Source organism: Microtus pennsylvanicus, chromosome 5, assembly GCF_037038515.1.
Source record: "Microtus pennsylvanicus isolate mMicPen1 chromosome 5, mMicPen1.hap1, whole genome shotgun sequence".
NCBI lineage: Eukaryota > Metazoa > Chordata > Mammalia > Rodentia > Cricetidae > Microtus > Microtus pennsylvanicus.
In genome coordinates this window covers 51,903,192-51,974,538 of record NC_134583.1, presented here as the reverse complement: position 1 = coordinate 51,974,538, position 71,347 = coordinate 51,903,192, and the positions used below count along the sequence as shown (strand labels likewise).

At 42.9% G+C, this 71,347-nt stretch overlaps 2 protein-coding genes and 1 non-coding gene across 4 annotated transcripts in view; 2 read left to right on the top strand and 1 right to left on the bottom strand.

Moving 5' to 3' along the window:
• Eif4g2 (eukaryotic translation initiation factor 4 gamma 2) overlaps positions 1-5,008 on the top strand; it is an 11,054-nt gene extending 6,046 nt beyond the window's left edge. Inside the window, exons 13-22 of one of the 2 annotated variants that reach the window (XM_075971899.1) lie at positions 14-174; positions 496-609; positions 1,207-1,332; positions 1,467-1,571; positions 1,661-1,876; positions 1,958-2,216; positions 2,325-2,529; positions 2,629-2,840; positions 2,942-3,063; positions 4,191-5,008. In XM_075971899.1, the coding sequence (XP_075828014.1) occupies positions 14-174; positions 496-609; positions 1,207-1,332; positions 1,467-1,571; positions 1,661-1,876; positions 1,958-2,216; positions 2,325-2,529; positions 2,629-2,840; positions 2,942-3,063; positions 4,191-4,256 (1,586 nt within the window). In that variant the 3' untranslated portion in view covers positions 4,257-5,008. The remainder of the gene's footprint in view (positions 1-13; positions 175-495; positions 610-1,206; positions 1,333-1,466; positions 1,572-1,660; positions 1,877-1,957; positions 2,217-2,324; positions 2,530-2,628; positions 2,841-2,941; positions 3,064-4,190) is intronic. The other variant, XM_075971901.1, reaches the window with a different exon arrangement.
• On the top strand, positions 662-865 carry LOC142851477 (small nucleolar RNA SNORD97). Its single transcript, XR_012910795.1, has one exon. It is a non-coding gene; the product is annotated as a small nucleolar RNA SNORD97 (small nucleolar RNA).
• A 13,064-nt stretch (positions 5,009-18,072) lies between the features above and the next one.
• Ctr9 (CTR9 component of Paf1/RNA polymerase II complex) lies at positions 18,073-48,123 on the bottom strand. Its single transcript, XM_075971898.1, has 25 exons — positions 47,675-48,123; positions 46,565-46,663; positions 42,403-42,642; positions 41,872-41,989; positions 40,546-40,635; positions 37,275-37,423; positions 34,754-34,861; positions 32,532-32,639; positions 32,186-32,422; positions 31,976-32,065; positions 31,760-31,888; positions 31,475-31,658; positions 30,232-30,320; positions 29,227-29,412; positions 29,061-29,148; positions 28,794-28,942; positions 26,863-26,979; positions 26,605-26,750; positions 25,841-25,912; positions 25,238-25,373; positions 24,992-25,138; positions 21,525-21,682; positions 20,513-20,609; positions 20,176-20,288; positions 18,073-19,051 (listed from the first exon to the last, which is right to left on the bottom strand). The coding sequence occupies exons 1-25, from the start codon at positions 47,717-47,719 to the stop codon at positions 18,631-18,633; spliced, it is 3,516 nt and encodes a 1,171-aa protein (XP_075828013.1). The 5' UTR covers positions 47,720-48,123; the 3' UTR covers positions 18,073-18,630.
• Positions 48,124-71,347: the final 23,224 nt, after the last annotated feature.

Sequence of the window (71,347 nt, the reverse complement as noted above, 5' to 3'; positions counted from 1 at the left end):
TCTGTATTTTAAGGTAGTGGAATTGGTACTGGTCCAGGAGTTATCCAGGATAGATTTTCACCCACGATGGGACGACATCGTTCAAATCAGCTCTTCAATGGCCATGGGGGACACATCATGCCTCCCACGCAATCGCAGTTTGGAGAGATGGGGGGCAAATTTATGAAAAGCCAGGTAAGACATTGAGAGTGTTTATAGTGTTTAGGGCTAACCTTAGGTTCAATACATTATGTCGTTTATTGTTTGTTTTTTAATGATGCTGAGTTTTACCTTTAATGCTTTTTTTCTTATCCAAATTACCACCTGACAATTTCAAATTGAGTAAAATGTGTATCCTTAAAATTAGTAAAAATCACATCACTTTATTCAACAGATAGGTTAGATATTCTTCCTTGTTTCATCTTTTCTGGGCAAAGCAATGGCTTGGCTCATTCCCTTGGTACTCGATTACCATAATTTTTATCTAGACTTTCTTTCTCTCCCTTTCTGAAATAGGGGCTAAGCCAGCTCTACCATAACCAGAGTCAGGGACTCTTATCCCAGCTGCAAGGACAGTCGAAGGATATGCCACCTCGGTTTTCTAAGAAAGGACAGCTTAATGCAGATGAGGTACATTTGCCTACATTACTTCTATGCAGTAGATTGTCAGTGCAGGAATCTCTTGCCCGATGATTATAAAAAGACGCGAAAGAGGACTTGAAGCTGGATTCTTTTCCTTTTTCTCTCTTCTCTACTCTTTTCTCTATTTCCTTTTCTCTTTTCTCTACTTTTCTCTATTTCCCTCCCCTCCCACTTTCCTCTGCTTCTTTTTCTCTCTTTGGATGTCCAGCGTCCTATGAGCGAAGATTATGAGATATGAGGGCAAGTTTCTAAGTAATTTTTACTAGTTAGCATGAGAAATGGTTAAGATGTTGGTGGATTTCTCTGTAAGTAGAATAAAGAGTATCTATATTGCTGATATTGGGTGAATTATGTTACAAACTAAAGTTTGTAAACAATATCTTTCTCTTTTCCTCCAGTATCTTATTCATTAAATCAGATTACTTTTCCCAGAAGTTAAATTTATCACGTGATATGAAGTAACTTTTTGTTTTAGAGAATTATGTCTCTGCCATAATTATTAGGTTTGTCTAGGATTCTATACATTTGACATTTGTTTATTAGCTCTGTTAACTTGGTTATGTGTTGATTTGTTTTTGATTTTAGATTAGTTTGAGGCCTGCTCAGTCGTTCCTAATGAATAAAAATCAGGTGCCAAAGCTTCAGCCCCAGATAACTATGATTCCTCCCAGTGCACAGCCACCACGCACTCAAACACCACCTCTGGGACAGGTATGGGCCCCAAGTATCTGCCCTCTGAAGATGAGTGAGAATTCTGTTTTCTTCCCTCTGTTTCAGGTGGCACTGTTCTTATTGGTTTCTTACATTTATTTTGATTAAACGTGTGTTGTGCTGCTTGCCTTTAGACACCACAACTTGGTCTCAAAACTAATCCACCACTTATCCAGGAAAAGCCTGCCAAGACTAGCAAAAAGCCACCACCATCAAAGGAAGAACTACTTAAACAGACTGTAAGTTTCAGATAGCTCCCAAAGTCGTCTCTTGCTTAAACATTTGAGGATAGGGAACACTGGTGGTAATTGGATTGTGTTCTTCTCAGGAAGCCATTGTGACTGAATATCTGAATAGTGGAAATGCAAATGAGGCCGTCAATGGCATGAGAGAAATGAGAGCCCCGAAACACTTTCTTCCTGAGATGTTAAGCAAAGTGATCATCCTGTCACTAGATAGAAGTGATGAAGATAAAGAAAAAGCGAGCTCTTTGATCAGTTTACTCAAACAGGAAGGAATAGCCACAAGTGACAACTTCATGCAGGTAGAACATTGTACTGATTGTGTGATAGCTCTTTCCAGTTGTGGTTGGAAGCTAATAATTGTTTTGAATATTCTTCCCAAGGCTTTCCTGAATGTATTGGAGCAGTGCCCCAAACTGGAGGTTGACATCCCCTTGGTGAAATCTTATTTGGCACAGTTTGCAGCTCGTGCTATAATTTCAGAGTTGGTGAGCATTTCAGAACTAGCTCAACCACTGGAGAGTGGCACCCACTTCCCTCTCTTCTTACTTTGTCTTCAACAATTAGCTAAATTACAAGATCGAGAATGGCTAACTGAACTTTTTCAACAAAGCAAGGTCAATATGCAGAAAATGCTGCCAGGTAAGAGCTGACTGACTTAATTAACAATAAGTGATTTTGTGTACTAGGAAAGTGTTTGTAAAATGGTCTACATAGGTCACCCTGGTAAAATGAGAAATGTCTTTGCAGAAATTGATCAGAATAAAGATCGAATGTTGGAGATTCTGGAAGGAAAGGGATTGAGTTTCTTATTCCCGCTCCTTAAATTGGAGAAGGAACTATTGAAGCAAATTAAGCTGGATCCATCCCCTCAAACTATATATAAATGGATTAAAGATAACATCTCTCCCAAACTTCATGTAGATAAAGGATTTGTGAACATCTTAATGACCAGGTAAGATAAATGGTTTTCACTTGTTAGAAAGTCTACAGGGCAGAGCCCCAAAAGCTGGTGTTGAACTAGACAGTTTCTAACATGATCTCTGCTGTTCAGCTTCTTACAGTACATTTCTAGTGAAGTAAGCCCACCTAGTGATGAAACAGATTCTTCCTCTGCTCCTTCCAAAGAACAGTTAGAGCAGGAGAAACAACTGCTGCTCTCTTTCAAGCCAGTGATGCAGAAATTCCTTCATGATCATGTGGATCTACAGGTCAGTGCCCTGTATGCTCTGCAGGTGCACTGTTATAACAGCAGCTTCCCAAAAGGTGAGGTGACTGGTGTCCGTAGAGAATGAGGGGCAGTCTGAAATAATAGCACACTGGAATAATGGAATTAATTACATGCTTTTGGTTGGTTTTGTTTTAAGGCATGTTACTTCGATTTTTTGTTCATTTCTATGACATGGAAATTATTGAGGAGGAAGCTTTCTTGGCTTGGAAGGAAGACATAACTCAAGAGTTTCCAGGAAAAGGCAAGGCTTTGTTCCAGGTAAGCGCTTTGTTAAGTTTTAGGGTTTTTTTTGTTTTTTTGGTTTTTTTTGCTATTGACTTGGCTTGGTTGTTTTTGATAGTATTTTAAATGGACCTCTTCCTAACTTCAATGCATCAAAAAGTATGTTAGTCTGCAAGATGTGGTTAAATAGGCAGTTAGCAAATGAGATGAAGATACGGGATGAAATCATGCTTAAAACCATAGTGCTGTATAAAATTGGTTATAGATAGGTAATAATTTTGGTGGCAAAGCTGCTTACTCACATGGTTAACAGAATACAGACATTTGGGTTTAAAACTAAAAGTGAAAAAAAAAAGCATACTTTGTAGTTTGGTGTTGTTGTTCAGTAGAATAGAGCTCTGGAAATAGAACTTGACATGAAAGAACTCCATAGTGTGCATAAAATTAGCTTTTTGAAGAATTTAAAAGTAGGATCTCAGCCTAGTGCCAGCTAAAAAGGTCTTAACACAGTTCAGATAGTTCTACTAATAGTATAGTTCTAGCTAAGGCCTCAGCTTTGAGGAAGCCCTGGTTTACAGCTTCTAATCTAAGGTTTATAGACTACTTTGTAAGGAGTGTTTAAGACAAGCCTGGACACTCATTGTATGGGATCCTGTTCTCTGGTGGGCAACTAGAGAGATAGCTCAGCAACTTAGAATGCTCAAAACCGTTTATCTCCAGTTCCCAAAGGTTCAGTCCCCTTTTTGGCTGTTGGGCCCTGTGCATACATGGTACACAGTCATATATACCAGTCAGTCATCCATATATGCACAAATGTTTTAAAGGAAGGAAGGCTGGAAATGGCTCAATAGGTGAAGCTTGTGAAGACCAGACTCCACAATCAACTTACTCTCTGGGTGGACTTCTTGATTGTATATTCTGAACAAAACTTAATTTTTTTTAAAGATTTATTTTGTAGGTATGTCTATAAAGGTGTGAGAATCCCTGGAATTGGAGCTTTAGACAGTTCTGAGTTGCTATGTGGGTGCTGGCTATTAAACCCAGGTCCTCTCTGGAAGAGCAGTCAGTGCCTCTTTTAACCACTAGGGCATCTATCTTGCAGCACCCTAAACTTAATGTTTTATATAATATACTAAGTTTTTTATTATGAATTTAATTTACAGGTAAATCAGTGGCTAACCTGGCTAGAAACTGCTGAAGAAGAAGAATCAGAGGAAGAAGCTGACTAAAGAACCAGCCAAAGCCTTAAATTGTGCAAAGCATACTATGATGTAACTGCATTTGACCTAACCACTGCGAAAATTCATTCCGCTGTAACGTTTTTCACAATATTTAAAGCAGAAGCACGTCAGTAAGGTTTCCTTCTGCATAAGGTTTTTGTAGTGTGATGTCTTAATCATAGTCTACCATCAAATACTTTAGGAGTATCCTTAATGTTTAGATAGAATATTAGCAGCATGCAATAATTACATCCTAAGTTCTCAAGCAGAGGCAGTCTATTGCAAAGATCTTCTTTGCTGCCAGTTACCATAGGCTGTTTTTAAGTTAGAAAACTGAATAGCAACACTGAATACTGTAGAGATGCACTTTGCTCAGTAATACTTGAGTTGTTGCAATATTTGATTATCCATTTGGTTGTTACAGAAAAATTAACTGTAATTGATGGTTGTTGCCGTAATAGTATATTGCCTGTATTTCTACCTCTAGTAATGGGCTTTATGTGCTAGATTTTAATATCCTTGAGCCTGGGCAAGTGCACAAGTCTTTTTAAAAGAAACATGGTTTACTTGCACAAAACTGATCAGTTTTGAGAGATCTTTAATGCCCTTGAAGTGGTTTTTGTGGGTGTGAAACAAATGGTGAGAATTTGAATTGGTCCCTCTTATTATAGTATTGAAATTAAGTCTACTTAATTTATCAAGTCATGTTCATGCCCTGATTTTATATACTTGTATCTATCAATAAACATTGTGATACTTGATGTAGTTGTACATGACTTCAAATAGTACCTCCAAAGTTTGGAAAATTGTTCATTTTGTCTTGAGGTATGGACTTACCTCAGTTTAAGAACTTGGGAAATTTTTAACTTCATAGTCTTAACACCAGTGCTATTTAGTAGTGATTCATTCACCCTGTAAGCAGCATTAGTAAGTATCATACTTTAGAGTATTCAGTTTTTCACCCTGTTTCAGACTGACTGTTTCTGTCAGTCTTGTAATGCAAGCTGTCAACTTAATCTGGAGCTGCCTTTTCTGTTAAGAGACTTTGTCGACTCTGACTCTGCTTTCTAAGCACCTTAGGAATAAGCTTCCTCATCACACCATCCTCTTTGCTGAGGTACCTGCTTAGTCCTTAATCTCCATTTACTCTTCACAACAAAACAACCAGAGCAAGAAACTGAAAAACAAAACTGCCATGTGGTTTAGAACTCGGCAAATGCTAGGCTTTAAATTTATGATTTAAAATTTTAAATCATAAAATTGGCTCCTATTACTATCCATTTTGTCTAGCCCTTGCAATATGTAGTTCCTTTACCTGGAACAGTGCTTTCCTTACCTCTTAACCTTCAGGTATTGGCTTAAATTTCACTCAACTTGCCTTCTTCCTCTGCCAGGACAAGAGAAGAGTTTCTATAAGTCAAAGGTTTTTTTGTTTTGTTTTTTTTTTTGAGATGTCACTGAAAAGGTCCACGGGGAACCCAGAGAACAGTGGACCACAAAGTAGCTTGACTGGGTCAAGTCCCACTGTGTCCCCTGCATTCCCTGCCAATATCTTCTCAGGTGTCACCAGCTCCAAAAGCCTGCAGTGGAAATGAGTAGGGACAGATAGGCCCTTTGCTCCCTCCCAGAAGAACCCTGGTCTTGCTTTGGTGGGTTTGTCATCAACTCTCTCAGTGGAGTATAAGAAACTGGGAAAAGTTGAAGTCGGAGCCAAGGATAATTGTGGGATTGAGGTTCATCCCACAACTCAGCCTAGCCTGTAGTCTACTACTCATCTACCCCCTGGTGAAAGCTGAGCTCCAAGGGGACAGGACAGTGTAGGTCTCAACACTGCTGAGTGGGTTTTTTATGAGCTTCAATATTAGTAAATTTTGGGAATTAAGGATTTAAGGGAAATTCAAAATTAGGTTTAGGATCCAAAATGTCCTGGATAAAAGATTGTCTTTGAATCTGAAGATTGATTGCATGGTAACTGAGTTAGGGCTAACACACTAACTGAAATGATCTGTGTATTGCCCCACCCTCTAGAAAAACTAGTAATGAATAAATGTTTGGATAGTGACCTGGGTTTTTCTCATTTGTTATACCCCTTAATTCTAATGTTTCAGAGCTTGCAACTTAGTTGAATCCAGACTTCATGATGCAGTGGTTACTTCAATGTGTGTGTGAGACATTTTTTAAGGCCCACTCAAGAGGGAGTTCCTTGAAGAAAGCAGGCCCCTGGAATGGGAAGACAGTCCAAATCCTTGGGGTGGGTGCTGTGGACCAGCTACAGCTTTCAGGGTCGAGGTAGGGCAGGACAGATACACAGAGGTCACTGTCAGACAACCTGACAAGTCCTGGTCTAGGTAGACCAGAACTTAAGAGTCATGTGAAAGGGGCCATTCCACACTTCTCACATCACTTGGAACCTGAGTCTGGAAAAGAGGACTGAAAGCCATCAATCTACCCACTCACTAAGTGCTCTCAGAGCCCTCTGCTAGGCTCCAGGAGGGGACCTTGTGGACAGACACTCAAGTGTAAGACTCTTGGTCAAGTATGAATGACACAGGATGTGACTCAGGAGCAGGGCTGTTCAGGTCAGCTCAACACTCAGGCAGGAGAGAAACTACTGTTTAGGGGTGGTAAGTATCCAATGGGGGAAAGAATGTCAGTGCTACTTGAAATGGTGTTCAGAGAAAGCCACCTGTCGGAGATAATGGAAGTTAGGAGGGAATCAAGTCACTAGAGCAGGCAGAAGGAAGCAAATCCACAGGCCCTCAGATGGGGGTAGATGAACAGAGTAAGATGACCTGAGGCTGGATGGAGATTGATAGGGTGATTGGTAGAACAAATCTGACAAAATAAAGATACAATTCAAAGTAGAACAGGTAATTTTATCTGATACTTAAGATGATCCAATGTCTGCATTTGGCTGATTATTCTAGCCAACATTCACTGAGCATTTAGATTGGAGAAAACTGATTCATCCCATCTAATCTTTCTAGCACCCCCAGGTACTATAGTATCTCTAGTTTATTGATGCAGAAACAATTAGACGCCTTATCCAAGAGCTGTAAATAGTTCCAACCCCAGCCTTGTATTGTGGTCCAGTTACTGCTCACTTTATTCAGTCTGGGACCCCAGCTCAAGGGTGATGCCACCCACATTCAGATGACGTTTCTCCCTTCAGCTAAAACTTTCTTGGAACTAGAATAGCTAGAGAGATGGTTCAGTGGTCCTGAGTTCAGTTCCCAGCAAACCACAGTGGGATCTGATGCCCTCTTCTGGTGTGCAGGCAGCATTCGTACGTGTATGTATGTGTGTGTGTATATCTATATAAAACTGGAAATAGACACTCCCAGAGATTTACATACATGGTGATTATAAATTTAAGCAAGTTAACAAGGAAGGTTAACTATCACATCCAGAGAGAAGCTTCATGCCTGTGGGATGGGCCCTTTGTTCTTAAGATTGTTTGTGTGTATAGTGCCACAGCACTTACATGGGGACAGAGGACAACTTTTCAGAAGTCCATTTTTTCCCACAGCACAGCAATAAGTGAGTTTCTGTCCGATTCTATCTCCACTTTCTATCTCATTGTAGGAGTGCTACAATTACAGACATGAGCCACTTCAGCTGGCTTTTGGGATTCAGTTGAGGTCATGCATGTGTCTTGTGCAGCAAGTGCCATGTCACCAGCCCTGTTTCATTTCTTTTCCCTTTTTCTGCACTCCATCCGATAGCATGACTGACTTTCCGGGCTGGAAATGCTGTGGACAAATGTCTATTCACCCCAGATAGAGAGAGCATGGATAACGGACCGGGGAGCCAATGAATTTATTGGGATTTTTTTTCCAGAAGCATGGATGAAGAGGGTACCAGCACTCACCTTTCCTTCCTGATTGTGGGCACCATGTAACCAGTGACATCACACTACCACCATACCTTCCTGACCTTCATAGACTATATCCTCTTGAGCTGTATTCCAAAGCAAACCCCTCCCTCCATAAACTGCTATTTTGGTCTTATTAACAAGAAAAATTATTATTGGTGGTTTAAATGGGAAATGTCCCCTGTAGGCACATGTAACTAAATACTTTGTTTCCCAGCTGGTTGCACTCTTTGGGGAGGTTATGAAATCTTTAGGAAGCGGACGGAGCCTTGCTGGAGGCAGTTACTTCACTGGGGACAGGATTCTAAGGTTTATTCCCTCATCCCACTTCAGTTCTTGCTTTCTGTTTCAGTAAAAATGACAAAAGCCAGCAACCCTGCTCTGGCCACTTGCTGCCATGCCTTCTCACCATTATGGACTCCTGTGGAACATAAGCCAAAATAAACTCTTAGACATTGGTATGGTCATGGAGTTTTGTCGCAGCAACAGAAAAATAAGAAAGGCAGTAACTTAAGAACTATACTTGTGTGACCAAGCTGCAGTCAGAATAGGATTGGACGGACCATAAGACCTGAGTACACACAGCCTCCAAATGCCCCTGCAATGGGCTGGATTGTATCCCCCCAAGTCAAAAGGCCTGAACATGGCCTCACTTGGGAAAGATCTTTGCCAGTGGTACGATGGAAGTCCTGAGGATGGTCGCTAGTCTTGTATTATGATGTCTTCACAGAAAGAGAAGAAACAGATTTTGTCAGTTGATGACACAGACAGAGATAGGAGGGATGCCTCTAGACATGGAAGGATACTTCCTCTAGACATGGAAGGATACTTCTAGACATGGAGGGATGCCTCTAGACATGGAAGGATGCTCAAGATTGCAGGCAACACTAGAAGGCACTTTTTCTTCTCTAGGCTTTGCATTTAAGACACCCCATTCAGGGCTGGAGAGATGGCTCAGAGGTTAAGAGCACTGGCTGCTCTTCCAAAGGTCCTGAGTTCAATTTCCAGCAACCACATGATGGCTGACAACCATCTGTAATGAGATCTGGTGTCCTCTTCTGGCATGGAGGTGTATATGCAGGAGGCACATTGTATATGTAATAAATCTTTTTTTTTTTTTTTAAAAAAAAGACACCCCATTCCTTCAGGGACCAATGCCCCTGCTCTTCCCCAGGGCCATCCCCCTTCAAGGACTACCATGCCTTCCAGCTCACTCCTTTCCTCTCACCTCCCTGGAACTCCAAAGCTACTTCATCCAATGCTACAAACCTTTAATACAGTTCCTCAGGCTGTGGAGACCCCCAACTATAAAATTATTTTCATTGCTACTTCATAACTAATTTTGCTACTGTTAAGAATCATAATGTAAGCCAGGCAGTGGTGGTGCACACCTTTAATCCCAGCACTCAGGGGGCAGAGGCAGGTGGATCTCTGTGAGTTCAAGGCCAGCCTGGTCTACAAGAGCTAGTTCCAGGACTACTGGGAAACCCTGTCTCAAACCTCCCACACACACACACAAAAAAAAGAATCATAATGTAACAATTTTTGGAAATAGAGGTTTGCCACAGGGGATGCACCCACAGGTTGACAAACCAAGAGAGATGTCACGAGTGAAGGAATGAGGGCACTCTATTTGGTTCTCAGAAGAATTCTCTCAAAAAGCTTAGAGGAGACATTTTAGCAAAGAAAAATTAGAAAATAAATTAAAAAGTGAAAGAAGAAATGTAGTTATTCTAGTAATTTCTATAACTTGGTGGGGAATGACCTTTTGGGAAAGTTTCAGGTTTTTTTAAATTATTTATGTATGTATGTATGCCATGTTCTGCCTGCATGTGTGCCTGCAGGCCAGAAGAGGGCACCAGATCTCACTACAGATGGCTGTGAGTCACCATGTGGTTGCTGGGAATTGAACTCAGGCCCTCTGGAAGAGCAACCAGTGCTCTTAACCTCTGAGCCACCTCTCCAGCCCAAGTTTCAGATTTTTAAGGAGCTTAAAGTTTATATAATTTATAACATAAAATTATGGAGTCAGTACAGGGTCTTCAAGGATCCCTGAGTGAAAATCACTTTTGTGTGAAAATACTTAAAGCCTAAAGGCAAATGGCAGCATGGGGTGAGAGGGTGGATCAATATGTCTGATTCAAAACACATAGAAATTAATGGCACACTAAGAAAAAGATCTGTCATACACACCTCAGGAGTTGACCACATAAGCTCTTCAAATAGGCAGAAAAAAGAGCAACGAATGTCTCAAGCCCTAAGATGGAGACATTGTTTATTCCAATTCAGACAAGTAGGCAGGCACAATTGTTTAAAAGTCCTGTCTGTCAGGGGCCTGGGAACTCAGAGTTTGAATAACTCTAAATCTCATATTTTCTTTTCCTAATGCAGCAGTTAAAATTGGAGTTTATTTCCAAATACAGTGGGGGAAACTCCTGATAAAGCATCTATGGAAACCATTTTCTGGTATTTTGTTTGTTTTCAATATTGGAGATGAAATTCAAGGTCTCATATGTGCTAGGCAACAATTTTACCGCTAAGCTACAAACTTCCTCTCCAGATTTGCAAATTGTAATGTCCAAATTACTCTTCAGAAGAAAAAAAAAATCCAGCACTCATCATTTCTTCCCTCACAAGGCCTTTCAGTTACTTGTTCTGAACCCTGTTCTGTTTGGAATGACACACCCCTCTAAAACTGCTCCAACCACTGCTGGTTTGTGATGTCCAGGAAGGGCCTTGAAAGGTTGGCTTTTAAAGCATAGATAGATAGGTAGGTAGATGATTGATTGATAGATAGATAGATAGATAGTAGATAGATGATAGATAGGTAGGTAGATAGATAGATAGGTGATAGATAGAATAGATAGATACATACATATATGCATACATACATACATGCATACATACACACACATGCATAGATACACATAGATGTGTACCATTTACTTGCAGTACCTGTGGGGGCCAGAAGATGGCACCATCCTGGTGCTGGAGTTACAGGTGTTGTGAGCCAGGAATTGAATTCATGTCCTCTTTACCACTAAGCTATCTCTCCAGCCCAAGACACGTTTAAGATTTATTCTTTTTTTGTTGTTGTTTTGTTTGTTTGTTTTTCAATATAGGGTTTCTCTGTATCTTTGGGGCCTGTCCTGGAACTAGCTCTTATAGACCAGGTTGGTCTTGAACTCACAGAGATCTGCCTGCCTCTGCCTCCCAAGTGCTAGGATTAAAGGCATGCGCCACCACCACCCAGCTTTTTTTTTTTTTGACAGGGTTTCTCTGTGTACAGCTCTGGCTCTCCTGGAACTGGCTGGCCTCAAACCTGGAAATCTGCCTGCCTCTGCCTCCTGAGTGCTGGGATTAAAGGCATGCACCACCACTGCCCAGCTATTTTTATTACTTTTTTAAAAATGTTTATTTATTTATTATGTATACAATATTCTGTCTGTGTGTATGTCTGCAGGCCAGAAGAGGGCACCAGACCTCATTACAGATGGTTGTGAGCCACCATGTGGTTGCCGGGAATTGAACTCAGGAACTTTGGAAGAGCAGGCAATGATCTTAACCACTGAGCCATCTCTCCAGCCCCTATTTTTATTACTTTTAATTGTGTTTCTGAGAATATATCTGTGTGGGACTGTGTACATGGATGAAGGTGCCCATGGAAGCCAGCGGTATCAGATCTTCCACAAGTTGGAGTTACAGGAGATTGATTGTAAGCTACCCAGCATGGGTGCCGGGAACTGAACTTGGATCCTCTGGAAGAGCAAGCAGTGTGAGCTCTTACCCACCAAGCCATCTCTCTCCAGCTCTAAGTACATTGAATGAAGAGAGATCCCACCTACTGGGTAGAGGGAAGGTCAGCTGTCCTAATTGCTCATTCTACCGGAGCTCAGGATAACGTTCCTAGCTGAGCAGGGACACAGATTCCCACAGCCTGGGCTTACTTCAAGTAACACAATGGTGATATTCGCTCAAATACTACGGGGGGCAAGCCACTGGCCAGAGATCTTATGTAGAGTTTGAATGAAATTATTTTATGAAATGTGGGCAGAAGAAAACACTGGTTATTAACACACACTAATATGTACTTTTAATGTGCATTTTAATGTAACAATGAATGAAATATTAGTAGCTGAACTATTTCACATACCTCCCAAAGGCTTACAAATTTGAGTTAATAAATAATTTATGAAAAAGAAGAAAAAAAATAAAAAAAATAATTTATGCTAATTACATGCTTATTTTGTGTGCAGGTGTGTATGTACGTATGAGCACGTGCAAGCCTCGGTGTGCATGTGGAGACCAGAAGACAACTGGGGGGTTCCAGAGTAAAGCTTGTTGACAAGTACCTTTACCTGCTAAGCCATCTGTCTGGCCCACAGACCCCTTCCAAGCGGAGAGAGAATCTTCCTAGGGACACGTGGCTGCTGTCTCACAGCGCACATGCCAACATGACTCCAACCAGCTGAACTTGCGAGAACTCAGGACAGAAGAGAGAGGAGCCAGGCACTACAAAGAGCCAAAAGTCAATTACTGCCCAGAGCTTCCATCTTTAGATAAACGTGATTTTTGTTTTGTTTTGTTTGAGATGAAGTCTCACCACATAGTCCAGGCTGGCCTCAAGCTTTTGATCCTCCCTACCTTCTACTGATAAGTGATGGGATTAGCCACCACTCCTGTCAAGAAATGGCAAGAAACAGAAACTAAATGAACACTTCTCGCTCAGTCTTAATGACTGGGGACCTTCGGAAACAGATATGAAAGACATAAGGTCTGCTCTTTGTTGAGGCTGGGGACCAGACACCTGACTTGGAACAACAGTTGATGTAGAAAGATAGACACAGGTAACATAGATCTGGGATCCGGTGCCAGACGAAGAGGAACCAGCAACCAGCGCATGAAGGAGGACTAGAGCAAGCTCACCTCAGTAGGGCATCTCTGTGGGGGAGGGGGATTTCATCGGTTTGAACACAATGACAATAAACACAGAGTCACCAGTAATGCATTGATTGGTGTTGCACTAAGGTCAGAAACCAAAGCCCTTCTTTCCTTCTGGTGTTAACCAAGGGTGAACCCAGATTGGAATTCTCTGCTTTCTCCATGTCTGCCATCGTTTCTGCTTGTCTGTTGTATGAATCTGTATCTGTGCCTGCCTAACACTGTCTTTTGAATCTGTCTGTCCCAGTCTGTGTCTGTCCTTTGATCTCTTTCTTAATTGAACAGCATAGAAAGCATCAGATAGGAAAGGAATGAGGTACTTTACAGAAATCCTTAACCATTTTACAAGGGATTTAGTCATTGACTCTACTGACCCCCACTGACTCAGATAACAGACACTAGCAAACAATGCCCAAATGCTGCATTCAGCATTTATAGTAGATATTCATTTTATAAGACTGCTGTTAGCCTATTTTCAACAAATGGTTATCATAAACTGCAAACACACCCACACTTATTACTTTTGAGTCAGGGACATGGAAGTGCCTTTTTTTTTTTTTTTGGTTTTTTGAGACTGTTTTTGTTTTTCTGTAGCTTTGGAGCCTATCCTGGAAACCAGCTCTTGTAGACCAGGCTGGCCTCGAATTCACAGACTCACAGAGATCTGCATGCCTCTGCCTCCTGAGTGCTGGGATTAAAGGCACCACCCGGCAGAAGTTGTATATTTTAAGATTGCAGCTCAGCACTAGTTTCAATGTAAAAGCTGATTACAGGGGAAATCCAAGGCAAGTAAGGTCATTCCAGTGTTCTCTTGAAAGCAGGCTAAACAAGCTCGCTGAATACACAGTCAGATGGCGTTCTTATATGCCTTCAGGTGTATTAGTAACTTTGGCTGTGAGGTCCTCAAAAGTTTGTCTCTTAAAATGTAAGAGATATTTTCAGAATCATCCATTGCACGAGGTATGAGCGCACAGACATCCAGGATAAAGGGCTGCCCTGGGTACTTTTTGCACATACTGTCTTCACCTGCAGGTCATCCCTTGGTCAACACTTGGACCAGGAGAATGTCTTGGCATTCCCATGGCTCTGAGGCATTGTGCTCTTGACACGGCAGCTCATGAATGTTCATACACACAGGGGTACACTCACTCCCCACAGTTCTTGAATTCTCTGTCTGGTGGGGATTTTCCATAAAACCATTTCGATCAGCAGTGTGAGAATCTCTAGGGTCACACCAGAGAGCTCCACACACTACAGTTTCTTCAGCAGCACGTGACAATGACGAGTGTCCAAGTTATAACCCATGCTGGCCAAAGAGGGTCCGTTTAGGTTTCTATCCTGCACACAGAAGTCTGCTGGGGAGGTGCGTGAGATGCCCTAGCAGGTAAAGATGCTTGCCAATAAGATGACCTAAACCTCATCTCAGGGACTCAGGGAAGAAGGAGAGGACCAATTCCTGCAGGATGTCCTCTGACCTCTACACACATGCTGTGGCACCACACATACGTCCTCTATGTCAATTCTGTGAGAAATGAGAGCAGTGCATCTAAGAGATCATCTCTCTGTGTGTGCGCACGCGTGAGATAGTTGTTCAACAGGGAAAGATGCCTACTGTCAAGTCTGATGACAGAAATTCGATTCCCAGGCTCCATATGGTGGATGGAGAGAACCAACTCCCACAAGTTTTTCCCTGACTGGAGGAAGGTCATTGGCTAATAAAGGAACTGCCTTGGCCCATTTTATTGGTTAGAACATAGGTAGGTGGAGTAAACAGAACAGAACGCTGGGAGGAAGAGGAAGTGAGCTCAGACTCCATAGCTCTCCTCTCGGGAGCAGACGCCTCAGAGAGACGCCATGCTCCCAGCTCCCAGGCAGCCGCACACAATGAAGCTCCGACCCAAGATGGACTTAGGCTAGAATCTTCCCGGTAAGCGCACCTAGCTGTGCTACATAGAATATTAGAAATGGGCTAGTCCAGGTGCGAGAGTTAGCCTAGAAGAGGCTAGATAGAAATGGGCCAAGCAGTGATTAAAAGAATACAGCGTCCGTGTAATTATTTCGGGTGTTAAGCTAGCCAGGTGGCCGGGGTGCCAGGGACGCAGCCCCGCCGCTCCTATTACTACACCTGACCATGTAAAAAAATGTTTTAAGACATAGTTCAGTGGCTGGGCAGGGTGGCATACACCTTTAATCCCAGCACTCAGGAGGGAGAGGCAGGCGGATCTCTGTGAGTTGGAGGCCAGTCTGGTCCACAGAGGAGTACCAGCAGAGTTAGGGAGGTTACACAGAGAAACCCTGTCTCAAAAAACAAAACAAAAACAGGACATGGTTCAGTGATCAAGAACAATTGCTGCTTTCCCAGGGGACCTGAGCTTGGTTGCAGCACCCGCTGTGTTGGGTGCCTTGCGCCAGCCTGGAGCTCAGCTCCAGGGAAATAATGTCTCTGGCCTCTGCAGGCGCTTGCACTCATGTGCATCACAGCCCTCAGAGACCCAGACACACGATTAGAATCAAATGAGTCTGAAGAACAATGAGGATGCCTCTGGAGCAGGGCAGGGGCAGCTTTGCTGCGTGGCACCCATCTGACCTGGGATAGAAAGCATGAAGCTGAGTCTCATGACACTGGGTCTTCTTGCCTGAGGGGAGGTTGTTTTGTTTTATCTTTTCTTTTCTTTTCTTTTTTTTTTTTTTTTTTGAGTCAGGCCTCATTATGTGTCCCAGGCTCATCTGGACCTCACTATGTAGCCCAAGCTGGTATCAAACTGACAGAGATCCTTTCACCTCAGCCTCTGGAGCACTGGGGATATTGGCCTATGCCACAAAACCTGGCTACACTGAGCCTTGTGAGTCACACTTTCCTGTCACCAATCTCCCACAAGTGCAGCTCTGCTCCAGGTTCAATGGTCCAAGCTTATCCAAGCTCCTGCTAAACTAGTTTAAAGCAGAGTGTCTCTGATTGACACCGAGAGCTTTGGGAGTTGTCACAGGGCTATAGAGTACGGTGTTTTCAACAGGTCCGAAAACAGGGTTTCTCTGCATAGCCCTGGTTGTCCTAGAACTTACTCTGTAGACCAGAGGCCAGGCTGGGCTCAAATTTTGAGAGATCCACCTGCCTCTGACTCCTGAGTGCTGGGATTAAAGGCGTGTGTCACCACTGCTTGGCATAGTCTGTGGACTTTTTTTTTTTTTTGATTTTCGAGACAGGGTTTCTCTGTAGCTTTTGGTTCCTGTTCTGGAACTAGCTCTTGTAAACCAGGCTGGCCTCAAAATCACAGAAATCTGCCTGCCTCTGCCTCCCAAATGCTGGGATTAAAGGCGTGTGCCACCACCGCCCGGCTGTCTGTGGACTTCTTAAAGGAGACTTTATGTGTACTGGAAGACTCTTTGGCGTAAAGATCTATTTGAAAGACAAGGTGGATGAGAACATGAGCTCAAATCCAGCATTAAAACATCTGAAAATCTGGTCTCTGGAAGCCTCACACCTCTCAGTGTTCAGTCACTAGTTCATTGTAGCTTTCATGACCAAATACTGGTTAGACCCTGGTGAAATGACAGTGGCAAGGTTGGATCAGCTACACACGCACACAAAATAAATACGTAATTAATATACTTCTGATTAACTCAAAGTTAGAGTCTTTTCCAAGAATTAATATTTAAAAATGGAAAATATTACCAGAAACATTTCTTCTACAAAGCAAAGTGAGAAATTAGAGCCAAATACAGATTTATAGGCAAAACTATAGTTTATATCTATGAAATTTTAGGCCTGAATAGTAAATATAATTTTCAATTATTTAGAAACTCCTCAGGCAGTTAAACTGCATTAGATGAAAAATATTTTTCTGGCCAGGCAGTGGTGGGTGGCACATGCCTTTAATCCCAGCACTGGGGAGGCAGAGGCAGATGGATCTCAGTGAGTTCGAGGCCAGCCTGGTTTACAAAGGAGTTCCAGGATAGTCAGGACTGTTACACAGAGAAACCCTGTTACAAAAAAAACCTTTTTTTCCCCTCTCGAACACTGGTGTTTTGAGAATTTCTTCCCTGAAGAGTAGTCAACAACATCTACCCCCTCCTCCTGGGGTTCTAAGAACAAAGACCAACGGGGGAAACCAATGAGTTCACCGGAGCATGGACTGATGGCTTCCTCATAGCATGGTGTCTCCTCTGGCTTTCCACAACCTGTTTACTCCACAGGTGCCCCAGCCCCTGAGGCCAGGTGCAATTAGGGCAGAACTGCCTCCAGAGGGCTGAGAGGGGTGGCGGGATTCTCAGATGAGGGTCCAGTGACCCTCTGCATCTTTCTATGGGGGAAGTTAAAGGACTACAGCAGCTGATCTGAAAGCGGCTGTTTTGCCCCAAGGACTGCGTGGTACCAAGAGGAGGAGGAAGAAAAAAATGTAAAAGGATAACCTATGAAGGAGTATCTGACCTCGCCCCATTGGTCCAGACAAGTTGGGCAAGAAGACCAGGACCATGCGTCCACAGGGCGATTTTCCTGGGGGTTTACCTCCTCACCATTTCCTCTGTTTAAATCTTCCTAAGCATCCCGAGAGCTCAGTGCACTCTTGCTGTTACGGAAGAGCTGTCGGTACTGCATCTGACAACAGTAACTCAGGCTTTGGGTTTAGAGTAAAATGGTTTTTCTTGCATAAATGGCAACAAAACTGACTTTTTAGCCCAGCAGTTCTGGGTTTATGGTTCAGCCTGGTGTGATGTGCACACCTTTATTCCAAGCATGTGCGAGGCATAGGGAGGTGGATCTCTGTGAGTTGGAGGCTAGCCTGGTCTACATACTGGATTCTGGGACAGAAAGAGCTATGTAGAGACCTTACTTCAAAAATAAATACAAATTCAATTTTCTTGTGCATTTAAAAAAGCTTCCAGGAGTCTGCCATGAATTACAAAAGTCTTGAGAAAACTGCCTTTGATTCAGACAGTTTTCCAAATTTTTGCTTAATATATTTGTATTAAATATGTTACTGAGCAAAAAAAGGACACACAGCTACCCACCACGGTTGGTAAAGGATTTATTACGTGGCTGGGGGAGGTCTTCCCATTCTAAAAACAGAAAAGCACTTTCCACACCTTACCCACCCCAGTATTTGCAACTCTGACCCATGGCTGCAGCCTTACACTGTGAACACCTTCAGAGTTCCACACAGGGATGTCTTTTCCTCCATCCTCCAGAAATAAAACTTTCATTTCAACTCACCAGGTAACAAAGGCATATATCCTGGTTTCTGCAACATTTGGTAAGCTTGCAACAAAAACCATACATAGCAGCATGCTGCCTGCCAGAGACCAGGCTAGCCTGGGCAAGCCTTGCAGGAATGCAGTTTTCACATATGACAGGTGGAGCTGCACCACAATGAAGGAATCTCATTGCTCCAGTTTCAGACTCTGGATATAGCACAGGAAATGTCTCTTGGAGTTTAGTAAATATACAAATAGAAAAAAAAATTGCCTTAAGAAAACTTCACAAATGACTAAGCATCTGAAATGTTTTTATCACAGCTTTTATATATTATAAAGCTCCCCCACCCCCAGGAGTCTTGAATGAAACAAAACCTAGTCACTGTCATCTGATCCGTGCTCTGAGCCTCGGTCTGAGGCCTCATTGTTTGAGCCCTCTGGTTCTGATTCATTTCCAGAGCCTTGGCCAGAGCCCTCGTTGTCAGACCCCTGCTCCGACTCACGGTCTGACTCTGCACTTGGAGAAGCTGGGCGAGAATCATTTTCTGAACCTCCGGAAGGGCTTCTCCCAGACTGCACAGACTCATTGTCCGACTGCTCGGAGCCCGAGCGCCTTCTCTTTCTGGACGGCTGGTCACTGTCGGAATCCTCATCCGACTCCTGTCTTCCCGACCTCGGAGGGCTGCCCGCTTCGCTGCCAGACTTGTTCTGGTTGTCATCTGACTCGCTCTCGGAGGAGGCCCGTCTATTGGGCCGCTCATCATCGTCGGAATCGCTGTTGCTGTTCCTGGGATGTCTGGAGGGGAGAGGCGTGGGTGAGACACTAGAACACTCAGCAGCACTTTCTGCTATGGGTCATGCCTGATGCCGGACACGGGGCTCCTGTGATACTTGTTTTTTGTGCTGTTCTGTAAATGTAAGCTTTACAAAAGGGCAAAGGGTGGGAAGTCTTCAGCTGATCATATCAACAAATCCTAGGCACAAAGGTGAAACACCGGCCCTCTGATGGTGGCTGAGGCTCAGGAGTCCTAAGACTGGGACAACAGGCCACTTCCTGTCCTAGAACATCCATGTCAACAGACACCCGAAGAGTGACCTCACTGCTATTCTAGGATTTGTGAAGGCACCAGGTCTTCACGAGGCTGGGGTTAAGGTTCATCAGCTTACTAGCTTCTGTTCCCACGTTCCACTGGGGGAATGTGAGGCAGCAGGAGCTAGTGGACGGCCTCCCGGAGCTCCAATAGGTTAGAACCATATGGCCACTGAGAAGCTGCCTTAGACATCTTCCACAGCTCTGGCTTCCATGACACATTTCAACACGACTCAGACCAGGAAGGGTGAGGGAGGTGAAATGTGCCACTCCCTTTAGAAGGGAAAACATCCCTGCGGACTGCAGAAAGGCTCCTGTGCCCAGCTGGAAAGAAGGAACCCTATGTGCACTATCTAGGCCAGGCCACTCTGAGAATATGGAGATGTGACCAAGAGGACAGCACTGACATCCACTCTGAGATCCAGTCTATATCAATGGGTCACTTCATTCAGCTGTCCCAATACTCAGACCCTTTTCATGATGACTGGGACAAGTTTAATTGATGCAAACAGCACAGCAAACTTATTTATTTCTAGTCAGATGCCTTGACTGTGGGCACAAGCCTGGCGGCAGTTCAGCCTCACAGCCCCCTTCCTAGACAATTCTGCACCTCTTCCACTGGCCTTAGACCCTTCACCAACAGGCCTGGGGACACAGTGAGGACAAGGGCCAACAACAGAGACAAAGAAGAGGATGCAGAGGGCTGGTTAGTAGCCACTTTGGCTTCCTACTGTTAGAATTTACCCTGGGGAAATTCTTGCCTTCATCAGATTGGGATTTACCCGCCATTAGAATTTACGGCGGGGGTGGGGGAGGTTGGGGGTTCTTACCCTTCATCGGCAATTTTCAGTTTATCCTCATCTGAAGAATCATCACTCGATGATATAATGGCTTTGGATTTTATTTTTCCCTTCATTGAAGGAGGCAGGCGTTCTGGCTTGGGCTAGAGAATGTCAAGCATGGCCCATTAGTTGAAATTCTCACGTTATTGGGACATCTTATTAGATCAGGTTTATTATAGCAACAGAATCAACAGTCACCAAACAAAACAAGCATTTATGTTGGAAGAAGTTGCAGAATAAGTATACGGCAGCACCCCATCAGTCTAACACACACACACATACACACACACGGGGGGGGGGGCAGGAAGACAGCTCTAGAACTTACAGCTTTCTTCTTCTCTGCTCTTGGTGGACGGCGCTTCTTTGGTTTGGGGCCATTTTCTGTTTCATCATCGTCAGATCCCTCTTCTCCCTTCTGAGGTCTTAAACAGTGAACAACAAGAGCTTGTTAGGAGGTTTGGACCTCCAGGACTGAGGTTACCTTGCTACCGCAGTAGAACCTTTCAATATGGATGCTGACCTCAGCTCCACTACAGCTCAAGGCACAGGGCACACAGTCTGCCGACCACTGGTGTGCATGGCACCTGCTACTAACTTGTCCCTGTGCAGCTCCCTCCATCACCTCCACTGCAACCTGTGCTCGGTGCAGTGAGTGAGCGAGAAATGCCCTGGGATCCACATCTTCCCTACTCTTCCTTCCCAGCTGCCACCAAGATCCTTACCACAGCTATACCTGTGACCGTCTAATGCAGTCACAATTCTCTCTCAAGGATAACCAGCCAAGAGATACAGGCAGGCCTGGGTAAAAGAGCTGAAAGGAGATTCCTGGGCAGGAAAGCTTGGGGCACCCTGGACCTCAAGACAGATGGCAGCAGGCGGTGAAAAGACTCTTTCCCAACCATTCACTCACAGCCCAGAGAGGAACGGGCTCAGTGATGCCAGGACTGCACTGGCATAGTCGGTACAGTTGCCACCCAGGCTGCTCACTTCACATCCGTGTCCAAAATACAAGAAAGCATGGTGCTGCACACCCATAATCCCAGTACAGGGGCAGAGACAAGTAGATCTCTGGAAGTTCAAGGCCAACCTAGGTTACAGAGTGAATTCAAAGCCAGTCTGGGTACATGAGACCCTGCTTCAAGAAACAAAATGACAAGAAAGACAATGGTGACTGTCAGCTGTTTTCAGGGGACAAGTAGATATTCATGTAACTTAAGTCTGTGGGATATTGAAACAGGTTAAAGCAGGGAGTCGGTTTAGGAAGATGGAGATTTATATTACAGAAAAGAAAGGTCTCCTGACTTTCTAGACACTTAGAAGATTAATGAAGACATTACCTTCTTCTCCTCTTCTTCTTCCTCTCTCCACCTTCCTCCTCGTCGCCTTCCTGTTCACTGCCACTGCCCTTCCTTCTCTTCTTCTTTTTGGATATAGGGAGGTCCTCATCGGTGTCGTCGTTGACAAACTCATCAAATTCGCCTCCTTTCTTAGAACGCTATGATCCAAGGAGACCACAGTCAGCTACTTGTAGGTAGTGACAGCACTGCTAGGGTGCAGAGAACCGTACAGCACCCTTGCAGGTCTCTGACAAGTGCAGGCCTTTACTAAGGTACACGGAAGACGGGCGTGCAGAGAACCGTACAGCACCTTGCAGGTCTCTGACAAGTGCAGGCCTTTACTAAGTTACACGGAAGACGGGCGTGCAGAGAACCGTACAGCACCTTGCAGGTCTCTGACAAGTGCAGGCCTTTACTAAGTTACACGGAAGACGGGCGTGCAGAGAGCCGTACAGCACCCTTGCAGGTCTCTGACAAGTGCAGGCCTTTACTAAGGTACACGGAAGACGGGCGTGCAGAGAACCGTACAGCACCCTTGCAGGTCTCTGACAAGTGCAGGCCTTTACTAAGGTACACGGAAGACGGGCGTGCAGAGAACCGCACAGCACCCTTGCAGGTCTCTGACAAGTGCAGGCCTTTACTAAGTTACACGGAAGACGGGCGTGCAGAGAACCGTACAGCACCTTGCAGGTCTCTGACAAGTGCAGGCCTTTACTAAGTTACACGGAAGACGGGCGTGCAGAGAACCGTACAGCACCTTGCAGGTCTCTGACAAGTGCAGGCCTTTACTAAGTTACACGGAAGACGGGCGTGCAGAGAACCGTACAGCACCTTGCAGGTCTCTGACAAGTGCAGGCCTTTACTAAGTTACACGGAAGACGGGCGTGCAGAGAACCGTACAGCACCTTGCAGGTCTCTGACAAGTGCAGGCCTTTACTAAGTTACACGGAAGACGGGCGTGCAGAGAACCGTACAGCACCTTGCAGGTCTCTGACAAGTGCAGGCCTTTACTAAGTTACACGGAAGACGGGCGTGCAGAGAACCGTACAGCACCTTGCAGGTCTCTGACAAGTGCAGGCCTTTACTAAGGTACACGGAAGACGGGCGTGCAGAGAACCGTACAGCACCTTGCAGGTCTCTGACAAGTGCAGGCCTTTACTAAGTTACACGGAAGACGGGCGTGCAGAGAACCGTACAGCACCCTTGCAGGTCTCTGACAAGTGCAGGCCTTTACTAAGGTACACGGAAGACGGGCGTGCAGAGAACCGTACAGCACCCTTGCAGGTCTCTGACAAGTGCAGGCCTTTACTAAGGTACACGGAAGACGGGCGTGCAGAGAACCGCACAGCACCCTTGCAGGTCTCTGACAAGTGCAGGCCTTTACTAAGTTACACGGAAGACGGGCGTGCAGAGAACCGTACAGCACCTTGCAGGTCTCTGACAAGTGCAGGCCTTTACTAAGTTACACGGAAGACGGGCGTGCAGAGAACCGTACAGCACCTTGCAGGTCTCTGACAAGTGCAGGCCTTTACTAAGTTACACGGAAGACGGGCGTGCAGAGAACCGTACAGCACCTTGCAGGTCTCTGACAAGTGCAGGCCTTTACTAAGTTACACGGAAGACGGGCGTGCAGAGAGCCGTACAGCACCCTTGCAGGTCTCTGACAAGTGCAGGCCTTTACTAAGGTACACGGAAGACGGGCGTGCAGAGAACCGTACAGCACCCTTGCAGGTCTCTGACAAGTGCAGGCCTTTACTAAGGTACACGGAAGACGGGCGTGCAGAGAGCCGTACAGCACCTTGCAGGTCTCTGACAAGTGCAGGCCTTTACTAAGGTACACGGAAGACGGGCGTGCAGAGAACCGTACAGCACCCTTGCAGGTCTCTGACAAGTGCAGGCCTTTACTAAGTTACACGGAAGACGGGCGTGCAGAGAACCGTACAGCACCTTGCAGGTCTCTGACAAGTGCAGGCCTTTACTAAGTTACACGGAAGACGGGCGTGCAGAGAACCGTACAGCACCTTGCAGGTCTCTGACAAGTGCAGGCCTTTACTAAGGTACACGGAAGACGGGCGTGCAGAGAACCGTACAGCACCCTTGCAGGTCTCTGACAAGTGCAGGCCTTTACTAAGGTACACGGAAGACGGGCGTGCAGAGAGCCGTACAGCACCTTGCAGGTCTCTGACAAGTGCAGGCCTTTACTAAGGTACACGGAAGACGGGCGTGCAGAGAACCGTACAGCACCCTTGCAGGTCTCTGACAAGTGCAGGCCTTTACTAAGGTACACGGAAGACGGGCGTGCAGAGAACCGCACAGCACCTTGCAGGTCTCTGACAAGTGCAGGCCTTTACTAAGTTACACGGAAGACGGGCGTGCAGAGAACCGTACAGCACCCTTGCAGGTCTCTGACAAGTGCAGGCCTTTACTAAGGTACACGGAAGACGGGCGTGCAGAGAACCGTACAGCACCTTGCAGGTCTCTGACAAGTGCAGGCCTTTACTAAGGTACACGGAAGACGGGCGTGCAGAGAACCGTACAGCACCCTTGCAGGTCTCTGACAAGTGCAGGCCTTTACTAAGTTACACGGAAGACGGGCGTGCAGAGAACCGTACAGCACCCTTGCAGGTCTCTGACAAGTGCAGGCCTTTACTAAGTTACACGGAAGACGGGCGTGCAGAGAACCGTACAGCACCCTTGCAGGTCTCTGACAAGTGCAGGCCTTTACTAAGTTACACGGAAGACGGGCGTGCAGAGAACCGTACAGCACCCTTGCAGGTCTCTGACAAGTGCAGGCCTTTACTAAGTTACACGGAAGACGGGCGTGCAGAGAACCGTACAGCACCCTTGCAGGTCTCTGACAAGTGCAGGCCTTTACTAAGTTACACGGAAGACGGGCGTGGCTAGGCCCGAATTTCAAGAGGAGTCCCACTATCTCAGATTTGGGAAATATCATCAACTACCTGAGGACTCAGCACAAGGCAAACACATCTTCAATCAGAAATGCATTTAACCCATTTAGCCCACAGAATGCAGAAAAGTATTGGTTGTTCACCCTCAAGATCACATGGCTGACTGGGAGCTGTGTGTCTCTGCAGCCACCAAACATCACAACAGAACTTCATGCCAAATACCTCAACTTGGCAAAAGACCAAGATTCAAAGTACAGTTCTACCGAATACTCGTTTTTACACCATGTGAAGTCAAAGAAGTGTAAGGCAACCCATCATGAAAGCAGGACCACCTGGCTTGGTGAGGTCGGCAGCAGAATTGCAAAGCACGTGTGTGTCAAGACCTTTGTTCACCCACAGCCCCACACGCACCAAGAAGGCAGGGCCACTGCCCACACTGGACACTGCAATCCTGTGCTGGTAGAGGAAGTCAAGACTCAGGAACTAAGAACAGCCAACTAACTATGCTCTTCATTTCAGAAAGCCCAAAGGCAGACTGGACGTCCAGTCTAGTCTTACCCGCCCTCCACCTCCACCTCGTTTCTTCTCCTTTGTTGCTTCAGTCTCGCCAGTAAACATGAGGATATTTTTGGTCTTCTCCACATACTGGGCCCGCTGTTCCAAAAGTTTCTTTTGCTCTTCCTTTTCTCTGAGACGTTTCTCTTCCTAGAAGGGAGTATGGGGACTTATCAAAATGCTCTGAAAGTGACCAAACCACCAGAGGGAGTAGACAGACGACTAGCTCCTAACAATGTGTGCACGCACCTGCTCTTTGAGCAGCTTCTGTCTTAAGAGCTCCTTCTCCTGCTCCTGCTTGGCCCGCAGCTCCCGTTCTTCCTCATCCTGCTTGCGTGCTCGGGCCACATGATACTGGGCCTGGCTCAGTAAGTCGGAGCACTGCCTAACATTTCAAATGCAGAGAAATAGCATGGCAGTTAGGACACCTGCTTACTTAAACCCATGCCCATGCTATTAACTGTGCTAAGTTCCCCAACTCAGGATTCCTGTCTTGATTCAATGACACAAGGTGTGTAAAGCAAACAAGTATTTCTCAGCTGGGGGTGGTGGCTCAGGCCTGTACTTCAGTCCCCGGAGGATCCTCAGTTCTAGCCTGGCTGCAGAGCAAGACTCTGCCTCAAAAGGACAACAGGAAGAAAGAAAAAGGATTTGGCTACAACCTAAGTACTTACACTCCATCAGTTTCCTCCAAGTCTGAAAGATGCTGTGGGGAGGGACGCCTCAAGGAGAGGCAACAAGTGACCCCAGAAGGTCAGGAATCACCGTGTTATGGCAACACTCTCCTGAGTATTTGGTGTGGACCAAAACAACCACTTCCCACAAAGCCACTTGTGTGTAAACAGGCATTACCTGGCTTCAGAGGCAGCAAGAGCCAAATCGAATCTCATTTTATCTCCTACTTTACTCAAGTAGCTGAAATATCTAAAAGGAAAAGAGAAGATATTTCACTAATCCTATCATTAATACCCTCAAGGTTTAATAAACAGAAGTCCATCAAGAAAGGCAAAAATATATTTAATACTATCAGTAAACAAACAGTAAGTTTACTAAGTATCAGCACCATGGGTGGGGCTTGGGTCAGGACAGCACTCATACTTCAGATGAGGTAAGAAACATTAACAGAGATGAACATAAGCACAGCTGATCAATCATAGATGTGGGGTTTTCATTTTAGCAGACACTGAATTGCTAAGTCCTATAAGGCTAAACACATTTGAACTGCGCTGAATAAATCTGGTAAGCATTAAGTGATAAGATCTTAATCCTAGCTTATGAAAACCAATATTCCATAGAGACACCAGCACAAGTGGAGACTAAATAGTTCACATGTGTAAAATGCTGGCTCGAACTGCTGAGAGGTTAATGGAAAATCCAGGGCAAGCCCGCAGCTAGCCAGTTAGGTCTAGGGATCAGGCTTCCAGAGCCCAGCGTGGCAGCACTCTGCTTGGAGTTGGGCACCACCACATGGTAGCTGTGAGCTTTCCCTACACTAACCTGTGCTAGACCCCCAATGCTTGCTCTCCACCAATGGTTATTTTTTGAGGGAAGTCAATTTTTTTTTTTGTCTTTTGAGATAGTTTCACTTAAAAGCTTTTCTTCTTCAGAACTCTTACCGGTGTGCAAGCTCCAGCTCTTTCACAGCATTAAGGACTTCCTTCAGATTACTTTTTTCATCTTTTAGGACAGAGGTAGCTAATCTTTGCAAGACCAAGGCCACATTAAACATCAGAACCGTATCACTGGGTGCCACATGTCTGGCCTGTAAGTAGAAAGCAAAGCAATAACTTCTTATGACTGAACAGCACAACAGGGATGTTAACATGTAGGAAGCAGGCAGCAGGCAGGGGTGAGGGCAGGCAGAGTCCTGTCACCTTCAGCAGAGTTTGCTTGCACTCCTGTAACTTGCCGCACTTGAAGAGGGCCCGGGCCAGGTAGAGCACGACTTCAGTGTTCTGGTGCTTATAGAACTTCCTGAGGCAGTTCTCATACTACAGAATGGGAATGGTAGTTAGAGACAGCCGGGTAGAAGTCTATTTTCATGCTATGTCAGATTTCAAAGCAGTTTTAAGACTCTGAAAAGATACTCACTCTGGTTAATTTCAGAGAATAATCTGGACTTGACTACTGACATTTGCCAGTATACATTTTTACAACATAAAAATCTGACCACAGAAAAACTAGATTCAAAGTAGTTTTTTTACTTGAAATTTGAACCAATGGAGAATGGAAGGGTAAAGAGACTAAGTCTGTCTGTCTGTCTCGCCTTCAGCACCCTTTCTTCTATCTTTAGGACAGTATCTAGAATCCAGCTGCCCAGCACTATGACAAGTTATATCCTGGCTCCTGTGCGTGACATCCTTTAACACCGTCCTCTTGAGATCTAGTGGCGATGAGCAGAGGAAGTTATCTTGTTAACTTCAGTTCATTTGCTGCTCAGACTAACAAATGAATATCTGAGTTAATTCTTTTTCGTTTTTTTTATTCTAATATGTGTGGCATGTACCTCAAATGTATGGCAGAGGTGGCTACAGAGGCCAGAAGAGGATGTCAGGTATTCTGACCTATCACATGCTGCCTTATCTCCTTGAGCTGGGACTTCTCATGGAACCGAGAGCTTGCCACACACACACTGCCCCAGTGACCCTCCTGTCTAGTTCCGACAGAAGTGGGATTACAAACAGGCATGGTCAGACTTTACATGGGTATCTGAACTTTTAGGTCCTCACGACTATGCAACAAGCGCTCACACTGAGTCATCTCCCGAGCCCCCAGGGCTAATTTTTATTTAAACGTGACACTTTTTAACCACAAGCATACAACCTGTTACAGGCAACTGACAAAGTAATTTCATGGGAAATGGTAAGATAGTTTTCCCAGGAATACCCCTGATGACTAAGTTGCATTTCTAGAAGGCAGTGTTGCTATTCTGCAGACTGGGATGGTTTATCACCCAGCACCCATAGTCACGTGGTTCATAACAGCTTCTAGCTCCAGCTCCAGGAGATCAATGCCTTTTCTCTGGCCTCTTCAGGCACAGACAGACAGACACACACACACACGCACATGGCATACTTTCATACAACACACACACACAAGTAAAAGTAAATCTTAAAAGGTAAATCATTTAAACTGGGTGGTTGTGGTGCACAACTTTAATCCCAGTACTCTCAGGCAGAGGCAAGTGGATCTGAGTTCAAGGACAGTCTGGTCTACAAAGTTATCCAGGACAGCCAAGGATGCACAGAAAAACCCTATCTCAAAAACCAAACCAAACCAACCAAACAAACAAAAAAGATAAACCATTTAAATTGAGGGCAATTGTATGAGGCTATAATCCTATGTACTTGGGAGGCTGAAGTGGGAGGACTCTTAAATAAAGGCACTTAAAAGATCAGCTAGGGCAATACAGAGAGACTGTTAACAATAAAACAACAAACAAAACAAAACAAACCATTAACAATAAAATCACTTAACATTTCTGAAACTGGACTCACTTCAGGAACTGAAAGAATAAACACTAAACCCTGCTGGTTAGTGGACACTTGTTCTTCATGTTAGTGCCTTGTTCTTTTCATATTAGATCCTCACAAAATCCCGAGGTTAAAAGACCCCCACACTTTACAGAGAGGGAAATGGTCAAAGAGGCCACTTTCTGGGGTGCACTCCTGGCACTGGGACTCACATCTCCCCGGTTTGGTCATTACATGGTTACAAACTCTGAACAGACAGTATCAGAGGAGATCTCAGAAATCCATGACTGGCCCAAATGACATGCAAACATCTGGAGAGGCAAAGACTTTACCATCTGAACGGCGCTGATGTACTGCTTCTGCTCCACGTAGATGTGTGCTAAGTTCAGCCACACATCACTGATATCTGCTGTTGCTTCTCTCACTTGGGCAAACACATCACGAGCTTCACGGAAGTATCCCTTGTGAGCCAAAACTGCTCCTAAAGTTACACAAAGGCTGACATTGAGAATGTCCTAACCTCTGCCAAAACAACTGAAAGTCCAATAGTAAAACAGCACTAATTTCACCAATCACTATGAACCAAGGCTTCTACTTACCTATACCATTGGCAGCATACAGGTTCTTGGCATCATTTCTGAGGACTTGTTTGTAGATGGCCAGGGCACGGTCTTGATGACGCTTTTCCTATAAGAAAGAAGAATTACTAGAAAATTCAACAAGGACACAGATAGCAATCTTGCTGAAGGAGACAAAGGGGATTACCTTTTCTCGGTCTCGGGTTGGCTGGTGCAAAGTCTGGAGCCACACATTGCCAAGAGCCAGCATAGAATAAGTGTCACTCTGTGTGGCTGGCTGCTTTAATATCCTCTCAAACTTCTTCTGGCCTGGGCCCCACTCTTGTTTTGCCAGATGAAGGTTACCAATCAAAGACCAGGCATCCGGGTGATCCTATGTAAGCACAAAGAAGTAAACTTTCCGTCTGAGATCTGAGAAATAAGTCATCTTACAATAGCTAATAGTTGAAGACGTTTCCAGCTACACGACAATGGTGGCTTTCACTGTGAATTCAGATCAATTAGTGAGTTTCAAGATCAATTTAGTGTCCTATCAGCATACAAAGCGCAACAGAATGGGAAGAAGTAAAAACAACAGTGGACTGCCAGGCCGTAGGAGCAGATAACAACTTGTAAACCTGTCTTTCAGGCTCCAGGCTGCAGTGTGCAGTCTCCTCTTCCTGGGAGCCACAATCAGAACTGAAATCACCTACGGAATGCTAAGACACTGACTCTGGAAACATTCTCGGCAGGCCACTGGGCTGAGTGCAGGTGAAAGGCCAGGACACACACCAGGAAGGGAAAAATAGGAGGGAAATAGTTCTATATATTAAAAAAAAAGGGTGCTGATTATAACATGATTAATTATACAAACTATTATACTCTTTTTTAAAAAAATATTTATTTATTAATTTTGTATACAGTGTTAGTTTCCATGTCTGCCTACATTCCAGAAGAAGGCATCAGACCTCATTATAGATGGTTGTGAGCCACCATGAGGTTGCTAGGAATTGAACTCAGGACCTCTGGAAGAACAGTCAGTGTTCTTAACCTCTGAGCCATCTCTCCAGCCCTATGATACTCTTTAAAGTCTTTAATAAGTGAAACAAACAAAACCAAAACAAGCCATTAAACACAGATGCCATGGATTAGAAACATCACAGCTATTACACGGACAGACTGATTTTGCAGGTAAAAAGTGAACACCACCAACCTGATTGATCTGAAGGGCTTCCTTAAACCAATCTGAAGCTTCATAGAAGTTTCCTTTATCTCTGGCCATGGCTCCTAGGCGCAGATAGCCTGAAAGTGCACATTTAATTCATCTTCACTATCTCAGGTCTAAAGGGGTCCTAACACCAAAGTCTTCCTTTCGGAACAGTTATGCTTTGTGACTGCTTTCAGACAGAGGAGAGAAAAGCCTCATATATGAAGACACATGACACCTCACTGTAGCTAGGCAAAAGAGAAACTGCACCACTAGATCAATCTTTCTTTTTTCCTTTTTCTCTTTCGAGACAGGGTCCTACTATGTACCTCTGGATGGTCCTCTGGAGTGCTGGGAGTAAAGATGTGTGCACACACCTGGCCAGGGTCACTGTGCACACAAACACTGATGCCCTGTCAAGCTTCTCTCTGAAGCTGCTGCTTGGTCACCACCAGTATGGGCATCAAGTAGTGGATGATCCACACCTGGGCTGGGTGGAGCACAGCAGCCTAAGGTTTCACCACAACACCCAGAATGGTGCACAATTTGAACTCAGGAGTTATTTATGGAATTTTTCATATAGTATTTTGAGAGCAGACTTGAGTGTAGGCAAAATGAAACTACAGAGAGTGGAACCTTGGAAAAGAAAGACTTGCTACAAAGCATATATAGGTTAACTTAAAATGTCAATAATTTATAGTGCCCGCTGTAAAAACTCAAATTAGTACATTTTAGTAATAACTATTTCAAGGAAAAAAACTACTCTCTTACTATCACACAATGTAAAAATGTTGGTGCAAAGTTAAAGAAGGTAACTTACAAACTATGCCTGTTATAAAACATGCCAGGGGCTGCAGCTGGCTCACCGGGCAGAGGCACAACCTGCCACTCAGCGCAGCTCAAGAGGCTGTTGCTGATCCTTTTATTTTCCACTGCACCTTGTTTTATTCCACTTTTTGAGACAAGGCCGCATACACGGCCACGGTGGGTCTCAAACCTGCTAGGTAGGGGAGCTGGCCTTAAATCCCTGATGCTCCTGCCTCTGCCTCCTGAGCACCAGTACTACAGATGAGAACTACCCCCTCAGGCTGCATCTTTTTTAAGAAGACAAATTTGCCTTAGAGAAAAAAGAGTATTAGACCTCTTAAAAAGTTATTGATTTTAACAAAGACTTTCTTTTCTAAATAAGTTTTCTGTTACTAAGAGAATTTAGGAATTTTATCACACAAAAGAAGCTTAAAATTCTTACAGTCAACATAGTTAGGGTGCTCTCGTAAAATGTTTTTGTACAGTTTCTCTGCTTCGTGGAATTCACACATGGCCTCGTAGAGCCTGGCTAAATTGTAGGACGTGGTCACGGAGATGGCGTTGTAATAGTGTTCATCATGCTCGGCCTCTGCCTTTGCACGGTCCAGTGACGCCAGGAAGTATTTCTGTGAGGTAGAAACGCATTATTATTGTATACGGCTGAGCAATATCCAGTGCCTGCAGCCTGGTCAAGCATAGAAAAAAAGGAACGTTTCTGTTTTCCCACCTTTGCTTCTCCGAGGTTCCCAAGTCTAAAATGGAGGGCCCCAACATTATTCAGGATCTCAGGGGGGACATCGGCCTGCACCTTCTCCTGCAGGATGCGGGTGGCTGTTCCATAGGCTGAGAGGGCACCCTGCATTTTTACAGAGGACAGAGTAAGGTTTACTCACAGAACAAAGAGAAATACATCATTTAGGATATGAAAAGTCGACATCAATACCTGTATATCAGTCTGTTCTAAGATCTGAGCCAATTCAATCCAAGCTTCCACATCATCAGGATACTGTTCTGTGACCTTTTTCAAATGGCCCTAGGATAAATGAGATCATTAAAATGATGCTGTCAAAGTTTAAAACCAAGCAAGCAAACCTTGGCTACTACAATCTGCTCATACTCCTGAGGCTTAGGGCAGCTAAGGTTTACAGCATACCTTGGCTATGTCTCGTTTCTCCTGATCTTCTGAAGCAGCATAGAGAGAGCCAAGAATTTTCATGGTTTCGTAATTGTTGGGGTAAGCTTTCAAAACTTTCTCAAAGCACTGAGATGCATTCTCTTTGTCACCTCGATAAATATACATTTGTCCCAAACCAAAAAATGGTAGTACAAAGGAGGATGACGCAAACTGAGTGGCTTGATAGTAGTACTGAAAGGCTTGGTCATAGTCTTCCTGATAAATGAGAATAAAACAAGACAAGTAACAGGCACAAAAGTGGTCAGAAAACTGAAATCCTGTAATTAAAAGGACTAAATATTTAGAAAGGGGCTAATGGTCTTACCTGAACATGGAATGATCGAGCCAGCTGGTAGCAGCTTTCTGCCTGCATAGCCTCCACCTCTGTGTTGTGGAATGCATGGAGAGCCAGGTGCTGCACTTTACTATAATCCTGAAGTTGATGGCCAGAAAAATCAATTGAGTAATGTCAGAAGATTGCTTGAATAGTAATTTATTTTAACTGGTAACATTTCATTAGCCATAAGGTATATTTTCATCTTCTCCCTAAATAGTTAAACTTTAGCACTGTAACAATTACAACCTAATATTTAATGAATAATCATTATGCTTCCATAACTGCAAGAAGTAAAGCATCAAACAGGATTGATGCAGTATTAAGTCTGAGTTATGAGGTCACCCTCAATTTACTCATCAAGAAAACAGACACAGGATAGAGACAGCTCAGATGGTAAGAGTTATGCAGTCACGGGGACATGAGTGCAGGTCCATCTCAAAAAATGAGGTGCGGGGGACTAAAGAAATGACTCAGTGGGGCTGGAGGGATGGCTCAGCAGTTAAAGAGCACTGAGTTCAATTCCCAGCAAACATGGTGGCTCACAACCATCCATAATGAGATCTGGTGCCCTCTTCTGGCCTGCAGGCATACCTGCAGGCAGATCACTATATACATAATAGATCTTAAAAAAAAAAGAAAAAGAAATGACTCAGCAATCAAGGGAACTTGCTGCTCTTGCAGAGGACCCAGGTTAGGTTTCCAGCCCCACATGGTGGCTTACAACCTTCTCTAATTCCAGTTACAGGGGATCCAATGCCCTCTTTTAATCTTCTTGGGCACCAGGCACCATGTGGTGCACATACATACACGCAGGCAAAACATTCATAAACACAAAAGATAAAAATAAATAAAATCTGCAAAAAAAAAAAGGGTAAAGGGTTATAGAGGAAGATATCTGACACCAAACTCTTGCCTCCACACAACTGTAACTGTGTACTCATATGCACATGTTCATGTGCACACACATGCACAAGAAAGGGAGGAAGGGAGAGAGGGAGGGAGGACAGATCAGACTACTTACCTCCTAGGGTAGATGTGACCATTACAGAATTAAGTACTGGGAATGCACTTTTAACAATGCTTGGGATTTAGTAAGCACTGAGTACGTGAGTAACCACAGGAACAGTACAGTAGCTCATATTAATAAAGTTGATATATTTTGTCAACTTTTACCTAAATTGTTACACAAGTATTTTAAAGTTCATAGTACAGTTTAGTCCCTGATTCCAATAAGTCAGGTTAAAACTTCTCTGTTCATTGTGTAAAGATTTTGTCATCGGTGAGTGAGAGAGACATTTTCTTCAGCAGGATTCCTCTGGTAAACTGCCCATAAGCTTGTAAACAATCCCTCACCCAAGTTGCTACGAGCAATACTAATTAGACTCATGGGTCACCAAATATAAGACAAAAAGTCAGAGGGACTAATTGGAAAGAGGAAGAGATCAGCAGGAGGGGGATGAGCGGGAAATGGAGGTATATATGATCAAGGCATATTATATACATATATGAAAATGTCAAGTGAAACCCATTATGTATGATTAATATATGCTAATAAAAACTTTAAAAATGAAAAACTTTTAGCAGTAGTATCTTGGATTTGGTATGCTAAGAAATCTAAAATACTGCTACTTCCACAAAATTATTGGAATTAATAGGTGGGATTAACAGGTAAAAATAAAGAGACTCTGGTGCGCATACAACAACTATAGCCAAATTCTATGAAGCAAGCGCGCCCCTAACTGGGCCTGACACAGCACTTGTAGTCTACATGCTCTGTCCTGACTTCTCCAAAGGCTAAGGCTCTTCAACCTCTGCCTTTCCTCTTTCAACTACCCACACCCAGTCTAACCAAGAGCTTCTGCACTGTGGTGAAATCCCCCCTTTGCCACTTGATCACGTCCTTATTTCTCAATGAGCAGAGGCCTTTATGTTCACATTTACATGAGCTTACATGCCTGTTTCTTTGAGTGCAGAAAGCAGTCTTACTTATCTTACATCTGATCACAGGTTGCACACAGTGCAAAGTGCCAATACATAATTAAGTCAGAGAATGAATAAATGTGTGCTCATCCCTGGCAACTATACAAACTCTAATTTGGAAATAAAAAAACAAAATGACATTTTCAAATTTCTTCCCAAGTAAAACAAAACTCATGTACTCACTATACTCAAAAAATCAGATTTAAAAATCAAATAAGTGATTTTTTTACCTTCTTGAAGAAAAAGTGGTTTGCCAAGTGGTTCAGTACCATAGGGTTGCTAGGGTCGATAGTATAGGCTCTGGAAAGAAGCTGCACACCATTTTTGATAGAATCAGCCTAAAAGAAAACAGTGTGAGAATGGAGTGAAAGCATCTCGTAACGAGCCCTGTCCAGCTTGCTCTAGCTTCTAGAAACAGGTCCCACGCCCACAGTTCAACACCACAGGACAGTTTGCTATTCTTCATCAAGGATGTAAAGTTCCAAATAAGGAAGTCCCAAATTGTTACAATTTAGTTTTTCTTAACAATGTATGTTTGGTGCCAGTCTTAACTTATGCTCACTCTGAGGCAAAGAATGGAAAACATATTTTAAAGACATTAATTTTAATTGGTATGCATGAGCTTTTTTTTTTTTTTTTTCAAGACAGGGTTTCTCTGTGGTTTTGGAGCCTGTCCTGGAACTAGCTCTTGTAGACCAGGCTGGCCTCGAACTCACAGAGATCCGCCTGCCTCTGCCTCCCGAGTGCTGGGATTAAAGGCGTACGCCACCACCGCCCGGCAGTATGTATGAGCATTTTGCCTGCATATGTGAATAACTTGTGTCTACAGTGACCGTGGAGGTTGGATGAAGGAATCAGATTTTCTGGAGCTGTAGTTATAGACAGTTGTGAGCTACAATAAGGGTGCTGGGAACTAAACTCAGGTCTTCTGCAGGAACAGCATGTGTTCTTAACTGCTGAGCTATTTCTCCAGTCCCCTTTTATGATATTTTAACGTTCATTTGTGATGAAATCCCCATCTGAATCTCAGTATTTGATTTTGTGTGTGAGCACGGGGGTGTGTGCGCCACCTCTCTTTCGTATGCAGTTCTTGCTTAAGGTTGTCTGAGTACTAGTCCAGCCCCGCTGTCTTCTTTAAATGGCGCCATTTGACCTGCTAAAGGAGCACAGCTTCCTTCCTTTATGACACAGGGTCTCACCATTCATCTCTGGCTGGCCTGGAACCTTCTCTGTATACCAAAATGGCCCGAGACTCACAGGTCTGCCTACCTCTGTGTCCTGAGTGCTAGGATTGAAAGTATGACTCACCATGTCTGGTCTCAGAACAGGTTTTGTAGTCTGTGAGACCTTTTGTTTTTGGAAGAAAAGTTCCCTTCCCCTTTTACAATTCCAGGAGATAAATCATGATTGAGCTAAACTAGTCAAGATAGTCTATTCTCTTTCTCTAGAGACTAGCTAAGGCAGAAATTCTTACCAGGAACAGTGTCTGTTTTTGCCATCACTACCATGGAGACGGTACTGACATTTAGTGGGTAAAGGAGCAGAGGTTGGTAAACATTCCACAACAGAGGGGACGCTTACTCACATAAAGAATCCTGCAGCTCAATTGTCAACAGTGAAACACCGAGAAACACTGGCAACCACTTGGACAATCAAATAAAGAGGTGGGACAGGAACCACCCTCATATATTAGTCAGAACTTCTGAGAGAAAGCTTAGAGGAAAGCCTCTAGCTTCCTTCCCTCCTGTGAGACTAAAGGAATAACCTGGGGCTGCAACAACCATCTTAGAACTATTAAGTGACAGACACAGGGAAAAGTACACATTAAGGCGGGGCTGACATAAAGTTATTAAAAATCTCTGAGTCTGGTCATAGCCAGAACCTGGAAACAACCGAAATGCCCCTTGACCAAAGAATGGATAAGGAAAATGTGGTACATTTACAAAATAAATTACGACACAGCAGTAAAAAATAACATCTTGAATTTTGCAGGAAAATGGATAAAGCTAGAAAACATCATTTTGAGTGTGGCAACCCAGACACAGAAAGACAATTATCACATGTACTCACTCATAGGTGCTTTTTAAACATAAAGCCAAGAAAACCAGCCAACAAATCACAATCTCAGAGAACTTAAGACAACAATGAGGACACTAAGAGAGACATACATAGATCTAATCTATAGGAAAGTAGAAAAAGACAAGATCTCCTGAGTAATTTGGGAGCATGGGGACTTTGGGGGGTGGGTTGAAGGGAAGGAGAGAGGCAGAAAGGGGAGCAGAGAAAAATGTAGAGCTCAATAAAAAAAAAAATCTCTGAGTCTGACGACATTGTGATATCAAATTTGAGACCTTAGACACTGTTAATGTTTAAGTTGAGTACAGGTTTCTTACTTTGTCAGATGCATTCCAGACTGATTTATGGGCCTGCAATCGTTCATCTGAAATTCTAAACTTCAAAGATCTAAATCTATTTTTGAGGGGTGTAGGTATGTGTGTGTCACATGTACACGTGTGCTGGTCATATAGCAAAATCATGTGGTAGGGACACCTTACCTAAGCTGTGAGGCTATCTTCATATGGTCCTGCTATAGAAATGTGCTTACTTTGGGGATGGTGCCTGCAGCAAGGCACATTTCCTTATCTATCACCTGAAATCTCGATTTCGAAAGCATAGCTTGTTCTAGCAGTCCTAGATAAAGGACAGTAGGCTCAACAAACCCAGAGCTAGAGACTATCTTTCCTCTCTTACCTCTTTATTGTTGAGTTCTAGAACAGCCAGTCCAACCAGTGCTCCCACACACTTAGAGTTGAGTTCCAGCGCTCTGCTGAATGCTAGTCGAGCTTTCTCCAGTTTGTTAAGTTTGACAAAGCAATGGCCCATTCCTAAACGAACTTCAGCTAAAAAATAAGTAAAATCAAGTCATTTGTCTTGTCAACCTAGAACACTTTAAAGTTCAATTTCCAGTATCTGGACTCCTTCTTAAGAACTGTTGGCCTACCACACATTTGATTTCACTAGTAGTTAGACCATACCATTCTAATCCTTCTCTCCTCTTACAGGAACCACTCTTACCATACAGCAGAATAATTGTAATACTGGTATTCTTCCTATCATGTAGCATCCATTGCAGTAAACCAACACCACCGGCTCCATTTCTATTTAAAAATTATTATGCATACGTATGTGCACACATACACAGTGAACACACATATACACTGGTGCATTCATGAATAACCCCAGTATTTAAATAGAGAATAAAAAAACCCATCAAGACCTTCAAGCTGTGTTGAGTACATACAGCTGCCGTCATTCACTTCTGAGCTATGCTGATACATCTACCTTATTTCAAGATCATAACGGAGCACACATGTCTCTCCCTAAGGCAACACTACACTGGGCATGGGATCCAGTCTCATCTGTTTGAAGTGATAGTACAACCTGTCATTTTTCCTGCATTATAATATTTTTCCTTTCTAGACCATTCTCAGCCATATTCAAACATTCTACCATCTTACAGAAATATTTCTTGCTTTCATTCCAGCTAACTCCTGTTCTTCCTAACAACAGACTCCTCAATTGATGAAACACTTGCTGCCTCCAGTTCTTTTCTGACATTTCCTCTGGCATCCACTCTAGTGAGGTGCATGCCTACCATTCCAGTAAAACTTTTGATCAAGCTCACTAGTGATTTGTACTCTGCTAAATCCACCATCAATTCCGCCCATTTCAGTGGCCTAACCATAGAATGCAACACAGTCCATCACCTTCCCCTTGGGAAATGTTTCACATTCAAGGACATTACTGAGTTGTTTCTTGTCTCTGGCCACTCCTCAGTCTGCTTTTCTGAGTCTTCCACTTTCCTAACATCTATACTGTAGAGCAGCTGTTCTCAACTCCTTTGGGAGTCAAAGGACCCTTTCACAGGGGCCACCACGGTCAGCAGACAGCACAGACATTTACATTATATAACTCATAATAGTAGCAAAATCCCAGCTATGAAGTAGCAAAGAAAATAATTTTATGGTTGGGGTCACCACAACATGAGGAACTGTATTAAAGGGTCGCAGCATTAGGAAGTGAGAACCATTGCTTCAGTGTGCCAGGGCCCTCTTTCCTGTCTACACTTACTCCCCTTGTGTCTTCATGCACTCTCCAGGCTTTTGCACCATCAACATATTGGTGACTTCCAAGTCAATCTGTTCAGTACAGACTTCTTTCATGAATTATGAGACAAAAGCCTGTCTTCCTGTGACTCAGATATTTCAACCTTTCAAGTCTAAAACTAGTTTCTCTTGGACTGTTTGCCAAATGTACTAAAATGTAACTCTACTCTTAAAACTGATTCTTGTTTTTGCTTCAATCAGCTCTTCTTTTATGATTTTTTTAAAAAAGGATTTATTTATTAATTATGTATACAGGGTTTCTTCCTGCATGTATCCCTGCAGGTCAGAAGAGGGCACCAGATCTCATTACAGATGGTTGTGAGCCACCATGTGATTGTTGGGAATTGAACTCAGAACCTCTGGAAAAGCAGTCAGCGTTCTTAACCTCTGAGCCATCTCTCCAGCCCAGCTCTCTTTTCAAAATACTAGAATGTAACCACATGTACCACCCACCGTTACCACCCCAGCTGTGAGCTTTAATAGTCTGTAATGTGCACAACTGTGCACAGGAGCCTTCTCCCAAGTCCACAATACCTCTGGTCCTTGCCTAGCTGCCCCACATCCTACTCGAGTCTGCATCTAGTTCAACAATACTCTTAAACATAAGTCAGATCACACCATTCTTCTGCCCACAGCCCTCCAAGGCTTCTCATCTCTGTCAAAAGTTTGAAGTCTCCAATATAATCTTAGATGATCAACATGAAAAACATTGGGCAGCAAATGTGAGCTCATTTCTTACTACTTTCCATCCATCTCCACTCTGGATACACCGGCATCCACAGTATTTCTCACAACCTGCTCTGCTCTGTCCGAGATAATACTCTCCCATCTATTTGTATTGTCTCATAGCCTTATTTTGTTTCCAGTTCTCAAGTCTCACCAATACCTTTCACAGTATCTATGTTTCTCATTTAATTCACTGGAATGTAAATTAAATGAGAGGGCAGGAACTTTTTTTTGTCTTTGGGTTTACTGCTGCATTTTCTGCGTAGAACAGTTCCTGGCACATAGCTGATATACAACAAAACTATACTAAATGGAAAATATTTGTGAAGAAAGTAGCACAGGTCAAAAATATGATACAATCTGCCATACAGGTTTTTTTTGGTTGGTTGTTTTGATTTTGAGACAGGGTTTCTCTGTGTAACAGCTGTAGCTGTCCTGGAACTCACTTCATAGACCAGGCTGGCCTCAAACTCCCAGAGATCTGTTTCCTCTGCCTCTTTAGTGCTGGGATTAAAGGCGTGCATCACCACTGCCCAGCCAGGTTTTTTTTTTTTTTTTTTTTTTTTTTTGGTTTTTCGAGACAGGGTTTCTCTGTGGTTTTTTGGAGCCTGTCCTGGAACTAGCCCTTGTAGACCAGGCTGGTCTCGAACTCACAGAGATCCGCCTGCCTCTGCCTCCCGAGTGCTGGGATTAAAGGCGTGCGCCACCACCGCCCGGCCCAGCCAGGTTTTAAATCAAATAAAACATCAAGAAAAGAAAGAATCTTGTGTGTTGGGGATGGGGCATAAGGCTGATACTGGGTGTCTTCCTCGACCCTTCTCTGTTTGTCTATGCAGTCTCTCACCAATTCTGGTGAGTGTAGCTGGCTTGTGCCGACATGCCATTTCTTCCCTGAGTGTTGGGATTACAGATGGCTACCACACCTGCCTGGCTTTTCCACGGGAGCAGGAGATACAAATTTCAGGCCTTACTCTTAGGTAACAAGTACTTTTTTCACTGAGCCATTTCCCCAACCCCAGAACAAATAACCTTGATTCTGTTACTACATTACTCGTTAAATATCTTTTTATATTAATTTTCAACATTTTAAGTTGGATCACTAACAGCTTAGAATTAAAATTTTCCCTTACCCGGACATCCTGGGTTAGTACGCAATGCTTTTTTATAGTAAGCAAGAGCTCCTCTATAATCCTTCTTGTTAAATGAAATGCAAGCTTTCCCTGTGGTGATTTAAACAAACAAAAAAAAACCCACTATCAATTAACGAACACAAATCTGTTTTACACCAATTTATATCTCAGTAAGAAATACTTGAAAGTAGTGAACTAAGATATTAAAATTTGTTTTCCATAGGTTGTGCATTAATTTAGTTCTAAAACTCTTTATGTAAAATAACAACATAAATAGCTAACCTATGAAAAGATTATTTGTTGACTCTCTGGAAACAAACAATAACTTAGTCTACTTTGCTTTTGATTGCTGTGATAAACACCAGGACCAAAACAACTGGGGGAGGAAAGAGCTTATTTTAGCTTATAGTTTAGTCTATCATGAAGGGAAGTTAGGGCAGGAACTCCAAGTGATGCGAGAGTCCCCTCTGTGTGCTGTGATTACCATTAATGAATAAAGAAACTGCTTTGGACCTATAGCAGGGCAGAACTCAGGTAGGAGTTCTGACTGCTGGGAGATAGAAGGGCGGAGGCAGGGAGAAGTCATGGAGCCACTGCCAGAGTCAGACATGCCGAAACTTTAGCCAATAAGTCACTGTCATGTGGCAATATACAGATTAATAAAAATGGGTTAAATTAATATAAGAATTATCCAATAAGAAGGTAGAGCTAATGGGCCAAGCAGTGATTTAATACAGTTTCTGTGTGAAAATTTTGAGTCTAAGCTAGCTGGGTGGCTGGAAACTAACAAGCAGCCCTTCTTGCAACATCCAAGGAAAAGTCTGGAGGCAGAAACTAAAGCACGGGCCATGGAGGAATGCAGTTTATTGGCTTGTTTCTCCCAGCTTTCTTTTTACCACGCAAAACTACCCACCCAGGGGTGGCACGGCTCCTCTGTCAATTATCAATCAAGAAAATGCCCTACAGACATGCCTACAGGCAATCTGATAGAGGTTCCTTTTCCCATTTGACTCTATCTTGTGTCAAATTGATAAAACACTAACTAGGACTCTATATAGACATAAACACACACACTAACTTATTATATTCACATAATGTATATGCATATATATATAACATACATATATATTACAATATATAAAAAACACATACATATTTTATAACATATAATTTATAAACAAAAGCTCTGACAAATTCTGACCAACTAGATTCCTACTATATATCTATAACATTCACATACATTATAATTTAATATATATAAAACACACACACACACATAAGCTAACAAACTAGAGATTCCTCAGGTCCCTGCTGAAGAGCACTCACCAAGAAGGGCTGGAATATTGTTTGGAGACTGGTTAAGTACGAAATGAAACTGTGCATCAGCTTGATCCATTTTGTCACCTTCAAGGAGACAGAAGCAGGCTCTTCCCAACAAATGGTTCTGTAATATATAGACTTTACTAAGACCAGAAACATTTACCAAATGCCAAGCAAGCACAGAGGGCAGAAGCACAGCATTCCTCTCTTAGTGGCCAGCATAACTACCATGAAGACAAATGAGAAGCTTACCCTGAGATGCAAATCTGTGCTGGTAACAATGACAAAACAAAGGTCACAATTCTTAAAATCTGCTTGAAACTCACCTAAGAACACTGGGATTATGTTAGTACATATATACTAAATCTGTCCAGATTTAACAGTATAAGGACTAATACAATTCTGATTTTAATAAAACCTTCATGACTATATCAAGTTATTTTAGTAAAAATTCTTTTTACAAAGAATTTGCTACACACATATTTTGCTTTCATGTGGTATTTTGGGCTCTCATAAATTCAGACAAATTTGACTTACCTGATCATACATAATAATTTTATCAGCCATTGTATACAACAAGGTTGCCTGTGTAATAAGGTCCTTCTTATTGTCTTTGTTCTTTTCTTTCCGAGCTTGTTGCACATAGTAGGCTGCCAATGTATCCAAGCAAGTCATCTGGTCTTTCTCATGGTCTCGATAGTCCAAGTTGCCATCTATCCGTGCTGCTTCCAGCAACTTTACGAACTCTTCCGTTTTCCCTTGCTTGTAGTACTCCAGCTAAAGGCAACGGATGAAATTAATATCACTAAATATGTGTCCACATACAAAAACTACACAAATATTTACCGAACTTTTATTTGTAATAGCAAAATTTGGAAGCCAACTATTGATTAACAAGTCAATAAACCAGCTGTTGTATATCTCTGTGATGAAAAGGAGTAAGCCACTAACAGCTACTACAACATAGATAAATCTCAAAATAATTATGCTCAAAGAAGCCTGTCCACCAAAGGAATATGTACTGTGTGATTCCACTTCCTTAAGACTCTAAAAAATACTTAGCAACAAACATGTAACTAGTGGGGCTGGAGACGGCTCAGGGGTTTAAGAGCCTGGCTGCTCTTCCAGAGGTCCTGAGTGGAGGCTGGAAACAGAAGGGCTGGGGAAGAACAGTGGAAAGAACTCTGGGGCGATGGTCACATTCACTGCCGTCACAAGTCCACCCAGACTTAATACTAAACGGTACAGTTCACACATAGTTTATCACAGGCCAACTAGACTTCAATAATGCTATTAAAACTGAAACCACAAAAGATATTTCTGCTTCTCATCTAGTAACAGTTTAACCCCAGCACTGAGGAAACAGAGACAGGTGGGTCCTGGAGTTTTTTGGCTAGTCACTCCAACTGAAATGGGGAGTTCCACGGTTAGTGAGACCTATCTCAAAAACAATGTGGAGCCAGACATGGTGGCTCACACATTTAATCCCAGCATCTGAGAGGTAGGGTCAGATGGATCTCTACTAGTTTGAGGCCAGCCTGGTGGTCTATATAAGCTCTGGGCCAGTCAGGGCTATGTGAAACCTGTCTCCAAAACAAAAGAGAAACAAACAGAAAATGTAGACAGCCAGTGTTGACCTCCACATACAAACACATGCATACACCATACATACTACCCTCACCCTCACAGTAAAGAATAAATAGAATCCTAGCTAGGGATATAAATTGCCTAGCACGCTATAAGAGACTTCTCTAAAACCAACTTGAGCTCTGGTTTTAGTTCTAACAAAAATTACCAGTAACTTTGGGACAGATGAGTAACCTCCCTAGGCATCTATTTCATGGAGCTACATGCCATTAATAACAAAATTCTACCAATTAATAACAAGATTAATGGCTTAATCTCTAGGTGACAGAAAAACTTGACTCTTCTAGACAAAAAGGCAATGTCTGTCAGTAATGCTACTTCTTTGTGTATCCACATGAGAATGGAAGATACTTTTTATTGTTTTTTATTTGGAAACAGTCTCAATATGTAGCCTAGAGTAGCTTCAAACATGTAATCCTCCTGCTTCAGACCCTAAAACACCTGCTTTTAGAAGTATGCCACTGCACCCCACTGGGAAGAAACTCTTTGAGCAGATGTCTCAGGAAACAAAAACACAGACAGACAGAAAGAACTATGATAAATTACAGTCTGTACAGCAAAGGAGTCAACAGAGTGAAGGAGATGGCTTACACAAAATCCTTGCCAGTCTAACAACAGAGAATTCATCTCGAGAATACATAAAGAACTCAGACAATCACAAACAAACACAAGAATAAGTAAGCCACTCAAAAACAGGCTAATACTGTGACAGATACTTTCCAAAAGGTTAGTATAAACTATTAAGTACATAGAAAATGTTCAGCATCTTTAGCCACCAGGAAAGTGTATATGAAAAGTACACTGTGAGCTGGGCACGGTGGCACAAACCTACAATCCCAGCACTTGGGAGGTGAAGGAAGAAAAATCATGAGTTCAAAGCCAGCCAAATAGCAGGTTTGAGGCCAGCCTGGCCTATATGAGATTCTGTCCCAAATAACAACAGCAAACAAATCAGAGGATGGAAAGATGTTAAGAGCACTTGCTGCTCTTATAGGGTACCTGGGTTTGGTTACCAGCAAACTGAATGACAACTAACAACTGTCCATACCTCCAGTTCTACAGGGTCCAATACCCTCTTCGGCCTCTGAAGGCATCAGGCACACATGTGGTACACAAGCATACATGCAGGCAAAGCACTCATACACATACAATATGAATAAATCTTTAAAAACAAAACAAACCCTCCAAAAATAAAAAATTAAAAATTAAATTTTAAAAATTATATATGGAGATACTATCTCACCCTAGTTAAAATAGCTATATTCAATAACAACAACAATGTTGGTAATAACCATCTATACCACCTCTAGTCTTATTCCAAAGATAATAAAGTAGAATATAAAAGACTACCTGCACATTCAAAAAAAAAGTAATTTATTTATTTTTATTTCATGTGAATTGGTGTTTTGCCTGCATGTACATTTGCGTGAGGATACCAGCTCTCCTGGAACTGGAGTTACAGACAGTTGTAAGCTGCTATGTGGGTGCTAGAAATTGAACCCAGATCCTCTGAAAAAGCAACCAGTGCTCTTAACTGCTGAGCGATCTCTCTGGTTCCCAGTACATCCATTTTTAGTGTGGCACTAACACAACAGCCAAGCTATGGAATCAGCCTAGCTGTCTATCAGTAGATAAATGGTAGATATACATCCATAAGAGAGTGTTATCTGGCCAGACAGAATGAATCATGTCATATCCAGGAAATGAATGGAACTAGAGGCCATATAAAAGGTTAAGCATTGTACAGATTTTTTTTTGTATGTGAAGCTGGAATTGAGAAGAGAGAAAGAAAAGAAAGAGGATAACCTCAAAGTAGATGGATTACTAGAAGGGCAAGGGAAGTGAGAGGGTTGTTAGGATGGTAGATATGACCAACATATTCATATATGGAAATGTCTCAGAGAAATCCATTAACATGCATACTATGCACTAAGTATATATATATACTTAAAATGAATACGTGAAAGACTGAGCAGGAAGACTAAAAGTTCAAGGCCAGTCTGGTCAACTTAGTGAGACTCTGTCTCAAAATAAAAGGTAAAAACAAGGTGGGGATATAGCTTAGTAGATGAGTGTTTGCCTAGCATTTGCAAGGACCTAGGTTCAATTCCCAAGATATTTAAAAAAATATGCCCGATTCCAAACCTATTTTTCTGAGCATCAAGATAATATTAGGAACTTCTTATGTACCATTATATGAAAGCCACTGTAGCTTCCCAGTTTAGGAATGGTGAGTACAGAGTTTATCTCACCACTTCTCATAAAAAGGAAACAGGGAGCAGAGTGTAAAGTTTTGAAAGGCTTTTCAGCTTGGATTTCGTTGAGAATTTCCAGCAACATTCATATGATGGAGGCAGCAACAGATGTGACAAAAAAACACATGAACATAAGACTGAGATAAACTTCACTGCTATGCCTTAGCTTGGAGCCTATTCACCTTCGAGGAGTTTTAGAAGAAAAGCTACGGAAAGCGATGCTTACACAGTCTATCTATCTATGCATAAGCCAAGCTTCCCCGAATTACCACTACGTAATTAAAACCTTGATGTAGAGAACTATTTGCCTTAAATGAATCTTGTCTTTATCAACAGATATTAATTTCCCAGTGGAGTTGGGCAGCCTTTAATCTTAGCTCTCAGGAGGCAGAAAGGTGAATCTCTGAGAGTTCAAGGCCAGCCTGGTCTACAGAGCAAGTTCCAGGAGGCCCCAAAGTTACAAGAAACCCTGTCTTGAAAAACAACAACAACAACAAACCCCCCAAAAACAAAAAACAAAACAAAACAAATATTTACCAGTGGAGCTGTTCTTAGGCTGTATAACTTTCATCGTTTTCTGTAGACCAGGTTGGCCTCAAACTCAGAGACTGACCTGCCTCTGCTTCCCCAGTGCTGGGATTAGGGCTGTACGCCACCGTGCCTGGCAACACTGATTTTTCACACAGATCATTTCATCATGTAAATTGATCTGATTTAATCATGTGGGCTATTACTGTACATGAAAACCAAAAGCACATATTCCCAATCAACAAATAATATGCTATATGAATACTAACCGCCAAAGCAATCCATATGTGCAGTTGTGTGTGTTCCTGTTTCAAAATACTGATAACTTCATCTCCCTCCGGTAACTGATCGAAGTCAAGTTCAATGACCTAAAACACAAAATAAATGTTTTATCTCCTTTCTTAAAATTCACGACTTTTTGAATGTTCATCAATACACACTTTACAAAGGGTGTATATTCACTTTCAGTGGGGTGAACTAATACATGTTCATATTTAGGGTCCACATGGCAAACAGGTTGTAATCTGATTTGGTGAGAGCACAGAGAAGCAGACAAACCCTGTTGTCCTCCCACCACTGAACTATAAAATTCCCAACTACGTGCTTATTCAAAAACAAAATGAAACCTTGTATAACTTATAATCCAATAAAGTGTTGATGCCATAGGTCTGGGATCTCGAGAAACACGACCCCAGAGGCCAGGCAAAGTTGAATGCCAACACAAATCATGGGGGCAGCGTTGTGTGTCATATACGTGCCTGAAATGTGGGCACCAAAAACAAGAAGAAAAGTGTTCTGGATTATATATATATCCCAAGACTACCGGATTTTAGAAATAAATTCTACCTCGATCAAAAATTAAAGTGTAAAATATCCAGTGAAGCTTTATTCAGACAAACCGCACATCACCCGCGGTGGAGAGTGGGTCATGGCCACCCAGCACTCGGAGCGGCTAAATCTCGGGTCCCTTATTTCGCAGAGCGAGCTGTGTAACAGTGTGCCTAGACAGTCTCTTCTTCGAAGGCTCTAAGAGCGACCTCTGAGATCCCCAGGGAGGTTAAAAATAAAAAAGAAAGAAAAGAAAAGATTGCGAGTTTGAGCAGCAGGTAGACCCGGGGGACATCGAGCGCCCTCTGCAATCGGTGAGGTTTACCAGGCGCTCACACCCCTGCCCCCGGAATTAGGAAGACAGCCGAGTCGAGGACTGTCAACAAGGAAAAGCTGCAGGCGAACTTTCGCGAAGTCCTTGCAGCCAGAAAGGCAAATAGGTGAACGGAGCCTCGGTTGAGGAGCTCTCCGCTCAGAAGCCAAGCGGAGCAAAGTCGGCGCTGGGATCGTCCAAGTTCACAGCCCTCCCCCGCTCAACACTCGGCACCCACCTCGTCAGTATCCCGGAGGGGAATCTCGATGGACCCTCGCGACATGGCGAGCTCGGGAAGAGGGCGCTCCTCACTCCGCCGCTCGGCAGCTCGCTGTCCTGGCTTCCAGCCGTGTAGCGGTGACCGCACCTCACAGCGCACCGAGCCGCCTCAGCTCCGGCTTCTCCCTCTCTGTCGGCCGCTGAAACAACGAGCCTCTTGACTGCGAGAGACCACTTCCGGAGGCCCCGCCCCCTGTCCCGGAAGCACTACCGGGAGGGCGTGTCCCGCGCGAGCTCCGCCCCGCGGCTCTAGCGGGTTCCCCTCTGGAAAGACTGATCTTTCTGAGGTTGGGGTGTCGGCCGCAGGTGACTCGAATGCGTTCGGGAGCCGGGCGTCAGCCCGAGAGTGGCCCGAACGGAGGTCAGCACAGGCCTGCACCCAGGGAGAAGAGCGTGGAAGGCAAAGCCACGCCCCGCGGCGGGGAAGGGCCTCCGATGACGAACTAGCACATGGGCGGGCCCTCGCCGGGACCCCCTAAGTTTCTCGGGGGTCACGTATCAGTGCTGCAATCGTTTCGTCTTTCTGCAGCCCGTTTGTGCAAGTCACACTGGTTATATCTTTGTGACTAGTTTAAACAGACATGCTCGGTGAATTCCGAAGTTATGGTGATAAAGCACGAATTATTTTTATTTGTTGCATTATTTATTTTTATATGGGGACACGCGACCGAATGTCAGACGGATGGCGGTCAGGAGACACCGTGTCTCTTCCTACTCTGCCAGTCCTGGGGATCAAACTCAGGTCGTCAGGGTTGGTGCCAGGCAGCTTTACCTGCTTAACCATATTGCTGGCCCTGTTTTATTTTTTGAGACAGGGTCTCACTCTGTACCCCAGGCTGACCTGAAACCCCTGACCTGAGCCTTCTGATTGCTGCGGTTATTGACATGAACTTGGGCACCTGGCTTTTTTATATTTCTTTATGTACTTATATTTCTTTGGAAGCACAATTAAAAGAAACCACTAGATTTGACGTAAGTAAATCAGAAGAATTTGATTAAACCTAAATAATGAAATTATAGAACTTGGAAGAAAACATTTTAACTAATGATTTCATGATAGAAGAGTACTAAATTAGTTTTCTGTGTTTGGGGTAATAAAGTAAATAAGGGAAGAATCTCAAGTAAATAAGCGAGTAAAAAGTGCCAGTTTAGCTGGGCACGGCAGTGACCGCCTTCAATCCCAGCTCTCAAGAGGCAGAGGCAGGTAGGTCTTGTGAGTTGATTCTGTGAGTTTGAGGCCACCCTCCTCTATATATCGAGTTCCAGACTAGTCTGAGACTTCATGAAAGAGAGACCCTGTCTCAAAACAAACAAAAGAACAGAGCTACTCCCACTCCCAACTGCAAGTATTTTTCAGGAATAGCCCCTGCCCTTCCTTCTCATTTCTTCTGCTGAGCCAAAGCCACTATTATCCCTCGGCCGTCTTTACTTGACTCTTCATTTACTTTGCATCCAAGCTCCATCCCCGTTTCTGCCATATTTACACTAGGTTAAAAAAAAAACAAACAAACCCGAGCTGGGTGGTGGTGGCGGCGCACACCCTTAATCCCAGCACTTGGAAGGCAGAGGCAGGCGGATCTCTGTGAGTTCGAGGGCAGCCTGGTCTACAAGAGCTAGTTCCAGGACAGGCTGCAAAAGCTACAGAGAAACCCTGTCTTGAAAAACAAAACAAACAACAAAAAACCCAATTCATTTATGTTTTTCCTCTCAACTCTCTTAAAACCCTTGAGGAGAAATTGTATTAAATTTACATTTTGGCCGGGCGGTGGTGGCGCACGCCTTTAATCCCAGCACTTGGGAGGCAGAGGCAGGCGGATCTCTGTGAGTTCGAGACCAGCCTGGTCTACAGAGCTAGTTCCAGGACAGGCTCCAAAACCACAGAGAAACCCTGTCTCGAAAAACCAAAAAAATAAAATAAAATAAAATAAATAAATTTACATTTTGACTTAATGGTTGTGTAACTCTTTACATGTGTTGGTGTACAAAAGAATTCCAAAATAGCCCGTAATGGAGTATAGGGTGGCCAGGAACAAAAGAACAGTTTCCGTTTTCATAAATGTTTGGATTAGTGCTTACCAATATAAATATAGTGCTAACTACATATGTAATTTTATTTTATTTATTTATTTATTTTTTGGTTTTTCAAGACAGGGTTTCTCTGTGGTTTTGGAGCCTGTCCTGGAACTAGCTCTTGCAGACCAGGCTGGTCTCGAACTCAGAGATCCGCCTGCCTCTGCCTCCCGAGTGCTGGGATTAAAGGCGTGTGCCACCACCGCCCGGCTTACATATGTAATTTTAAATCAAGTTTTTTAGGCAAGAATCTCACTGGGTAGCCTTGAATGGCTTGCAGCTCACAGTGTAGATCAGGTTGGTCTCAAACTCCTAGATATTCATCTGTCTCTGACTTCCCAATGCTTGGATTAAAGGTGTGTGCCACCATACCTATCAAGACTTGAAATTTTTAACTGCTACATTAAAACATAAAAGCCAGATGAAATTAATTTTAGTAATACATTTGTTTGTTTTGTTTTTTTGAGACAGGGTTTCTCTGTAGCTTTGGAGCCTGTCCTGGAACTAGCTCTTATAGACCAAGCTGGCCTTGAACTCACAGAGAGCTGCCTGCCTCTGCCTTGAGTGCTGGGATTAAAGATGTGCACCACTGCTATAGAGATGGATAATTTGCATTGGTATGGATCTTGGTTTATTAATACAAATTTAAGGTAAATTTTGTTATATGTGTATTTCTGCTCTTGATTAAGGTATCGTGTTTGTGTAGCTCATTTAAGAATGTAATGTATAATTAAAAAATAAAGGTAATAGATAATTATATGTAATAGGCTTGTAGTCATGTTAGATTTTCTAGATGTATAGAGATATATTTCAGTTAGATAGGTATTCTTCAATTCTTTCAGAGACCTTCAGAATATGGCATTTAAAATGTTTAAGAACTTAGAACTTTTCATGACAGTGAGACATGTCTGCTCCTGGCAACACCAGTTACTTCAGAAGGAAGATGGGCATTGAAGAGGCTCCTTATGGAGTTGGCTAGCTATTTAGGCAAGAAATTGCTCTTTCCTGGACTGCTTAATGAACTGGACATGTAGGACCCGCAGAGAAATGACTGAAGGGTGAGGCGGTCCTTTAGGGTTCCTACTTCATGAAAGAGTCTGCCAGACATTCTGCAGGACACAGCAAAAAAGTGACTGACAAACTGCCAATATAGGTGGAACTGTCTTAGAAATGTCCTGCTTCGTGGGAAAGTCTGCTGGATGCTATGGGCCTGTAGGCTGAAGATGGATGCTCCAATGATACAAAGAACACTGGGTGATTGTCCAAGCAGCGAGATGTCTCTGTCAGTTCTAGAGTTCTGGAAGTATCTTACAATACACTTCCTGTTTACTTAGGTAATATATCCTCTGGAGTCTTTGATGGAGTTGAATAGATAGGAAGTAGGTATAAATATTGTAACTGTAATTCTTGCTTAATAACTGTTTTGTTATATGTAATTTGCTATGTTAAAGTTAAAGCCTTCCTTTTGTTTAAATAGAAAAGAGGAAAGGGTGTGGGAGGTCCTTCTGTCTATGTGTTGCTTTTATTGGTTAATGAATAAAGAAACTGCTTTGGACCTATAGCAGGGCAGAAGTTAGGTAGGTGGGGAAAACTAAGCTGAATGCTGGGAGGAAGAAGAGCAGAGTCAGAGAGATACCAGGGAGCCTCTGCCAGAGTCAGACATGCTGAAACGTTAGCCGGTAAGCCACAGCCTCGTGGTGATACATAGATTAATAGAAATGGGTTAAATTAATATGTAAGAGTTAGCCAATAAGAAGCTAGAGCTAATGGGCCAAGCAGTGATTTAATACAGTATCTATGTGGTTATTTCAGGGCTAAGCAGCCTCCTCCTAATACTACCACTGCCAGGCAGTAGTACATTTATTTAACTCAGTAAATCCAGAATACTATTATTTTAACTGATGGTCAATATTAAAGTTGAGTAACAAGTTACATTTTTCCTATTAGGTCTTGGAAATCAAGCATGTATTTTAAACAAATATACTTAACTTAGTTGTTTTACTTTATTTGGGTCAATATTTATATTTTCTAACATTTGTAGTTGGAAAAGGAGTCACATACCTCGTTTTTCCATACTTTCAATGAATTAGAATTAAAATTCAGCCCTCCATTTGGACGAGCCATATTTCAAGTGTCCTCACATACAGGTGATGAGTACTATTTTGGGCAGTACAATACATTTATTTATCACATGACAAATCATATAAAAATACACACACTGCCAGGCAGTGGTGGCACTCACCTTTAATCCCAGCCCTCGGGAGGCAGAGGCCGGAGGATCTCTGTGAGTTTGAGGCCAGCTTGGTTTTTAAGAGCTAGTTCCAGGACAGGCTACAACGTTACAAAGAAACCCTGTATCAAAAAACCAAAACCAAACACACACACACACACACACACACACACACACACACACACACACACACACACACAGAGAGTGGTGGGTGGTGGCTGTTACTCTGCATGTCCCCAAACCTCCAGGATACAAAGGTCTTTGTTAGATGTTTGGTCTTTCTTTACTGGTAACCAGAGATATCCTAACTGATAGTGGAGAGCTCGGTGGTTCACTAAGAGGGGAACTTTATTTAGATTGAGATTTGGAAGAAGTAATAATTAATAGTAAAGTTAGTGTGATTTGCGTGGGGTGGGTGTGTACTAGAAAGGGGAGCTCATGAATCCAGAAGAAAGCCACGAGACTGGAACAGAGCATTAATGGCGAGTGGGTGAGCTTGCAGACTTCCGGCATGCTGGGCTTCAGCCGTGTAGAACAAGGCTATGGCATCAGTCAGTGCTGATGTCGCACAGCAGGAAATGCAAAATACTCTGTGCTCCGAAATAAACCATACAGGACAATGTCTAATCAGCTAGCATCTCCAAAGGGGAGACTAGTTAGCAGTTCTCCTATGATACTGATTCTCAGACAGAACAATATATTTGCTGACTTTAAATGTGAGTTTGGAGATAGAAGATCATTTGGAACCATGTGAGAAAATGGCTCTCTTCCTACCATGAACTGAATTTTAAACCTGGAAACTTTGGTGAGTATACATTTGATGAAGCCATCCTTTCCTGAACTCGCTTAAACACTCTTGCAAGATTTTTAATTTAAAAATTGTATTTAGTGTTACTGTTGTGTGTAGAGGACAGCAGACACCTCTAGGAGTCTCTTCTTTCATCTAGGGATCAACCTTAGGTGTCAAGTTGAGCTTCAAGCGCTTTTACCTTCTGAGCCATCTCACTAGCGCACAAATGGTTTTGAAGGTTGTTTTTCTGTATCTGAGAACAACTTTGCTATGGGGGCCTCCTCCCACCCCCTCCAGATTTTTTTAAGTGTACGTGTGAGTATATGGCACATGTGTTCAAGTGCCGGTGGAGGACAGAAGGTCGTGGATGCCCTGGAACTGGAGTTACAGGCAGTTGCAGCACGCGGATGCCGGGTTGTTCTTCTATAAGAGCAGTACACAGCTGTAACCTTTGAGCCACTTCTAGCCTCCACCCTTCCCACCCTCCAACCCCTCCTACCCCTCCCTTTGGGTTTTGTCTTAGATACAGTGTGACTGAAAAGTTTTGTTGTTAAGTATTCAGTGTTCTGCCTGCATGCCTGCAGGCCAGAAAAAGGCACCAGACCTCATTACAGATGGTTGTGAGCCACCACGGGGTTGCTGGGAATTGAATGCAGGACCTTTGGGAGAGCAGACAGCCTTAACCACCGAGCCATCTCTTTGGCCCCTTTGCTTTATTTTTTTGAGACAGGGTTTCTCAGCGTAACAATACTGTCTGTCCTGGAACTCGCTTGGTAGACCAGCCTGGCCTCAGACTCATTGAAATCTGCCTGCCTCTGCCTCCCAAGTGCTGGGATTAAAGGTGTGTTCCACCATTGCTTGGTAAAAAGTTTTAAAAGATATGCATTTATCAGTGAGAGAAAAAAAATGAGAAATTTGGCTCTGTGGCTTTAGATTGTTCTGTGAACTTGAAAATGCACTGGAAAGTGAAAGAAGGCGGACTTAGATTGCTTAGGAATCACCCATCCCAGCTGCACGACACATTGCTAATAGCTTTAAGGTAGTGGAGAAGTGAGTGTGTTTAAGATGCATCTCAGTCTATCCACTGATCCAGCGGTTGGCATCTTAAGTATTAGGACTTCCCAGGGCACTGGATATAGGGGATCACTGAAAAATTATCATGCCAAGAAGACATTCCAGCTTCTGCACGAGCACTGGGTAGATGGGATGTCTTCCTTATTTAGGAAAGATTAGTGGAGGACGACTCTGGGGCAAGGTACATAGATCATATATTAGAAGTGTCTTTCCCACTGTCTCTGAGACAGTCAAAGGCACATGGCAGATAGGCATTTGGATATGAAGATCTGAACGGCTAAATACAAGTTCCTGACTTAGAAAAGTAAACTCGAGAGCTTCTGACATATAGATGGAGGCAGAGGCAGGTGGATCTCTGAGTTCAAGATCAGCCTGGTCTACAGAGCAAGTACCAGGACATCCAGAGCTACACAGAGAAACACTGTCTTGAAAAACCCAAACCTGAACGAGACAGATAATACAATTGGCTGAGATAATCTAGAGAGAGAATGGAGCATGAGCAGAAAAGGGTCCAAGTCCAGAGGAACTTCACGAACAGACGGCATGAAGACAGGGTAGTCAGCAGGCAGCCACGGAGAGCAGTGTGGGCAGAGGACCAGCTGCAGTCCTGGCAAGTGTGACTAGGCTCAGCTCCTGACATAGTGCAGCTAGCTTCTTGTTCTTCCCTGACTGTGGCGGATACTGATTAGGTCAGATGTGTTAAAGCTGTGGATGCAGTTTCTGAGTGATTTCAAAGATTTTGTTTCACTTAGCTTGACTGAGCAATGCCTGTTCACAAAATGCTGAGCTCTAGTGGCTGTGGTGGCACACGCCTTCAATCCTGGCTCTGAGGAGGCAGACAGGGGGATCTCTGTGAGCTGGCAGCTAGCCTGGTCTACATATAGGGTTCTGGATCAGCCAGGGTTAAACGGTGAGACCTCATCTACAACAAAACAAATAAACAATGAAAACAACAAAACTTCTGAGTTCCATGTTGGGCCTGTGTGCCCTAGGTCAGGATGAAGCAACAAGCATGCTTAGTAACCATGAACATATGAAGTGCGCTTTGTGAGGGCTGTCCTCTGTTGCTGGCGTGTTGCCGGTGGCCATGTTAAACACACAATGAGCCAACCTGGAAAACAAGCTACTTCATATTTTTTGACACAATATCTAAATATTAAAAGTCATAAGGAATAGCTCATCTTTTTTTGTTTGTTTTTTTTGTTTTGTTTTTCGAGACAGGGTTTTTCTGTGGCTTTGGAGCCTGTCCTGGAACTAGCTCTGTAGACCAGGCTGGTCTCGAACTCACAGAGATCTGCCTGCCTCTGCCTCCCGAGTGCTGGGATTAAAGGCGTGCGCCACCATCGCCCGGCTAGGAATAGCTCATCTTAAACAATACTTTACTTCTTCAATTAGATATCTTTTAAGTATCAGTGCACAAAGGGAAAATATTTTGGGCAGTTTGTACACATTATTAAGAAGGTTTGAGGAGCTGTACATAGTTTGCTATGGATTAAAGTAATAACTAACACTGTACTTCAGGCTGGGGGACTTAACAGAAATTCATTTTCTCTCAGCTGCTGAGAGTTAAAGGCCAAAATGCTGGCAGGACAGGTTTTTCCCCTCCTGAGGTGTTTTTTCTTGGCCTGCCTGCGCCTGTTTTCTGTCTGTGTGTTCATACTGTCATTCCCTCTGTGTGTCAAAGATCTTCCTCCATCTGCTCAGTAGAACAACTCTCTTGGTGGATTAGGAGTCACCTTAATGACCTTATTTTAATAGAATTACATTGTCAGTGATTCTGTCTCTAAATATACTCTAAATACTGAAACTTGAGACTTTAACATGGGAATTTTGTTTCAGCAGGTTACAATAACCAAAAAGGTTTTTCTGTAAGGAGTCTTTCTCTGTCCTGCCAGCCAGCTCCCAAATAATGACATGGAAATTTATTAATTATGAAGGCTGGGCCTTTGGCTTGTTTTTAACTAGCTCTTGCTATTAATCTACGCCCTGTAATGTACCACCCATCCTGCTTCCTCCATGTCTTTGTTCCTCCCCTTCAGCAGCCCCCCATCTAGATTTATTCCTCCTTCTATTTCCTCTCTGTGTCCAGAAGTCCTGCTTACACCTCCTGCCTCGCTATTGGCCATTTAATGTTTTATTACAGCAATCATAGCAATACATCTTCACCCAGTGTACAAATATCCCATATTTCTCCCTTTTGGTTTAAATAAAAAGGAAAGATATTAAGTCTAACATAGTAAAACTGTATGTAATAAGAACAATTATCAGGTAAAGATTACACTTACACAAGGTGGTTGGTAGCATATGCCTTTAATCCCAGCACTCAGGAGGCAGAAGCAGGTGGATTTCTGTGAGTTTGAGGACAGCCTGAACTACAGAGCAAATTCTAGGATGGGTTCCAAAGCTACAGAGAGAAACTCTGTTTCAAAAAAGACCAATTCCCCTCGAAAAATTACATTTGCAATGTCTAGTCTATCTATATTTGGCAAATTTAGAGACAATATACCATTATCTATCCTATCTTGGTGAGTCCAAAGTTTTGTCCTAATTTGCTTTTTATCCTAACTTATATTGCCAACCACAAACTATCCTTTTAGACCTTAAAACATTTTCTTAAACAACTTAAGCTTTTATGTGTCTCAACCCTATGTACTTTGCACCTCTTTTGTGGGTTTCTTTTCTGAATTTGGTAACAAGGAAAACTGTACCTATAACTATGAGTCTTCAATCCCATCAAGGACTCAAAAAGGTTATAATAGTACCTGAGTAAATAAGAAGTGTAAAGTAAGCCACTTCCAAAACTAAAAGAAATGATAAAGACACGGCTACCTGGACAGTTACCCAAGTTTCTCTGCAACACTGGGACATCCACCTTCAGCCTACAGTCCTATAATATCTGACACACTTTTGTAAAGCAGGAATTTTGAAGGACTGTTCTACCTTGTCTTGGCAAAGTTTGACAGTCACTTTCTTTTGTGCCCTGCTTGTCCAGTTTGGAAAGCATACTGTCAGCAGTTGAGGCAAGGGCAGTGTCTTTCCCAGTAGCTAACTTTGCCACAATAAAACCAAAGTCCATATGGAGGTTCTTTGATGCCCATCATCCTTTTTTGAAGTAAATTGGTACTGCCAGGAGCAGACATGTCTTACTGTCATGAAAAGCCTTAGGTTATTAAAACATCTTAAATGGCATAGTCTATAGGTCTCTGAAGTGTTTGAAGACCATATATCTATCTAAAGCACATCTCCATTTGACCTTGAAAACATACCTACCAGGGCCATAAATTTGATTGTTATACGATTAACTATTAGCCTATATTTCTTTTTTCTTTTTGGTTTTTCAAGACAGGGTTTCTCTGTGTAACAGTCCTGGATGTCCTGGAATTTACTTTGTAGACAAGGTTAGCCTCAAACTCACAGAGATGTGCCTGCCTCTGCCTCTTGAGTGAGCCACCATTGCATGGCTAACCTGTATTTCTTAATTGTAGTAATAAGGGCGGCGAGGCTGCGTCCCCAACACCCCAGCCGCCTGCTAGCTTATGCCCGAAATAATTACACAGACACTGTATTCTTTTAATCACTGCTTGGCCCATTTCTATCTAGCCTCTTCTAGGCTAACTCTCACACCTTAATTTAGCCCATTTCTAATCATCTGTGTAGTGCCCCTAGGTGCGCTTACCGGGAAGATTCTAGCCTATGTCCATCCTGGGTCGGAGCTTCATCGCTTGTGTCTGCCTGGGAGCTAGGAGCATGGCGTCTCTCTGAGGCGTCTGCTCCCAAGAGGAGAGCTGTGGAGTCTGAGCTCACTTCCCCTTCCTCCCACCGTTCTGTTCTGTTTACTCCTCCCACCTATCTTCTAACCAATGAGGGCCAAGCAGTTTCTTTTTATTTAACCAATGACCTTCCTCCATCATTTCCCCTTTTTCGGTTTAAACAAAAAAAAAGGGGGGGGCTTTAACTTTAACATAGCAAAATTACATATAACGAAACAGTTATCAAGTAAAAGTTACAATAATCTTTATCATAACTAAGGAAAACTATAACTATAACTAACTATTCTTAACTCCATCAAAGACTCCAGAAAGATACAATACTACCTAAGCAAACAAGAAAAAAGCAACTTTTAAAACTCTAGAAATGACAGAGACATCTCGCTGCCTGGACAGTCACCCAAAGTTCCTCTGTACTGTTGGGGCATCCATCTTCAGCCTTCAGGCCCATGGTATCCAGCAGACATTTCCATAAAGCAGGAAAATTCAAAGTCAGTTCAGTCACTATCTGTTGTGTCCTGCAGAATGTCTCGCAGACTCTTTCATGAATCAGGAACCCCGAAAGATCATCTCACCTTAGGCAAGTTCAGTAGTCCTCTCTCTGTGGGTTCTCTGTGTCCAGTTTATGCAATAGTCCAGGCAAGAGCAGTTTCTTGCCCAAATGGCTATCAAACTCCATAACGAGCCTCTTCGATGCCCATCTTCCTCTTGAAGTAGATTGGTGCTGCCAGGAGCAGAGTGTCTCATTGTCATGAAAAGTCCTAAGTTATTAAAACATTAAATGCCATATTCTGCAGTCTTTGAAAGATATGAAGAATGTCTATCTAACTGAAATGTATCTCTATATATCTAGAAAATCTAACTAACATGACTACAAGTTTGACTATTACTGATGATTATCCATTAACCTATATTTCTTAATTATACATTATTTTTAGTGAACTACACAATCACAATATCTTAATAGCAGAAATATGCATATACATATAACAAAATTGACCTTAAATCTCTATCAATAAAGCAAAATCTATACTAATACAAATTATTCATATCTATATCATATCCCCCTTTAAATGTTAAAGAACGTTTATAAACCATATTTGGGAACATGGGCGCAGTTTTTTCTCTCCAAACTGCTTCCTGCTGAATGGGGGCATCGCTAATTAGGTCTTTCATGGAATAACCTGTGTGCTAGTTTCATCTCAGTTGGCAGTTGAGCGAAGCAATTTTCTGAAGATGTTCACAACAACCCTTCAGGAGGGTGTGGTCCATCATACCAAATCGGAATAGAAGAAATGAACAGGGTCTCATCCTCTGTGAAAACAAAATAAGAAACTCCTTTCCAAAGCATCATGTCCTTAGATCCAAATTTCAAAGTCAAGGCATCAAAATATCTATGTTGGATTAGTTCAGCAGCATTTATAAATAAATATCTTTTAGCATCTGTTGCTCCTTTCTCAGCATTCAAACAATTCAAAGAGAGCATAATAGCATACAGTATCAAAAGTCTCTGTGTATTTTCCATCTTTGTACAGCTTTGTTTTAACCTCTATTTCATTTATTTTTACTTTTAACTTTTTGCTTTTTGAGACAGGTTCTCTGTATCTTTGACCTAGAATAACTCTGTGGACCAGGCTGTCCTCAAACTCTCAGAGATCCGCCTGTCTCTGCCTCCCAGGCATTGGGATTAAAGGTGTACGCTACTACACCTTAAACTCACAGAGATCTGTTTGTCTCTGCCTTCTAGGCACTGGGATTAAAGGCGTGTGCTACCACACCTTGAAGTCACAGAGGTCAAGCTCCCCCTGCCTCCCAAGTGTTGGGATTAAAGGTGTGTACTACCACACCCAACAACTCTCTTTCATTTTTTACTTTTAAGAACTTTTAACTTTTAGCTTGCATATATTTTTAACACACTGTAAACCATTTAGAAATTTATTTGTCTTTGAATCTCTCTTTTTCTGACCACATGAGTCTTTAATTTACCAAGAAATCTCAGTAGGACTAAAGCCGTGGCTTTGCCAGCTAGATCCAGTCCATTCCTTAGCTTTCCAGCCTCATGGCTGAGGTACTGGCTGTAGCCATGTTTACTGCCACAACTCTATGGCATTTCAAGGTCCCTGCCAGCAAGCGAGCTTCAACAGCCTGTGCTTGCAAACCACATGAACCGCCTGCGTAAAAGAGTCAGAGTTTGCCCTGGCAGGACAGCCCAGAAAGCCGGCATTTTTAAACGGCGCAGCTTTTTTCCTGCTACGGCTGAAAACCGAAAAGCATGCGTTCAGCTTTTCGTCAACACCATTTAAGTGTTTCGTGGCAGGACCTCTTAATGAGCTGCAGGGTTTTGCAGCTAAAGCTGAGTCAGGAAGCTTCTTTTAGATAAGAGCGCTTGCTTGCCTCTAGCAAGCAGAGTGCCACAAATGCTTTAAAGCCAGAGTTCACGCTGGCAGCACAGCCCCAAGAAGCTGCACTTTAAAATGACACAGCGTTTTTTCTGTTGCTGTTGCCGAATCAGGAAATCTCTCTACAGCACGCCACCAACAAACAGCAAAAATCTGTGTTAAACTCTCTCTCCCTAATTTTTAAGCCTTCTCAGGTTTTTTAAGTGGGTTTAGTCCATCACGTCAGGCGCCATTTGTAATAATAAGGGCGGCGGGGCTGCGTTCCCAGCACCCCGGCCGCCTGGTTAGCTTATGCCCCGAAATAATTACACAGACACTGTATTCTTTTAATCACTGCTTGGCCCATTTCTATCTAGCCTCTTCTAGGCTAACTCTCACACCTTAATGTAGCCCATTTCTAATCATCTGTGTAGTGCCCCTAGGTGCGCTTACCGGGAAGATTCTAGCCTATGTCCATCCTGGGTCGGAGCTTCATCGCTTGTGTCTGCCTGGGAGCTAGGAGCATGGTGTCTCTCTGAGGCGTCTGCTCCCGAGAGGAGAGCTGTGGAGTCTGAGCTCACTTCCCCTTCCTCCCACCGTTCTGTTCTGTTTACTCCTCCCACCTATCTTCTAACCAATGAGGGCCAAGCAGTTTCTTTTTATTTAACCAATGACCTTCCTCCATCACTTAATTATCCTAAGTAGTTTGTAATAATAACTTTCAAGGACTAGGAATTTGCTTTACATTTTAAAGTAAGCTGAAAAGATATAATACCTTAAACAAGAGTAGAAACATATATACAGAATAACAAAAATAACCTTAAATATTCATCAATATACACAAATTTATACCAATGTAAAATATTTGAGACTAGTAGTTGTCCAAAAGTAGACTCAACAATCTACCCATTTATCTCATAATTTTATACTATATCCCTCCTTTTTCTTTCAGAAAGAGATCCCTGATTCTAACCTTTATTCAGCTATTTTCTTGACCATTTTCAATAACAACTTGTAATCCTCCCCCTAAATGATAATAAACATTCATAACCCAATGAAAGAGCAAAAATTACCCACTCCACCCACCTCTTGGGAATGTGGGCTTTGTGTTCTGTAGACTGCTTCCTGTTGTCTGGGGGCACTGTCGTCTTTAAGAAACCCTGAGAATACTGAGATAATGGTCAAGTCCTAGGAGAGCTAGCTGTTTCATTTGTTGTCCAGTCTCTGTGTAATGAGACAGTTAGGGCTTATCTGAAGACATGGCTAGAGTAGTGTGTAAGGCTGGACTATGTTTCAAATGCTCTTGTCATATGATAGGGCATCTCTTGGGTATATTCCCAGGAGTCGTATTGCTGGGTCCAGGGGTAGGTTGATCCCGAATTTCCTGAGAAACCGAAACACTGATTTCCAAAGTGGTTGCACAAGATTGCATTCCCACCAGCAATGGATGAGGGTACCCCTTCCTCCACAGCCTCTCCAGCAAAGGCTATCATTGGAGTTTTTTATTTTAGCCATTCTGACAGGTGTAAGATGATATCTCAAAGTTGTTTTGATTTGCATTTCCCTGATCGCCTTAAGTGTCTTTTGGCCATTTAAACTTCCTCTGCTGAGAATTCTCTGTTCAGTTCAGTGCCCCATTTTTTAATTGGGTTAATTAGCATTTTAAAGTCTAGTTTCCTGAGTTCTCTATATATTTTGGAGATCAGACCTTTGTCTGTTGTGGGGTTGGTGAAGATCTTCTCCCAGTCAGTAGGTTGCATTTTTGTCTTGGTGACAGTGTCCTTTGCTTTACAGAAGCTTCTCAGTTTTAGTAGGTCCCATTTATTCAATGTTGCCCTTAATGTCTGTGCTGTTGGGGTTACACATAGGAAGCGATCTCCTGTGCCCATCTGTTGTAGGGTACTTCCCACTTTCTCTTCTATCAGGTTCAATGTGTTCTGACTGATAGTGAGGTCTTTAATCCATTTGGACTTGAGTTTTGTGCATGGTGATAGATATGGGTCTATTTTCATTCTTCTACAGGTTGATGTCCAGTTATGCCAGCACCATTTGTTGAAGATGCTTTCTTTCTTCCATTGTATACTTTTGCCTCCTTTATCAAAAATGAGGTGTTCATAGGTTTGTGGGTTAAAATACTGGTTTTCTATACGATTCCATTGGTCGACTTCTCTGTTTTTATGCCAGTACCACACTGTTTTCATCACTGTAGCTCTGTAATAGAGTTGGAAGTCAGGGATGGTAATGCCTCCAGCCAATCCTTTATTGTATAGGATTGTTTTGGCTATCCTGGGTTTTTTGTTTTTCCATATAAAGTTAATTATTGTCCTGTCAAGATCTGTGAAGAATTTTGATGGGACCTTGATGGGGATTGCATTGAATCTATAAATTGCCTTTGGTAGAATTGCCATTTTTACTATGTTAATCCTCCCAATCCAAGAGCAAGGGAGGTCCTTCCATTTTCTGGTGTACTCCTCAGTTTCTTTCTTCAATGCCTTAAAGTTCTTGTCAAATAGATCTTTCACTTCTTTGGTTAGAGTTACCCCAAGATATTTTATGCTGTTTGTGGCTATCGTGAAAGGTGAAGATTCTCTGATTTCCCTCTCTGCTTCCATATCCTTTGTGTATAAGAGGGCGACTGATTTTTTGGAGTTGATCTTGTATCCTGCCACATTACTAAAGGTGTTTATCAGCTGTAAAAGTTCTTTGGTGGAGTTTTGGGGGTCGCTTATGTACACTATCATATCATCTGCAAATAACGAAAGTTTCACTTCTTCTTTTCCAATTCGAATCCCCTTGATCCTCTTATGTTGTCTTATTGCTATTGCTAGAACTTCAAGCACTATATTGAAGAGGTATGGTGAGAGTGGACAGCCTTGTCATGTTCCTGAGTTTAATGGGATGGTTTTTAGTTTCTCTCCATTTAATTTGATGTTAGCTGTCGGCTTGCTGTAAATAGCTTTTATTATATTTAGGTATGACCCTTGTATCCCTAATCTCTCCAAGACTTTTATCATAAAGGGATGTTGAATTTTGTCAAATGCTTTTTCAGCATCTAATGAGATGATCATATGGTTTTTTTCTTTCAGTTTATTTATATGCTGGATTACATTGATAGATTTTCGTATGTTGAACCAGCCCTGCATCCCTGGGATGAAGCCTACTTGATCATAATGGATAATTTTTCTAATGTGTTCTTGGATTCGGTTTGCCAGTATTTTGTTGAGGATTTTTGCGTCAATGTTCATGAGTGAGATTGGTCTCTAATTTTCTTTCTTTTTTTTTAATATTTATTTATTTATTTATTTATTATGTATACAATATTCTGTCTGTATGTATTTCTGCAGGCCAGAAGAGGACACCAGACCTCATTACAGATGGTTGTGAGCCACCATGTGGTTGCCGGGAATTGAACTCAGGACCTCTGGGAAGAGCAGGCAGTGCTCTAAACCACTGAGCCATCTCTCCAGCCCTCTAATTCTCTTTCTTGGTTGAGTCTTTGTGCGGTTTTGGTATCAGAGTGACTGTAGCTTCATAAAAGGAATTTGGCTGTGCCTCTTCTGTTTCTATATTGTGAAATACATTAAGGAGTATAGGTATTAGCTCTTCTTGGGAGTTCTGGTAGAATTCAGCATTGAAACCATCTGGTCCTGGGCTTTTTTTGGTAGGGAGGTTTTTGATAACCTCTTCTAATTCTTCGCGACTTACAGGTCTATTTAGATTGTTCACCTGGTCCTGGTTTAACTTTGGTATATGATATTTATCTAAAAAAGTATCCATTTCCTTTACATTTTCCAGTTTTGTGGCATATAGGCTTTTGTAGTAAGATCTAATGATTCTCTGAATTTCCTCTGTGTCTGTGGTTATGTCCCCCTTTTCATTTCTGATCTTATTAATTTGCAAATTCTCTCTTTGCCATTTGATTAGTTTGGATAGGGGTTTGTCAATCTTGTTGATTTTCTCCAGGAACCAGCTTTTTGTTTCATTGATTCTTTGTATTGTTTTCTGTGTTTCTATTTTGTTGATTTCAGCCCTCAGTTTGATTATTTCCAGTCTTCTACTCCTCCTCGGTGAGTCTGCTTCTTTTTTTTTCTAGAGCTTTCAGGTGGGCTGTTAAGTCTCCAATGTGTGCTTTCTCTGTTTTCTTTAAGTGGGCACTTAGTGCTATGAACTTTCCTCTTAGGACTGCTTTTATAGTGTCCCATAAGTTTGAGTATGTTGTTTCTTTATTTTCATTGAATTCAAGGAAGACTTTAATTTCTTTATTTCTTCCTTAATCCAGGTATGGTTCAGTAGTTGACTGTTCAGTTTCCATGACTTTGTAGGCTTTCTGGGGGGTAGCATTGTTGTTGAATTCTAACTTTAATCCATGGTGATCTGATAAGACACAGGTGGTTACTAATATTTTTTTGTAACTGTGGATGTTTGCTTTGTTACCGACTATGTGGTCGATTTTCGAGAAGGTTCCATGAGCTGCAGAGAAGAAGGTATATTCTTTCCTATTTGGGTGGAATGTTCTATAGATGTCTGTTAAGTCCATTTGCTTCATTACCTTCATTAATTCTCTTATTTCTCTGTTAGGTTTCTGTCTGATTGACCTGTCCATTGGTGAGAGAGGAGTGTTGAAGTCTCCTACTATTAGTGTGTGCGGTTTGATGGCTGCCTTGAATTTTAGCAATGTTTCTTTTATGTACGTGGGTGCTTTTATATTAGGGGCATAGATGTTCAGGATTGAGACTTCATCCTGATGAACTGTTCCTGTTATGAGTATAAAATGCCCCTCTCCATCTCTTCTGATTGATTTAAGTTTGAAGTCAACTTTGTTAGAGATTAGTATGGGCACACCTGCTTGTTTCTTAGGTCCATTTGCTCAATAGGCCTTTTCCCAGCCCTTTACTCTGAGTAGGTGCCTCTCTTTGTGGTTGAGGTGTGTTTCTTGTAAACAGCAGAATGTTGGATCCTGTTTTCGTATCCAATCTCTTAGCCTGTGCCTTTTTATAGGTGAGTTGAGTCCATTGACATTAAGTGATATTAATGACCAGTGGTTGTTAACTCCGGTCATTTTTTTTTAGTCGTAGAGTTTGTGTGTTTCCCTTCTTTGATTTGTGTTGGTGAAGGGTCTCTAGATGTCTGAGTTATTGTGGTCATTGTTGGACTCCTTGGATAGTGATTTTCCTTCAATTATTTTCTGTAAGGCTGGATTTGTGGCTGCGTATTGTTTAAATTTGTTTTTATCCTGGAAAATTTTATTTTCTCCATTTATAGTGAACGAAAGCTTGGCTGGGTATAGTAATCTGGGCTTGCATCCATGGTCTCTCAGTTTCTGCAGTACATCTACCCAGGACCTTCTGGCTTTCATGGTTTACATGGAGAAGTCAGGTGTAAGTCTGATAGGTTTACCTTTATAAGTAATTTGGCCTTTTTCCTTTGCAGCTCTTAATATTCTTTCCTTATTCTGTATGCTTTGTGTTTTGATAATTATATGGCGAGGGGATTTTTTTTTTGATCCAGCCTATTCGGTGTTCTGTATGCTTCTTGCACCCTCATAGGTATATCTTTCTTTAGGTTGGGAAAGTTTTCTTCTATAATTTTATTAAATATATTTTCTGGACCATTGAGCTGCACTTTTTCTCCTTCTTCTACTCCTATTATTCTTAGGTTTGGTCTTTTTTGTGTCCCATATTTCCTGAATGTTTTGTGATGAGAGTTTGTTGGACTTGCTGTTTTCTTTGATCATAGTGTTTATTTTCTCTATGGTATCTTCAGAATCTGAGAGTCTTTCTTCTATCTCTTGTATTCTGCTGGTTATGCTTGTTTCTGTAGTCTCTATTCGTTTACCTAGATTTTCCATGTCCAGCCGGCCCTCTGTGTTTTCTTCATTGCCTCCAATTCAGTTTTCAAGTCTTGAACTGTTTCCATTATCTGTTTGATTGTTTTTCCTTGGTTTTCTAGGGTATCATTCACTGATTTATTCAATTCTTCTAACTTTCTGTTATATTTCTCATCCATTTCTATAAGGGCGTTTTTTACATGCTGTTTAAGGGCATCAATCACTGTCATGAAGTCAATCTTTTCTACTTCTTCTTGATTAAGGTGTTCATGTCCTCCTGTTGTGAGGTCGCTGGTTTCTGGTGGCTTCATGTTGCTTTTCAGCTTGTTGGGCGAATTCTTGCCTTGGCGTCTGCCCATCTCTTCTTCCAAATGCTCCCTTATGGATCTTCTTTTACCGGATCAGGTCTCCTTACCTCCCCAACGCTGGCTCTCCCCAATGTTGGCTCTCCTGGCGCTGAGAGATCAGGCCTCTGTGCTGGTTGGTCAGCTCGCAAACAAAGCGCCTACCCTGCTTGGTGCAGGCAGGCTGTAACACCCGATTTGGTGTTACACCCTCGGTACAGTTCGCGCGCCACTGTACCGAACGCGAGTCGGGCAAGGGCCTGGAGATTGAAAAGAAGACACAGAGAGACCAGGGTCATTCGGAAGGAGATCAGCCGAATGCCACTTTATTCAGCGTTGGGGGAGTTTTTATCTACCTGACTGCAGCACAAGGATCTCCGCCCAGGCAGGTGGGAAATTACCATATTATCAATGGAATGAATGCCCTGCAGCTAACCACGATCTTCACCCAGTCAGGTTGGAAATGACCATATTATCAATGGAGTGAATGCCCTGCAGCTAACCACCAGGCGGGGCAGGCATAGCACAGAAACACACAGGAAGCTAAGCTGGTAGATAATAAACTGTCCCCACAAATGCACCACAGGAATAAGGGAGACCAGGGCCCTACAGGTCCCCCTTTTGTATAAATTATGACTAGGCCTGTCTTGGGTGGCATTGGACGTCAGGCAATACCCCTTACCCGTCATGGGAAAGCATCCAGGTCAAAACACATTTCCTGTCTTAGGTTGAGGCAGCCCCCCAAAAGCCTTTCCCGTCTTTGGCTCACTAGTCATCCATCACCGAGTTCAGCCAGATTTGTGCTGAAAGATTCTCTGGGGCAATAGCTAAGAGGACTTGCCACATGGCAGCATTGACCTGAGCTTGCCTTTGGCTCTGGCATCATAACCATGAAGATGATGCTCCAGCATATGTAAGCATCCCTTAAGGAGACTGTGCTTGCTCAATCCTTAATAATTCTGCCCAAATTGGAGCCTTTTAAGTAAGGTCTCAGCGCTGGTGAAAATAACTCTGGTATAGCTAACTAGAATAATTTTGAGAGCCAATTTGTAAATTGTACACCTCAGGGTCCGTAAACAACAGCAATAAGCTTATTACTGTAACATGTAGCAGTGGTCTTTAACCACAACCAAGAGCAAAATTAACTGCAATATTCATTTGTAAATTTAGCTCAATTTGAATGGCTACGGCATTTGCAATCTGCCCTGAGAAGGTATCCTTTGTGCTAGCAGGAAGCAACTGACTGACTAATGAAAAATCCAGCAGCTTTAGCTGCTGTGGCAGCAACAGCTGTGGCTGCCGATATCATGGGATGGGTAGATAGGTAGACGGGCGAGGAACAATCCTTGGCACTCGGACCACCATAGCCAGCTCCTCAGGAAACCCGCAACTCTTCAGTTGATGAGCCAGAATCTCTTTGATCTCTCGGCTCTGTCCTGTCTTCAGGCTTCTGGACAGGAAAATCCACAGCACGCACCAGCCGCTCAGGTACCCATATTGGATTGTCTGCATCCTGCGGGAAAACACAAACAGCCCCTCTTCCCCACACCAGTACAGGATCTGGACCATGCCAGGTGCCATCTGATAGATTCTTCCATTTGACATGAGGCATCCCGGAAGAATCTGGCCGCCAATGCCTGTCAGCGGCAGTATGAGATTGAGCATCAACAGTCAAAAAATTTAAAATGTATAAAATAAAAGATAAATGATCTCTGGGGGTGGAACCATATTCCCCCTTTTTTGTTTTATGCAAATAGGCTTTGAGCGTGCGATGCGCTCGCTCCATTATAGCTTGTCCTTGAGGATTATAAGGTATACCCGTTTTGTGAGAAATTGAAAACTCAGAACAAAATTTGGCAAAGCCAGTGCTAGTATAGGCTGGTCCATTATCAGTTTTTACAGTTTTAGGAACTCCCGTGTAGGCAAAAGCCTGGAGACAATGACTTTTAACATCTCGTAATCTTTCTCCTGTGTGAGCTGAGGCAAAAATGAGATGAGAATATGTATCCACTGTTACGTGAACATATTGCATGCGCCCAAAAGAAGGAACATGGGTGATATCCATTTGCCATAAATGATTAGGGGCAAGCCCACGAGGATTAACTCCCAAATGGGGAACAGTTAAAAGTTCTGTACACAAAGAGCACTTTTTAACAATATTAGTGGCTTGCTCTCGAGATATCTTAAAATGAAATCTTAAAGATCCAGCATTGAGATGATAACGATTATGAGCTTTTTCTGCAGCTTCATAAGATTCCTGACTAACTACATAAATCTGACGAGTAAGCTGATCAGCCAAAGCGTTTCCCTCACTCAAAGGACCAGGGAGGTCAGTATGAGCTCGCAAATGCTCTACGTAAATGGGTACAGATCGGGCCCAAAGCAAAGTTTGAATAGCCAATAACTGCATCTGGACTCGAGATACAGAGGCAATATAAGCTGCAGTTTCCAACGGTGCAAGAATTTTGCTTATATATTGACTGTCAGTAAAAAGGTTAAATGGAATATCAGCATATTTCTCTAGGGCCATCTGGACAGCAACCAATTCAGCCACCTGAGCAGAGTTAGTATTAACAGACTGAATATCAAAATCAGGAGGGGAGACTACCACAGCTCTCCCGGTGGAAGATCCATCAGTAAACACATTTCGTGCCCCTGCCAGAGGCTGCAAAGAAATAATTTTAGGGAAACATACCGGATGATTTTTAAAGAAGGTGACTAATTTATCAGAAGGATAATGATTGTCTAACTTGCAGGGATTAGTGCATAAAAATAAAGTCCAATCATCAGCAAAATTTTGTAACCAAGTTATTTCTGCCTGGGTATAAGGTGTAATAACCTTATCAGGTAACATTCCAAAAGTTTGCAAACTAAGCTTATATCCTTTCTGAATAACACGTAGCACAGCTGATGGATAAGAGATAACAATTTTTACAGGTGACACATGTTCATGTACCCACAGGATGGGTCCTTGCTGCCAAAAAACTCCAGTAGGACTATGCTTGGAGGGGAAAATTATCAACAGCAGTGGCTGACTATAGTCAATATAATTAATATGAGCAGAGGCAAGCTTTTCTTCAATTAGAGTAATACATTGCCTTGCTTGACGTGTTAACTCACGAAAGGAGGTTGGGTCTGGATTCCCCTGCAGAATGTCAAAAAGTGGTTTTAAGTCTCCAGTAGGAATTCCCAGACTGGGCCGGACCCAATTTAGGTCTCCAAGCAACTTTTGAAAATCATTCAAAGTTTGTAGTTTATCTCAATAACTAAAAGATAATATCCTGCAGGAATACCTACAGGTTGAGGCAACCCAGGTTGAGTTGCCCCCATAATTTCCATGCAATCATTTACTGCTCTAAGATCTTGCAATAACCTCCATTTACCAGACTTTTTCTTAATAACAAAGATAGGGGTATTCCAGGGAGAAGTGGATGGCACTATGTGTCCTGCTTCTAGCTGTTCCAGGAACTCACTCAGTAGACCAAGCTGGCCTTGAACGCAAGAGTTTCCCAAGAGCTGGGATTAAAGGCTTGTACCGGCACACCTGGCTTATTTTTTGGGCTGATTAACCATCCCTTTACCTGTAAGGCAGTTCCTTTTAATGTATCCTGATCTTCCCCATTGAAAACAATTCCTAGGCCTAGCTCCACCTTGGCCTTCCTTGAGGGCAGAAACAATGACCTGGCCCATCACGTGGGTGCCATCAATGTCTCTGCATAATCTGATAAAATCATTCAAATCTCCATCTCTATGGGGGCGTAAGACTTGATGACAGAACTTGTTTGCATTTTCGAAGGCCAAATGTTTAACAACTGGCATAGCTGAATCCACATCCCCAAAAATGCGGCTTCCCACCTGTAGAAGGCGGTCAATGAACTCAGAATAAGGTTCTGAAGATCCTTGAAGGATCTTTGAAAGCTGTTCTCGTGATCCTTTGTTAGGTAAAGTTTTCCAAGCTTTAACGGCTGCTGCAGCTATCTGAGCATAAATTGCAGGATCATAAGCAATCTGTGCTTCTAAGCTAGCATATTGTCCTTCCCCAGTTAACATGTCAAGGTTATTCTGGGGGAAACTTGCTTCAGCATTTTTGCCCGCAGTCTTTTTGCAATTTTCCTGCATTTCACCTCTCCATAACAAATAATCTCCCCCTGAAAGACAAGCCCTGCAAAGCTGCATCCAGTCATTGGGTATAAGGTTGAGGTCTGCAAAGGATTCCAACAAAGCTACAGTGAAAGGAGCATGAGCTCCATAGTCTACAACTGCTTCTTTTAACTGCTTAATATCCTTAAAGGCCAGAGGGTTATGTTGCCTGGCCCTCTGTCCCTGCTGATCAGTCTTTTCCACAACAGGATAAATCTGCTTCTCTCCACTTAGATTATTTAACCTGTCCCGGATCTCTCGGATCTCTGCCTCTAAGTCCATAGGGGCAGAAGCAGTAGTGCAAGGATTAAGCGGAGGCGGTCTCATGGAGACATCTCCGTTTGCTTCCTTCCTTTCCTCTTTTTCTAACTTCTTTTTTATCAGTGCGATCTCCTTTTCTAAAATTTCTTCTTCTTCTTCTATATCCTTTCTAATACTTCCTGTTCCTAAAACTTCCTGTTCCTCAAAACTCTTAATAGAACTCATAGATTCTACTTCCTGAATCTCCTCAAGGGTTTTGTTTAAACACTCTAATTGCTCTTTCACTTTAACATCATCACTGAGAAGAGCATCTCTGACCAAGCGCCATAGTGAAAATATCGCCACGGGGAATTCTTGTGGCCCTCGCTCTTTTAGTGCATTTTGAAGATCAGCCTTTACCTGCTCTCAATCAGTAATATTAAAACCCCCTGCATGTAGGAACCAGGGACTAAACTCTAAAACTGTCTTAATGATCTCCTCTGCTGTCTCAACTTTAATACCGGTGCCTTTATTTTCCAAAAGACCTAACAACTGGCCTGTTAACCGGCCCTTTAACACAGGAACAGAATAACTTGCACCCATAACCAATTCACCCTCGCCACACAATTTCTTACCTGCTGGCCAGGCTTCCCGAGGGCGACCTCTCAGGGATCCCTACTTCCCGATCTCGCAGATGGGTCTAGTTGCCATTGATCATCCCAGCGGTGCCTCCAATTGTAACACCCGATTTGGTGTTACACCCTCGGTACAG

Bases quoted from the DNA above. Each gene is read 5' to 3' on its own strand.
- Ctr9 (XM_075971898.1), bottom strand. From the start codon at position 47,719: ATGTCGCGAGGGTCCATCGAGATTCCCCTCCGGGATACTGACGAG. The intron at 28,943-29,060 runs GTAAGTAGAAGC...GTGTAACTTTAG, and splicing joins GTATGCTGCCAATGGTATAG to GAGCAGTTTTGGCTCACAAG. The intron at 25,139-25,237 runs GTGCGTGCACAC...ACTCCCTTCTAG, and splicing joins AGAAGCTGCTCAAAGAGCAG to GAAGAGAAACGTCTCAGAGA.